The sequence below is a fragment of the Leptonychotes weddellii genome, chromosome 2, assembly GCF_054177405.1.
Source record: "Leptonychotes weddellii isolate Sample4059 chromosome 2, ASM5417740v2, whole genome shotgun sequence".
NCBI lineage: Eukaryota > Metazoa > Chordata > Mammalia > Carnivora > Phocidae > Leptonychotes > Leptonychotes weddellii.
The window spans coordinates 119,422,427-119,485,871 of NC_138370.1; the positions used below are offsets into that span (position 1 = coordinate 119,422,427).

Below are 63,445 nucleotides of genomic sequence, written 5' to 3' on the forward strand. Positions count from 1 at the left end.
ACTAAATGAGCAAAGGATATGAACAGGTCACTCTCAAAAAAGGACGACACATGTTTAAAAATCCATGAAAACTATATTAAGCTTACCAGCAATTAGATAATTTTGAAATAATTATATTTGAAATAATTAAATTAGTGTAAATTCCTGATTATTCAATTAACTAAGGTTAATTATTAATAACAATAAATTTCTTGTTAGAGCAGCAAAGTTTAAAAGGGTGGAGAGCCCCAATATTCAATGTCCTGTGGAGAGTACAGGCTTTTGTGCAATGATGGGACTGTAATCCATCTGAGTAAAGTTTAGTGACGTGAATCAACACAGAAAAGATTCAGTTGTTAGGAGTGAATCTAAAAGAAACAACTGAATGGACAACTACACAGAAATATATTTGTAATAATCATCATTGTAGGATTTTATATGACAGCAAAAAAAAAAACCAAAACACCCTGCAAACAAAACACAGCAAACAACAACCAACTGACCCGAAATATTTTGCTATTTGGGAATAATAAAAATAATTGGGGTGTAGCCACATAGTACACTATTACAGTGGAATGAAAATTTGGATAGATCTACATTTATACCCTAAAACTATTTATAATATGCTAAGGAGAACATAGCTTACAAAAATATGCCACTGTTTTATTGAAATAATAAATTGCGTATGTAGGACGCCTGGGTGGCTCAGTCGTTAAGCGTCTGCCTTCGGCTCAGGTCATGATCCCAGCGTCCTAGGATCGAGCCCCACATCAGGCTCTCTGCTCTGCAGGAAAGCCTGTTTCTCCCTCCCCCACTCCCCCTGCTTGTGTTCCCTCTCTCACTGTGTCTCTCTCTGTCAAATAAATAAATAAAATCTTTAAAAAATAGTAATAATAATAAAAAAAATAAATTGCGTATGTACATGAATGAATTAGCATGGAAAAATATCCGGAAAGATATACATTAAACATTACTAGTGGTTATCTCTCCGTGGTGAGATTACAATTTCCACTTTCTTTTTATACCTTTCTCTATTGTCTGTATTGCCCAAAATTATGGTAGATTACTTTTATTATCAGATAAACCAATTAAGCACTTTTTACTGAAGATGGGCATAAAGCCTGAGCAACTGGGACAAATTTCCATGAAACGCTCTAACTGTGCCTTCTACAATGTTTCCTAATCTGAAAGTATAATTTCCTGCTTCGGTTTATAGTACTGCAAAGGTAAATAAAGGGACTAACAAAAGAGATGTATCTTTCACAGACCATAAAAATTCCATTTCACTGGTGAAAAATTCTCTGTTCTCATATCCCTGAGGCACTATATTAAGTCTCCATATGGAAGGAGGTAAAAAGGAAACTTGCAAAGACACAAAGACTGTCTCTGAAGGAGGCAGGCCAGCGCAGAGCTTCGCCCCGCCCCCACCCCCTTCTGCAGTCAGCTGCCCGTGCGCTGGTGCATGCGCTGTGGTCAGAATCCAGGTGTCTTGAGTTGGAGAAGTGGTGATCGAGAGCTAAGCCTCGACAAGGAGAGGGTGGGGCTGGGTGAGGATACAGGCCTTTCATGGGCTCAGTGACGTCTGTAGACCTCCTGTCTCTACAGTGAAAGTCCAGGTCCTGAGCGTCTGGCAGCTGATCAACTGGTATGTTTACCACAGCCTCTCTGAGATTAGCCTTCTTCTCTGGTCCTTAATATTGTTGTCAAACTCAGTCCATCTGTGGCTGCAAGGAGCGAGACACACTCGTGTTTGAATCCTGGCATTACCCTTTAACATCTTGTGACCCCTGGGCAAGTAACTGAACTCTCGACAATTTTGCTTACCTCATCAGTGGAGCAGGTATAATACCATTGCCACTGACTCTTGGGAAGGGTAAGGCACCCTTCCTAGCACCCAGCACATAGTCAGGGTTCCAGAAATGAACAGGAAGCCATTTCCTGTATGTTAAAGCCAAGCAGGTATTAACCTCCATTAGACCTAACTTGGATGACTGTATCATTTATCAAACAAGCAAGATCATTTTTGAGAGTGAGAGGGGGGCACTTTGGTTATGCCGATGCAAGATGTGATCTGGGGACTGACTTGGGCAAATTAAGACAGAAGACCATTCTGGTTCTTAATTTGATTCTCTTGAACTGTACAACATTCATGATGGTTGGTGCATGATTATCAGCACTGAATCTGAGTGACTGCCTTATGGGATGTGGGGCAGGAGAATCTGATGATGCCCTGAGCACATATCTATGGTGCCCTCATGTTACATTACTGTTATTCGCTTGCATGTCAGTGTCCCCATGGTGTGTTGTGTGACTTTACATCCTTGGTGCCTGGCATATTGTACATGCTCAATAAATGTTTATTGAATTTATGACCAGATGCTCTGGAACTATTAGTCTCAGATGCCAGGGAATGGCTCCTACACTATCCGGGTGGTTCTTGGCTGTAAGCCCAGCCTCCTAGCAGTTGGATAATTGCACCCTGATGGTCAGCCAGAGGCAGCAGCAATCCTCTCTACTACCTGTTGGGTCAAGAATAGAGTTGCTGACTTCTGCTCTCTAGATAATGTATTGGGACTTTCTGAAGGGGGTTAGGACCCTACCTGGCTTTCTTGACATCCTGATGTGTCACTCTCCTTTACCTGCTGAATCACCTCTTGAATCCATAAGACTGTGAGCCCTCGGAGAGCAAGCAGCAAGATTGTTTTGTTTACATGTGTATTCCCAGTTCTTATAGAGTGTCCGCACAGATCTCAATTAAGTTTTCATGGGATGAAAAATAAAAAATGGTAATAATTAGTTAGGAAATAAAGATCAAAAGATAAAAATTGGAAAGAGTATTGTAACTTGCCATATAAATTTGGAAAGTTCACGTATCTTTGGGCCTCATTTCCAGTATCTATAGAATGGGAATAAAAATATCTCACAGTGTGAAAAAATACCTCACGATGTGGCATTGGGTATGCCAATTATCACCCAAAGGTATAGGTATAAGTAATATTAATACAGTAAGTCTGTAAATCATAGTGGCAATGCTAATAGCTTTGGGTTCAGAGTTCCAATGGAATCTATCTACATTTTCTTAACGGTTAGAATTTGAACATTACCTTAGCTTATCCAAGTCTCAGTTTCCACCACTAGACTAAGCTAGGGGCCACTCTGGAAAACAGTATAGAGGTTTGAACTAGAGGGTATTATGCTAAGCGAAATAGGTCAATCAGAGAAAGACAATTATCATATGATTTCACTCATATGTGGAATTTAAGAAACAAAACAGAGGAGCATAGAGGAAGGGAGGGAAAAATAAAACCAGACAAAATCAGAGAGGGAGACAAACCAAAAGAGACTCTTAACCATAGGAAACAAACTGAGGGTTGCTGGAGGTGGGGGATGGGGTAACTGGCTGATGGGCATTAAGGAGGGCACGTGATGGAAGGAGCCCATGATGGGTATTATATAAGACTGATGAATCACTGAACTCTATCTCTGAAACTAATAATACACTGTATGTTAATTAATTGAATATAAATTAAATTAAATTTAATCTAAAAAAAGAATAAAGCTTTCCCATATCAAAAGTAAAAAAAAAAAAAAAAGAAGAAGAAGAAGACTAAGCTAGGGGCACCTGGGTGGCTCAGTTGGTTAAGCGTCCAACTCTTGATTTTGGCTCAGGTCAGGGTTGTGAGATTGAGCCCCACATCAGGGTCTGCACTGGATGTGGACCCTGCTTAAGATTCTCTCTCTCCTTCTGCCCCTCCCCACCTCTCCTCTCTCCCCCTAAAAAAAAAAAAAAAAAAGTGCATTTATCAAATATAAATCTTTAGAAGAAAAGAGTAAGTTGGACATTGTGAAAAGAAATGAGTATTTTATGGGGCGCCTGGGTGGCTCAGTCATTGGGCGTCTGCCTTTGGCTCGGGTCGTGATCCCAGGGTCCTGGGATTGAGCCCCGCGCCCGGCTTCCTGCTCAGCGGGAGGCCTGCTTCTCCCTCTCCCACTCCCCCTGCTTGTGTTCCCTCTCTCGCTGTCTCTCTCTCTGTCAAATAAATAAGTAAAATCTTAAAAAAAATGAATATTTTCTATTGCTTAACAAATAAAAGATATTATTATCGATATTATTCATATCAAAGGTTACTGTAAGGTCTTAGAATTTTATGAACTTGTTTCTATTATCTACATGTCTATTATAGGTAAAATAAAAGTGTATTTTTTTGTTTATAAAATAAATATTAACATTCTTACTCACAGAAAGCCAGGAAGGTTTATTTGGCTTGGATTATTGGGAATTGAGGATGAATGGATAGATACAATGCACAGAATCTGATAAATACTGAAAGTTCTGTGGTATTATAAGGTACACAAAATATTTCCACAAGATTCACAATGTTGGAATAAACTATGAACCGTGGGCAGGTTTTCATGCGTTACTGTGGAGTATATTTATTCCTCAGCATAGTATTTGGGAGTTCCCATGAACACTAAAAACCATATGCAACTCATTTACTTGGCTGATTTAAGAGGAGTTTGATAGCTTCCAAACGTTTCCACTCTCTCTTTCCTAGCCAGAAAATCAAAACGCACGTGCATCAGAGAGACTGGAAGGCGTTTAATGTAGATTTGTTGGGTGGGGGAGAATACTGGTAGAAACACTTTCTGTAAATGTGTGTGTATGTGTGTGGGTGCACGAACACACGAGCATCTCTGTCTACACACCACACATGAGAAAGAGGTAAAAGAGTGGAGAGAGCCCTTCCCACATTCAACGAAAGAGACAAAGAATCTTAAAAATTTATTCTGAGCCCCGGAAGAGTTTCAAAGCAGGTGCTTAGAACTCTTTACTCTCTGGTCCTTAGGGTCTCTCATTTGCTAATAAGTCCACTTACTTACTAGTGTCTCAGTCAGAACTTGTGAACACTTCTCAACCTTAACACTTTATATATCCACATGGTATTGTATGACCATCTTGATTACTTATCATTGCTCACAGTTTCCATTTAAAAACATCCTACTTCAGATATTAATTGTTTTACTCAAAACTGGCTTATAAGCAAGAAGGAATAATTCAGTACTCATTTTCGTTTATCCATTCATGTCTGTAGATAGGATACAGAAAAAAAAACCCTAGAGCTACACACACATTCTGAAAACATAACTAAGATGTATTTCACACATATAATCCCATTCTAAGTCCAGAAACATTAACACGTTCAGTCAGTTGACCCAAACTCTTGTACCCTGGAAAGTTAAAAAATACTTTCTGAAAAGGGTTTTAGAGGAGCGTAAGTCCTTCAGAAAACAGAAAGCAAGTGTGTTCTCTGGATTATAGAGACTGAAGTTTCCCCTAAAATGAAGGCTTCTCTGGGCCTTGAAACTGACTGCTTTCATCTAATTTATACCCACAACTTTCTATTTTAGCCTTGAAAATGGCTGCCTTTCTGACATAATTATTTTTAACTGTTTATTCCTTATTTTGATAGCCATCTATCTCAAAGGAAGGAGGGCTGGTGATATATTTGGGGAACACTTCACCTTTTTATAAGATACAAATATGTAATATAATTTTTTAAAAGATTTTATTTATTCGTTTCAGAGAGAGAGACAGAGAGAGCACAAGCAGGGGGAGAGGCAGGGGGAGAGGGAGAGGCATACTCCCAGCTGAGCTGGGAGCCCGACATGGGGCTCGATCCCAGGACCTGGAGATCATGACGTGAGCTGAAGGTAGACTTGTGATTTTTTCCTATAACATTTCCATGTTTTAACTAATGCCTTTTATTTGTCAAGTCATTTGCTTGTAGAAAACTTATTGAACAGAGTTATTATCAAAAAGGAATTGAAATAACTGTTGATGAAAAACAGGATAGGGCGCCTGGGTGGCTCAGTCAGTTAAGCGTCTGCCTTCGGCTCAGGTCATGATCCCAGGTCCTGGGATTGAGTCCCATGTCGGGCTCCCTGCTCAGCGGGATTCTGCTTCTCCCTCTCTCTCTGCCTGCCACTCTCCCTGCTTGTGCTCTCTCTCTCACTCTCTCTCTCTCTCAAATAAATAAAATCTTAAAAAAAACCAAACAAAAGAAAAACAGGATAAAATGCTTTAATAGTATTTAACTTCATTTACCTATCTACCTCTCATCACCATCTATTATGTATACGTATTCCGAATGTTCAGAAAGGGCAAAAGGGCAGAAGGGCAGTTACATGTAAAAGTGGACTTAATGAATTAGGAACCACTGTGGACAGATGTAATGTTATCACACAAAGTTGTTTAGAGTCCATGGAAATTGTGTTGGGAGTGTTCTGCCATGTGTAATGTAATGCCGGTTAAGAGCAGTCCAGCTGCGTTTGAGTGGTAATTAACATCTGTATTTTAAATAGCAGGTGAGTAAAAACTGGACCTTGTGCCAGGACAAATGACCTGAGGCAGCTTTTAGGTCAGAGAGTGATTAATATATAATCTTAAAGAAGTATGGATTAAATTACATTTTATAATAACTTTTCGATTTTAGTTAGCCATGAGGGCACTCACATCTTTTGTCAATTTTTAGAGGCTTGCAAATTGGCCAAGAACCTCCCTATTTGATAGTGTGCTTGTTCAGACGAGGGACATAAAATAGACAACATTTTCCTGAAGAGTCAAAGTGAAGCTACTTCTTGTTTATTCCTTAGATCAGCACTGTCCGGGAGAAGCTTTTGTGATGATGGAAATGTCCTACATCTGCGTTGTCCAATCAGATAGCCACTAGCCATGTTTGGCTATTGAGCGTTTGAAATGTGGTTTGTTGGACTGAGGAACCGAATTTTTATCTTTATCCAATTTTAATTAATTTAAAGTTAAATAGTTACATCTGGTCAATGGCTACAGTATTCATGCAGCTTTAGATTCAAGCTCTCCTAACTCTTTTGATGGTGAGGGAATTTTTCTGGATGGTTTAGTGTTATGCTATGCTAGATCTTTAAAACCTTGGCCAAAACTAAAACTCAAGCTGCCTGTCATCCAAGAACCTAAAGAACCTCTTATTTAGGGTCCCTCCACTTTCAGCCACTGGTGTTTGTGTCGATTAATGAATAAATTACTATATAGGATCTTGTGTTTCTAGCAGTGGTCATGGTAACAGTCTTCAGATTCCCAGGGATTCAAAACAAATATTTTCCTTTCCTTTCCTTTCCTTTCCTTTCCTTTCCTTTCCTTTCCTTTCCTTTCCTTTCCTTTCCTTTCCTTTCCTTTCCTTTCCTTCCCTTCCCTTTCCTTCCCTTCCCTTCCCTTCCCTTCCCTTCCCTTCCCTTCCCTTCCCTTCCCTTCCCTTCCCTTTCCTTCTCTTTTCTTTTCTTCTTTCTTCTCTTCCCTTCCCTTCCATTCTCTTTTCTCTTTTCTTTTTTGAGTAAGTGGCTTTACAATCAAAATAATTATTTTTCATCAGTTATAAATATCCAGGACTTGGCTGGATATTTTCCATAAAGTTAATAAACTTAAGAGAAGACCCTTTCAGTAAGTAAATGTTCAATGTGTAGATTCAATCATTCAATTCTTCTTTGTATCCTAATGTCCATCATCTATATGTGCCTGATAACCATGGTAGAGGCCATTCGGCATTCTCACAAATTCAGACTTTATTCCAGAAAGCTATAAGAGACTTGAGAAAGGATAATAATGAAGTCTAAGATTCATTAAGATTTTTTACTTTAAAATATGACATTTTAGTTTAACTCAAAATACTCATGTTTTCGTGATTTCTCCCTTGTTCTCAAAGCATTGGGTCATTTTCTTACGTGTCTCACCGTGATTCAAAGCAGAATGCACTAGAGGAGTCTGCCTGCTACAAGGCAGAAATATCTCATCTTGATGATGAACCCTAGGTCTCCGTTTCATAACTAGAGAGAGTGGAGTAAAATTTAAATGTAACTTCTAGAATGTTCTGCTAGGAGAAATGGGAACTGCTGATGACATTACAGGCAACTATAACTTCAAAATGCTCTCAGCCCAACCTATCACAGCTGAAATTTCTCTTTGCAACATGTTGCTATCCCTTGGAAGTATTACAAAGTGAGCTTCTAATGAAAGGCAGTAGAAAGCCCAGCTCCAAAGGGCTCAGTGATCTCTTGATGCACACCCCTAACCAGGCAGGCCATGTACTTCTGCATTATAAAATCATCCAGGGTGCCTAGGTGGCTCAGATGGTTAAGCGTCTGCCTTCGGCTCAGGTCATGATCCCAGGGTCCTGGGATCGAGTCCCACGTCGGGCTCCCGGCTCAGCGGGGAGCCTGCTTCTCCCTCTGACCCTCTCCCCTCTCATGCTGTTTCTCTCTCGCTCGCTCTCTAAAAAATAAATAAAATCTTTAAAAAAATAAAATCATCCAAACATTACTAACAGCTCTGGGTTTTCTAATCCACATTATTGACGCCGGAATACAGGCTCTAGATTCCATACAGCATTTGTCTGTTTCAACTGGCAAGATTTTGATATCGTGTCATTAACTTCTCCCATTTCTAACAAGATTATTTAATGAAACTACATATGTTGGACCCAGTTTTAAGTCTATGCTCATGTGTATGTATACCAGTGTTTATAGTGATGGAAAATCTCCAGAAAGCAGGACTGAAGTCCTGAAAACACCAAAATGTTTCTCTGAAGTCAGTCCATTTTGGGAAAAGCTCTGTCACGTGGTTCTTGCACATAATCGCCTCACCTTTGGACTGCTGCGTTTACATCTGTCCTGGGCCCTCACGAGGTGGGAGTTGGTTTTCACTGTAACTTGATGGCATTTTGCCCATGTTTCAAGTTTGAAAATGTAGTTGGCTAATATTTTGAGCCAAGGGGTTGGAACATAACCATACCTCACTCCCTGCCTCAGTGACATTGCAGTGGAACCAACGTGTGTGTGTGTGTGTGTGAGAGAGAGAGAGAGAGAGAGAGAGCAAGAGAGAGAAAGATTGGTTATGGGGCTGGGATGAAGGTATTGTGGGAGAGGAAAACACCTGCTACTCTCTGATTTTAACTTCTTCTAGGACTGGATTTCTTATTGCCCTCAGAGCAGCATTTCAATGTCCCAGAAGGAAATGAGGACAAAATGAAAACCAAGTAGTTGGAAACTAAAGTGGACAACATTAAGGGCAAAGGGAGGAGTGTGCTTCATACTCTAACCTCGTTAATTAGAACAACTTCCAACTGTTTCACAGAATAGATTTCTTTCTCCTACAGGCTGCAGCTCACATACCAAGACCGCTCTGGCCTTGAACTCAAGGCTACCAAAGTTGGATTATCTTTTCCATGTCTTTTGATGGTCCTGGAGAAAATAGGAATAATAAACAGGGCAGAGGAATTCTTACAAAACCAAATCCCAACTGCTAACTGAAATGATTACCATATACCATATTTTCTTCTTTTAGATTAATAATAAATGTTCGTTACAATTTAAAAAAGTGATAGGAGATGGTTCATATCATAGTGTATGTTAGGGGAGTCACTTTGATCCCATTCCTCACCTTTCCATAAATGGGGTTCAATTTTACCCTGCTTGCCAGGGGGACACAGTGGTAGAAGACACGTCCTGCTTCTCCCTCCTGTCCTGGCTCTTCCTCATGGGAAGGGAGCAGTGGATCCAGATGTGAAAGAGTGGAAATTGGCCATCCACCATGGTCCATGTGGGGCCATCCATTGGGGCCAGGTTAAGATTTAAGATTACAATAAAATATTATAAACTTGTTCTTTCTGGTTCTTCATGCTTAATGGGATGTAGGGAAGGACATAATTTCCCATTGGGATAGCACTGTAGGAATTGGAGGAGGAGGCTCTTACTAATACTGGACTTCCAGTTTCCCCATACCGGGAACAAGAAGAGTCCTGTGTATTCTCTTCCAGGAAAGTAATGAAGCAATATTTTCAGTTCCTATCTCTATCCTTTCTTTTATAAGGGGGGCAAATTATCTGATTGATAATGGGGAAAAATGGCAACTGGAAGTGCACAGTTCAGCCCCCTTTGACTTTTCCCTTTTCAGAATTATCTACTCAAAACACACCTTTTCCATCTTTCAGGACCTTAGCTCAGCAGACAGTCTCCACACCTGCTGGGGCTGGCCAACAATTGGGCAGGAAATTCAATTCAAGCAAACAGCCTCAGATCCAAACACTAATCAAATATTGCCCTTATTAAAGCTTATTTTTTGCTCCCTATCTGATGCCTTTGTCTATTTCCTCCATATTTCCCTGAACTCTGAGGGAATATTTACTCTGATGGCTTTCTTTAGGAAGAGGCATCAGAAGCAAAGTGGAAAAGGACAATCAGAGCAAGTCCACTACTACTTGAACCCCAGCTCTGACACCAACATGGCTTTTACGGTTAAATCAATTATTCTCCTTGATAAATAAACTGGGAATAATACCTGAGATCCTACTTCCCAGGTCAATGGAGTACTCATTCATGGAAATACATAAAGTACATTTAATACATCAAAAAGCTAATATAATAGAACATTTTACTTTGCACTGTGAATATCTGTAAATGCTTCATATGTAACAACTCAAGCAATCCTTCCAACTTTGCAAAGGAGTTTCTGTGTTTTGTTCTTATTTTACACATGAGGAACATGGAAGCAGAGTGAGGTTTTATGACTTTCACAAGGTCACATGGCTAGTAAGTGACAGAGTCGAGATTCTGATGCAAATAGTCTGACTCCAAGCCTGAGCTTCTAACTCCCATGCTGTACTCTCTTCACAAACAGTGTTAGATAAATCTAGTTTTTGTATGTTCTTTTAATTTGATTTGAGTATGGTTGACACACAATGTTACATTACTTTCAGGTGTACAGTGTAGCCATTCAACAAGTCTGCACATTAGGCTGTGCTCACCACCAGTGTAGCTCCCATCTGTCACCATACAAGGCTCTTAAAGTACCACTGACTATATTCCCTCTGCTGTAAAACCACCTAGGAGAAAGTTGAGGCCACGAGGAGGTGAAGGAACAGAGCAAAACACACAAGCCCAGAGTTTAGCAATGCCAGGGCTAGAATCCAGGATTACAGCAAATGCAACTGAAAAATACAAGTATTAGAACCAAAAAAAATCAATTTAAAAACTCAAGCTATGAGAACATCTATTTCTGAACAAAAGAGCATGAAGAAAAGTTTCATGGATTCTTAATTTTGTGTGTTGCGGATCTAAATGCATAAAACCCTGTGGCACTGGGCTTTTTCCTATTGTATGTTCTAGTTTTACTGGTTGATATTCACTTGATAATAGTTACAGAGAGCTAATCTGCAGTTCTGAGACTGTGGACAATTTAGACATTGCATGCCTGATGCAAGAGAGTTACAACCCTCCTGGGCAGCATTGCTGCTATATCTCCTCCCAGCTTTACCAACATTGGTCCAGCTTTTGTCCGATGCCCATGTTTGTCATGTGTCAAGGAAACCGTCTCTGTCTGTGGAAGTTTTTAGAGGAGGGCATAACCAGTAGACATCCAAATGGGTGTAAACTATAACATGTCTACGTGTCCTTATTGGGAAAATGGGAAGACAGAATTAGATAATAATAATAATAACAATTGAGAGTAACTAAGTTTTTATTCTGTTTCAAGCACTTGGCAAAGTAATTTGCATGTATTATCTTATTAAACCTTGTAACAACCCTATGAGGCAGGAAATTTATTGCCTTATTTTATAGGTGAGTTAAATGCGGCCCAGAGAGGTGGAGAAACTTGCTCAAGATGATCTCTAAAGTGCCTTGTAATTCCAAAAAGCTATAGATTTTAATTAAACTTCACAGTCTGAATAAATCTGAGATAGACGAAATGAGTGAAAATAATATGAAATTATGTTTTACTTCTTGACCTCGGGTCATTCTTTTTCTTAAAGGGAAGGCTAGAGCTTAAAAATAGAGCAATATACCTCGATGATCAGATTAATTACACTTAAATGCTTATCATCTAAAATGAACCTAGAATATGGTAACAAGTGATGAAATAATGTTATTGTCAAAATAGGGAGTCAGATTCCCAGAAAAAAAAAAATCTCCAATTAAGAAATGGGGACTTTGTGGTTAAACAAGAAATACAAAACCAAACAAACACAAAAGAATTCAAGTTGCGTTCCTCCAGTTTGGAAGACAAGTGTTCCCCTTCCGGGTGTATTTCAGTATTGTTCTGTGTCGTAATCTTGCTTTGTTGATAGTAGCTTATGATGCCCCACTCATGACACCATGTGAAATGTTCAACTCTGTGCCCAACCCTAATAACCTCTTTTCAAATGCAGCACAGTGTAGTAGAGAAGAATGGGGAAGCGTTCAATTAAGCAATTTTTATTTTCATACTGTATAATGAAAAGCTCTCCGTTACTGGAGGAAAATGATACAAAGTCAGCAAAGCTTATCCATCAGTAGTGACTTGTCTTACACAGTTTCACTGAGACATGCCCCGTTAGTGGATTTGACTAAAGAACCAAATTTCATTTTGCATGTAAAAACTATAGTAAAAAGAATTTCCTCTCACCATCTAAGGATGAAAATTACCATTATAGAAAAGCAACAGTCATTAAATAAATTAAAAGCATCTTTAAAGTTTTCCCATATATATATATATATATAATATATATTTTTTAAATTGCCACCAACTGTACAAGCATTAAATTCTGGTCTAAAACATTTACAGAAACTAGTGTGAAAAGCTGAGGGAAGGCTTGGGTTTTAGAAAAGGGGGGTCATTTAATCACCTATAAACTACATTAAAATATGATTGTCAAGGGGAAACAAACATTCTTATTTAATTTTATACCTAATCTTGCACATCACGTGTGCATAGCTATTCTTTAACCCAACCTTGATTCAACAAGAAATCAATATCCAGATATTAGTTACTTGTTAGCACAGAGAAAAGTGAAAGCAGAAAGACTAAACTGAATCATGTAATTATAGAAAGAAATTTTTATGGGAGACTGATAATAGTATTATACACATATGATTGTCTATAAAAACATTAAACAGATGACAAGAGTTGTTCCAGAAATATTAATGTAAAAAATCTTATCTCAATGAATAAATGATCATCAGTCAATATATAGCTAGGTGAATGTAAAAATGTATCTGGAGTATTGTAGTCCTGAGATCTGGGGAATCCAATCTTCCAGTTTAAATTCCACAATCCCAAATCCTATAAATTGTATATTATCACACCGTTTACAATAAGATACTTTGAAAATACTATATTGACATCAGCAGCCCCTGAATTTGAATTTAAGAGAACAGTTATTGGAAAAAAATTCATTTTTTAAGTGACTCTGTGTGTGTGTGCATGTCACATCTAGGAACTGGGGTGGAGTGGCATTTGGGAAAGAGAAGGGGGCAACAGGAGAGAGAGAAGAGGGAGAGACAGACAGAGATGCATGATTTAGGAAATGGCATTTCTAAACATAATTTCTCTTCTCACACCATTGCCATTTTTATACCAGGAGATTTGTAAACAGTCTATGTAAAAATTATGCATACACTAGTACCTAAGAAATTGTGAAATAGTCACTCAGTTTTCCAACTATTTCAAGTAAATTTTTATGAGTTAAAACATCATTTCATTTATTTCAACCCCTTCGACTGAAAAGAAATCTTCCTTTATTTTGGGGAGAATAAAACTTTTCCTGTTTATAGCTTAACATGTCTTCAATATGGAGTGAAATAATGGTTACAAGGCCACCCAGAAATAACTAGCTACTGGTCAAAAAGTATTTTGATTGCGGAAAGACTACCAAGCTCTTTAATTGTGTTGTAATGCTACTTAAAATAAAATCTTACTTAGTTTGTACTCATAAATTTTTATTATTTAGAGGCTTTTCTGGCCATTGTGGGATTTAATCTGTAGTAAGTGGTCATCAATTAAAATTAAGAAAGGTAACAAACAGACATCTGGAAAGAAGCCTGAAAAGTAATGCTGGGAACTGCTAGAGGAAAAAACTAAATGTAGAATTTCATCATTTCTACCAACAAGAAAGAAGTTTTCTTTATTGAAAGATGGTATGCCCAGGATAAGTTGGTCACATACCGGCTCACTTCTATTATATAATTTTGCTTTCAAATTTTTGATAAAGTGTATTAAAAGTAATCCTATCACCTATCTCATTTCAAATATTTAACATAGTGCTGCCAGAATTTTTAAAAAAATGAACTATGAGAAACCACAGTAACTCAAGCACCAGAGCTTAACTTATTATTCAGAACGAGTGTGTCTCATTCAGAGTTAATATACACTCATGCCAACCTCTGTGTATTCCAAAAGTGTCAAAGAGCTTCTGTTCGTGGTAATCTTCTTTAAATGCATTTCTAATAAGTTAGAAAGCTAGAAATACGACTGAAACCACAGAGAATTCCATACTCGCTCCCAAACACTGAAGATGAGCCTGTTCTTGCCTTTGGTTTATGAACAGAGATACTTGCAGCATTGTTATATCTATCGGTATCATCCATTCAACTAGCTCAATTAGTCAACCTCTTCATTTTACCAGTGAAGATGCTAAAGACATGCAGTTAACACAGTGCCTTTTACAAAATAAATGCTCAATAAATATTTATTAATTGGTGAACCAAGATTGGTAGCTATAGGTAGAGAGAGAAGAAAACCCCATGTCTTCTGGTAGTTCACGGCCTCTGAAAGCTTAGTTGTCTCTAATCAAGTGAGATTTCAATTCAGAGGACTACTAACCACAGGTATGACATCATCACCAACCCATGGTCTGAAAATGTTTTTGTCACACATGTGAATATAGCAGGAGAGATTTTTGAAACAAGTTTTCAAGGGCAAAGTATAAGAGGATATTTATGACAAATGGAAGTGGGAAAAAAACAAAGTGTCTATATTTGACTTCCTTTTTTTTTGGTGGATAACTTTTAGTGAGCTTTGCTAAAGTATAGATGTCATGGCTGAACCATCCTTGGATGTGGCTGAAGTATGATATTCAACATGTGATTGTGATTATTTTGGTCATTTAAAGAAATCTCCAATATTCCATCAGTTTTTGAGCCTCAGTATCTATGGATTACTTCACAGGAAGTCAAGGCATATCAAGAGAACTAAAATTTTAATCAAATTTTAAAAACTTAGTTGAATTTTTGAATTCAATTTAAAAGAACAAATGAAGGTACTTGTGACAAAGAAGTACAGAAGGGAATTCCATCTGGGTTTTTGAAAACTGGGCTGCTGGTTCCCTTTTCTAGGAGGCAATGAAATGAAAACAACTGTATTTCAAAACTGAATGGCTGGGCCAAGTGATAACTCTCTGCATATGCTCTTGGATCACTCTCTCCTTTTTGGTAAAGTTCTCATAATTGAATGGTGCTTGCCAGAATATGAAATGAAAAAAACCAAAGAATCCTGCACGGACTGAATTATAAAACCATGCTAAGCAAACCTTCCTACAGAGTGGCCCAGGCACCCGGCAACATACACACATACATACACCACCACTCAGCGCACACTCTCCGCTCATCAATTCACGCAAGTACACATGGAGGAAAAACACAGGTAAACAAGAGTCTCAAACATTTCTAAGATAAACATAAATGTTGATTGGATTATTTTGCACTTGCTGAGTCGCTCAGGAATCTATGGCAATAAGCCTACTTCAGAATATGAAATGTTTCTATTCTCTATGAGTAGAGATAAGTGATAAGCTGTTGGTGCTTTCCCAACTTATTTTCAAAGCCCATTACAAAAATAAATCAGTGTGTCCTCTAATAGCTCTAAAAACAGTTTGAGTGATCATTTTTTAAAAAGAAATAAATGTCCATATTTACTAAAATCTTGCATTGAGTTACATTCAGAAATAAACACAGTCCAGTTCTCCTTGGTGGAAATCATCAGTCTATTTGCTCATTCTCTTTGACTATAAAAAAAATCTTTTGGGGTGAAATGCATTGGCAGTGCAAAAAAAAAAAAAAAGGAGGGGGGAAGTCCATTAAATAAAGTACTGATTGAATTAAGCATTCATATGAGTTCTCTGCCAGGTTATCTGCAAGCACAAGACTCTACTGTCATGTTAGGATACACTTTAAGTACCACGTTCTTATTTTCATCAAAGAATAAGATACTGAGTGAAGACATCTTTTCTGGCACACAGCAAGGCTCAGGAATTCCGGGCACGACCCCCACGGCTCGCACTATACTCTGGATGGTAGCATGATTTGATGGCTTCAAAGACTAGAAAAGAAATGGGAGAAGAACATGGAAGTTACGTGGAGCTGCTTTTCTACTCTTCACCGTCCATCATTAAAATACATAGACAATGAATTCGTTTCAACAACTTATTAACACTGGCCTCGTTAGCCATCCGGCACAACCTCCTATCCCACCACCACCATAATGGTTATCATGTATTGAGCAGCTGCTAGGCACCAGATGTGTTAGATGTAGTATCTCTAATCCTTACAACCACAACTACCATTTTTTTATATTTTTCAAGTAAAGAAATAGGCTCAAAAATCTCAAATGACATGTCTAAAGTCAAATAACTAGGAAGTGATAGAGTGAAGATTTGAATACAGTTACCTAAACCAGAATCACTTAATTAAAAACAACTTAGTCCCCAAACAGGGGATTAATACTTCCTAGGATGTCTTCAACAACAGGATTGCAACAAAAACCATTTGTTCTAAATTCTATGCGAATCATAATGAACCCTAACAAACACCCTATTTACTATAGATATATTATCGTCACTGCTATGGTGATATTTACACTTTGCTGTTAAAATAAAACCAAGCACACCAAGGAACACTGATTTATTAATAGTTGGCACCAGGATGGACTGGGTGGTAATTACTCCGCTGTGTAAATTATTCACCTCTCAGAAGCACTAACGGAGGTTAAGAAGACCACCCCGTTGGCCACTGGGGGGCACTGTTGCTCCATGGGTTCAGACTTCAAGGTGGTCGTGTAAAAGTGTTGTAAGAGGTGGCCAAATCCTCTGGGAAAAGCGGGCCTGAAGTTTTTCCATGGGTATCAGAAGTTTGACCAAAGGAGCCTGGGTAAAATCCTTTCCTGAGAAAATGCCAAGTGGAACCACTGATACCCACGTGACCCACGGGATTTTATTTAGAGCGACACACGACTCTGCTCAGCTTTGAAGGACAGCGGCCTCTTTTCCAAGCCCAGAATATTCAGGTTTTAGCGCTACAGAATTCTTCAGGAGAGATGCCATGCTGCGCAGCATCAGTTTTCCCTAACGTCTCTTTTAGGCAGGTGAAACCAATTTGGTTTTAAATATATTTAGAAACAGAAATTTGGCAACTTGCCAGAGATCACATGTCAATTCAGAAGTGGGATTTAGGCCAAAACTCTGGGTTTTTACTTTCAAGACTTCGAGCCATGTTTCTAATGGCTTAGAGGCACCTCTGAGTTGGTATTTTAATTTCATACTCCTAAAAACTCCCAGTATGGGAAATGGGAACAAGTTAAATAAAGTTAAGGTACATACAAACCATGGGAGAAGCAAATAATATAGAAAGCTGGCATACTACTTAAAAAAAAAAAAAAGAAAGAAAAGAAAAAGGATTACTTTGGCAGAGAAAGGGCAAATCGATTTGTCTCATCCCATCTTTCAACTTTAATGAAAGAAATTATCCATATATTAGACTTTTAACTTTATTGTGAATGGGCATAAATTATTTAAAATATGGTCTTAAGGATGGGCAACTGGTTTTTTTCCTCTTTCTCCCTAGAAACTTTAAGTATGTGTTGGAAAGGATTGTTAACTTTCAATCAATTAGCTTTGCAAAGCAAGGTACTCTCCCTTTAAGGAAAGGAAGTGTATGTTCTATTTTGCATACCATTTACCTTGCAGCATCAATAAAATCTGTGTAACTGATACAAACTGTAATCGGTATTATTCAATAGAGATCAATAGCCACTGTTCTTTATTTCATCAGTATTAGTAATTTCCAAAGAACATTTTTGCGGCCATCCACTTTTCTCTATTGATTTATTCTTAAGATTCAGCGATCCAAAAAGCCTATAATAATGCCACGAAGGACTTTTTAAACCATAGATTTTCTGACATTGTTCTGTTCTTCTTAATGTTTTAATGACTCCTATAATATTTAAATTTCATATGAAGTGGATCTATTTAAGTAGATGAAGTCTCGATTGATCAATACTGCTGTGCATTGCTATTCTCCAGAACCTAGGACAGGGCATGCTCTGGGTACTGAATAAATACTTGCTAAATGGACGAAATACTTACAAGAAATAGCATACTCTCCATTTTACCTATTTCTGTGGAAATTATTCCCATCAACAAAAATAAAAGTTTCTGTACAAATGACCCAGAGTTGATATGGAAAATATTCGTGGGTGTTTCCTAGGAAAATTCCTGTCTTTTTTTTTTTTTTTTTAAGCTCTAACTCACAAATGATAGATTCAGAAATTATGAGCAGTCTCTGGTGGGCTCACTGGAATTCAGGCACAGGCCCTTGATTCTGGGTTGGTGTGTCTTATCAGGAACCTTCAATTTGCTAGGGAGTTTCCCCCATTTTTTCTCACCACGGAATCCTCTGATCAAGCTGCCAGTACCGGGAATCATTATTTCATGCACAAAAGATCCATGCAGTAATTGCTCATTTGAAGCAGGTTGCCAGTCTGTAATTTTTGTTTGTTTTTGAGTTCAGATCATCCTTCTCATGACTCTCTTTATAGCTTAAGAAATTTGTCAATCTGTGTTATTTCCATCCCTAGTCTCTGTTTTTTCTTTTCTAAGATTATTTTATTTATTTATTTGTCAGAGAGAGAGAGCAAGCACAAGCAGGGGGAGTGGCAGGCAGAGGGAGAGGGAGAAGCAGACTCCCAGCTGATCAGGGAGCCCGATGTGGGACTCCATCCCAGGACGCTGGGATCATGACCTGAGCCAAAGGCAGACACTTAACTGAGCCACCCAGGTATCCCTTTCCCCAGTCTCCCATTCCCCAGTTTTTAATGAGAGTAAAACATGACTTTAACATCAGCCTAGGGAATTTCTGCCTGGGTAACTTGGTGCATCAAGGTTTAGGATTTTTAGGTCATTTTTTTATGACCAGAGGTTGGAATTGGAAACTCAGGAAATTAATTGAAGGTGTATCATTTTGAACTCATTAAATGTGAATTTCTTCTTTATATAGGTTATTTGGTTCCAAGTGTTTAGATCTTTGCTGCCTAATTCTGTGTCTTTTCTATTCTTAGGGTTCACACCATTCCATGAAAAAATAACTCCATCCTCTAATCCTTATTGGTTCTCTCGCATCTCAGTCAGCAACAATGGCTCAATCATTTTCATTCCATTTGCAGTCTCTGTTTTCCATCTCCACTAAGGTGGTGAGGAGGAAGCAAAGGCATAGAACTTGGCTTGAGCTCTATGGGTATTTTTCATCTCATGGCAGAATTCCAGAGTTCTCTCCCTGGGAGAACAGATTGGCTGTAGGGGCTAGAAATCAGAAAAATCCACACGGCCGTGTCTGTGAATGAGATCTGCCGTGGTGGGGCCCGCACCTGCCAAGCTGCGCATGATGTCCTCGAGTTGAATTTGATTACGAATGCATTAGCAAGCGAGAGTGTGTCATCAGCTAAGAGCCTTCATTCCTGACCCGGGCCATAGGGTTTTGCTCCACACTCTTCCAGTCCAGCCCACATGGGTGTGATAGCCCAGAAACTATCTAATTGGAATCAGTGAAAGGGCAAAGCCTGGAATTTGGGAAAGGCAGAACACAGCTGTTCTGAATTACAGAACAGGTTGTCGACTTGTGCAGACGAAGAGCCCCGCCATGGAGAGCAGGCTTTTGCTCACGAGGACAAAGGGAAGGAGGGCCAGCAGAGGAGTCTGGCCTGGGAGAACTTCTCTCTGGGGCAAAATGTGTATCTAAAGTCTGGAAGTTCTTTGGCGCCTCCATGACTCCACATGTGTTCGTACTGCTCTGGTCAGAGACCTTATTTCTTCCTCTGTTGCATGAACTCTATTTTTCTTTAAATAGTTCGCTCTGGTTACCATGTTGGAAGCTGTGGTGATAGCATGATGCTTATTAATTACCCCTTACGTAGCAGCTTCGTATTGGTTCCCGTGTTCCATCCTTTTGGTTATTGTACCACCTGAAAGCCACAAAGCCTGGCAGGCCAAAAGGGAACCCCTGGAAAGCCTTAAAAGGGGAGCTGATCCACACAAGGTGATGAGAGACGGAGAACTCCATGGAACAGCCAAACTTCCACTCTCCACTTGGCAAAGGGAAATCTCAAGCTTGGAGAGAAAACTCCACACTTCTCTCTGTTATGTCTCCCTGGAGATCTGATGCCCTTCCAAGTTTTGACAAATATTAGGATGAGTTCAGTTGTTGCAACCAGTGCTGTCCTGATTCTATGACTTTCCAAAGAACTGTTACAGGCTGTTGAACCTGCAGGGAGAATCCTATTTTAGGCTTTGTGATGTTTGAAAAGGGACTAGGAACATTTAAGAAACTTTTTCTTGTCTTAACATCTTTTATTCTCTTGATCCCTTTTCCTATTTGGGCTTTCTTCAGCCCCCTGCATTTAATTTTCTGTTCTCCTCAGTCTCAACAATGACCATTAATAATAATAATATCAATAGCAAATATTTATTGAGTGCCTACTATGTGCAAGGTGTTTCATTTCCCCACTGTTGTTAATATGTAGATACTATTGTTTTTATTATGTACTGTTGTACCCATTTCAAAGATGAGAAAACTAACATACAGTTGACCCTTATACAACATGGGTTTGAACTGCATGGGTCCACTTATATGTGAATTTTTCGATAAATATACTACTGTAAATGTATTTTCTCTTCTTAAGATTTTCTAAACATTTTCTTTTTTCTAGCTTACTTTATTGTCAAGAATACAGTATAGAATACATACAACATAGAAAATACATGTTAATCTACTGTTTGTGTTATCAATAAGGTTTCCAATCAACAGTAGGCTATTAGTGGTTATGTTATGGATCAAAACTTATCCGTAGATTTCCGAACATGCAGGGCATCAGTGCCCCTACCCCCCACGTTGTTCAAGGGTCAACTGTGTAGAGTATGAGTAACTTCTCCCAAAAGCCATAGCTGGTAAGAGGTAGAACCAAGATCTGAGCCAAAAGGTTTTAACTCACCATGTGGCTACTCAAAGTGGGCTTTGTGGACCAGCAGCATCAGCAACACCTAGGAACTCTATTAATACACAGAATCTTAGGCTCTATGCCCAGAGCCACTAGATCAGAACCTACATACCCCAGGCAATCTGTAGCCACATTAAGGTTAAGAAGCCCAGCGATGAGCATGTCCATTTAATCATTCTGCTGCACTAACACACTTCTCTTCCTAAACCTATCTGTTATTCTTAACTTATCCCTCATAAGCTTTGAAATAATTATGCTTTGGATCTTGGAGAACTGTCATGAAGATCTACTGAAGCAACAGCAGGATTTTGAATAGTCAAGGCAGGCATAACCAACAGGAGATGGGGGGGCAAGTTGGGGTAACTAGAGTGGAGTGAAGACCAGACCAGGTCTCCAGAGGGAGGAGTTGAAAACTCACTGAATAGCTCCACATGGTCAGGGATCCCTGGGTCCTAAAATCTGGAGTCGAGAAGGAAAACTCCTTCCCCAGGCTTCATAGAAGAAGTTACAGTTTATGAGTGTGAGAGATTATTTGGAAAACTCAGTCATCCTGAGTTTAGGGACAGATTTTGAATTCATTTTGCCTCTCAATGCCACAAAGCAACCCACACTATAAAAATTCATCACTGTTACATTCTGCATCTTTGTGGTGTGTTTTTAAATGCTACCCTAGCTGGAACAAGTTTTGTTTGATTAGTGATCTACCTTTTATGAATATTTAGACAAGATAAGGCTGTTTATATCATAGTAAATGTACATAATCCTTACTTAGTGTTCAGATTTACAAAACTTGGAATCGGCAAAAATCCTTGGGAAAGACAAGTCTTAGAAGATGTAGAAAGCTTGTCCTTCTGAGATATTCTAGTAAGAAAACGGAGACTTCAGTCAAGTTCCTTGCCCTGAGGCTGACCTGGCTTTGTTCAGTCAGACCTTATGCCTGTGTTCCATTTAACATCCCAATGATCATGGGACTAGTAGGACAAGAACATGAAACTTTAAAGAGCTATAAACAGAAGTTGCTCACTCTTGGAGGCAAAAGATTTTTTTTTTTCTCCATTTTTATATAGCAGCAAAAGTTGATTCACTTCAAGTTTTGGTAAAAAGAACAACAACAAAAAAACACCCAACTCTATTCTGTCTCCAAATTCTATTCCTACAGCCCCATTTCACTGTATGTCAGAGGTTCAAACTGTTATAAGCTAAGAATAGAATTTCAGCAATAAGCTTAACTGAATGCCAGAGGGCACCACTCTATTTTACTAACTTAAAATTCAAAGAGAACAGTCACTTGGATTTGCTGTGCAAGGCAGAGGTGGGATTGGGGAAGCTTCCGAGAGTATATTCCTTAGGATACTGAGTGCTGATATGATAAAGTACAGTCTCTGTTGATTTTGGAAGAGACACAGGTAAGCTCTGATTGGTTGGAGTAAGTTTTGGAAGAAACGTAGAGAGTCAAAGTATCCTTTTTTGCATTCCTTTTTTGATGTTTATTAGGGAAGCAAATGAAAGAAGCATTTGGTGGATTTCATGAGGCGAGTTTACCTGGCCCAACCCTGATCCTGACCCTGGTGGGGCCAGTACATCTCATGAGAAACTATTCATCAAAAAATATTCTGCATGGGCATCAATCCAATTAGTCCTTCTCCCTCCTTCTTCCCATGACATGTAGTCATTCTCTGACTATCCCCTCCAAAATCAGCCTTCTGATCATTTGGGGCTTGCTGATTGTGGGCAGGTGTAGATTCACACATAGCAGAATAGACCACATTACCGAATACACACTGTGTTTGGAAGCAACACAAAAAACATATACGTTTTTCCTCATATCCTTCTTCATACCAATACTGACTTCATATTAACTTAACAACTATTAAAGAAAAACCAAGCATAACCATTATTGCCTAGTACATGTCAGAATGCAATAAATAAGTGTCCAGATGGATTTTGTAAATGAAAACACACATTCAGTCCATGTGTCTTTCTACTCTACAGAAGTAGGAAGGATAGGACAGAGAACAAGGGCTACCTTTGGCATGGGGAACTGGCAGGCTCCGGAGCAATAATAGGCATCAAAGGACTTGGGGGAGATAATCCATTCACTCCAGCCAATATCTGCAAAGTCCACTTTAAGGTATCGCCTGGCACAATTCCGAGGTTCAATCCATTGCTTTCTTCTGGCCTTCTTCAGGGTCTGTTCATCAAACTGGAGCGTCTGGCTCTTCTGGTGAGGTCCCTTTCTCTGTTTCTTTTTGTTTTTAGTCTTCTCAGGGGCCTGAGTCTGAAGGGTCTTGTAAGGCTTTCTCTCCTCCCATACCCCATCCTCCCTATACTGATACTCTGCCCCAGGAAGCTCATTGTTCTGCAAAGGTAACAGGACCCCGGCAGAGCGCTTCTTCCTCCGCTCAACAGAAAGGGCAGCCCTGATGTGGCTATCCAGTTTAGGCACAGCTCCGGTGGGGAAATTCTGGCGTCCTTGGAAGCTTGACACCACACTCTCCGGCTCAGAAATGGCAGCATCATTAGCATACACCAAGATATAAGGCTCGGGGAAGGGGAACATCTTCTTTGGCAGCTGGTGTCCTTTGGAGGTAATGGTAAATCCTATGAGGAACTCCTCATTTTCCTTGGCCTTCCTCAGGAGTTGAGTGATGTCTTTAGACAGCCAGGATCCAAAGTCTCGATGAGATTTGGCTACATCTACTGAAAGATGACCCAGGAGTTGACTTTGGTTTCTGTCATATTTAAGGATCCATGCAGAGAGATCCATCTGTATGTGTTTCCTCTGAGCATGATGTGAGCATCCTTGGGACACTGGACAACTCAGGCTGATGTTTATTAGCTCCCCAACATAGAAATGCAGTGTGGCAGATAAAATGTTTTCAGACTTGGTTAGAGAAGTCAGATTAAAAATGTGCAGTCCCTTGCTTCCAAGAGTTCCTAGGAAGGAAAAAAAAAAAAAAGAATTAACGGGAGTAAACAAGACCCCTACCTGATACCACATAAAAAAAGTAACTCAAAATGAATTAATGACCTAAATATAAGAACTAGAGCCATTAAATTCTTAGAAGAAAACATACAAGCAAAATCTTCACAGCCTTAGATTTGGTGACGGATTCTTAGATAATGACACCCAAAATATGAGCAGCAAAAGAAAAAAAAATAAATAAATTGAGAAGATGGATAAGCTGGACTTCATCACAGTTAAAGAACTTTTGTGCATCAAAAGACATTATCAAGAAAGTCTATACAACCTACAGGATGAAGAAAATATTTTCAAATCATGTTCCTGACAAAATGCGGTATCCAGGACATATAACTAACTCTTACGACTCAACATCAGAAGGTCAAAGAAATCAGTAAAATATGGGCAAAAGCACCAAATAGACACTTCTCTGCAGAAGACATATAAAGGGCCAACATACACATGAAGAGACACTCAACATTAATAATCATTACGGAAATGTAAATCCAAACCACACTGTGGTACCATCTGACATACACTAGCCTGGCTATAGTAATAAAAAACAAAGTAAGTGTTAGCAAGGATGTGGAGAAACAGGAACACTTTTACATTGCTGGTTGGAATGTAAAATGCTTCAGCTGACGTGCAAATGTTTGGCAGGCCCTCCAAAAGTTAAACACAGAAATATTATGTGACCCCACAGTTCTACTCCTCTGTAGCCCAAAGAATAAAAAACAGATACTCATACAAGTACATGCATATGCTTAGTTGCAGTTACACTATTCACAATAGCCAAAGGTTGAGACAGCATAGAAGTCCATCAACGAGTGAGTGGCTGAACAAATAGCGTTATGTCCATGCAGTGGAATATGATTTAGCCATAAAAAGTAATGAAGAAATGATACATGCTACAATGTGGAGGAACTTTGACAACATTATGTTAAATGAAAGAAGCCAGATACAAAAGGTCACAGATTGTATGATTCCATTTACACGAAACATTCAGAGCAGGTAAATCCATAGAGACAGAATGCAGATTGATGTTTTCCAGGGAATGGAGGCATGCAGAGTGGGGAGAAACCTCTTCCTGTGTGGGAGGCTTTATTCTGGAATTATAGAAATATTTTGTAATTAGGTAGACTTGGTGGTTGTACAACATGTTGAAGGTACAAAATGCTGTGGAATTGTCCATTTAAAAATAGTTAAATTTATGTTATGTGAAGTTCACCTCAATTAGACAAACAAACAAAGATAACAGGAGTAATTTTAAAAGCTAGAGAAGGATTAAAGCAAGGATCAGCCATGTTTATTAATTTGCTTTCTCCTTTGCTGAAGCACTATGGATGTGTAGAAGTTGTAACACAACAGTGAACTTACTGGTGTGAGAGCTGAGAGTTCTGGCCTTTCATAAGACTACCAAGAACCAGTCCTATAAATCTGGCACAGGATTGTAATAGCTTCTTATCCCTGGCAGTGGATAGCCTACCGGTTATAAGCGTCAGTAGGATTAGACTCACCTTGATTCAAGCCCTGGCTCAGCCACTTGGGGCAAGCTAGTGTTCTCATTCATAACACGGAGACCATACCTTCCTCTCCTGCCATCAGAATTAAATGAGATGTGTGTAAAGCAGCTCATAAGGTGCCCAGCAAGTGGCTCTTACATAAAAATTATTATTGTTATTAGTGCTAGCAATGACCATATTACGGGATTATATCTTCTACCTGCCTCACAAAGTTTATGGTGCAGGATGAGGGTAGGTAAGCAAGACCATATAGCTCAATATTCAGGTAATTTATGTGAAATGATGAGCCACACATTCAAATTATCTTAAAGAATTAATGCCCTTGTAGAGTTTGCCTGGAGTGCATCACATCCCAAGAACTTAAGAGTTGAATTTCTTCCACGTCGTTTGATGAAATTACTGAAACTGGTCAATTGTGTCTTAATTCTTCGAAAATGAGAGAGAGCAACAGAACAAACAGAACAAGAGATTGATTAGTAAAGGGCAGAGGTTGGCTCCTTCTCTTAAGATCCTCTACCAAGTTAGTGGCAAGGCTGAGGTTAGACTCAAGAATGCCCAGTCCCGGGATCCATCACCAGAGCCCGGGCCCTCCTCCGTGCACTTGTTCCATATACATATTGGTTTCAGAAACATACACTCAATTGTGAAATTATGTTCTTGATCAAAAACATATTTCAGTAAAAACAAAACATTTTTATAAAGACATGGAAACTTAGAATGAGTTCATTGAGTCCCCAAGCACAAGGGAAGTGCAATGGGAAACATATTTTACTCATTTTTAACACTATGTGAAGGCAAAGGAGGAAACTGCCATTTGTGCACATTTGTATAATCCATGACACCAGGATAATATTTTACAGACCTTTATAACAAAGCCATGGCATCAGAGTTGTTCAGAGACTCTAGCTTTAATTCATACCAGTCACCATAACATATACTTTTACCCAAACTTCTTGTAGCAGATGCAAGTTTAAAATGGAAGGAAGGGAAGTCTCTGTTCTAAGTATGTGGCAAGCGAATGGTTGCCAAACAGACATCCTGGCAGGGAAAAACATGAACCACAAGGGATCTGGGTGGTAGCGTCTTAATTGGTAAAGTAATAGTGCTCCTGCCCCCATATTTGTTTCAAAATATTTCCTCCTCCTCCTCCTCAAAAAAAAAGTTTCCTTCTTTCTTTCAAACATGTTTCCAGACACCTTGTGACCTGCTGTTAAGCAGGCTCCACCCCTGTGTCTAATCTTCAATATCCTCTTGTAAATGCTTCAGAATCTGCCATACTGCCTCTTGTGATGGCTTTCATTTTAGCTCAGTACACTATTTTGAAGTGCCAGGCCTGTGGCGCAGGCCCAGATCCACCACACCCACTAGCTGTCCTTGGGCAAATAACCCAAGCTCTTTAAGTCTGTTTGCTCCTTTGTAAAAAGAGCCCAATAGCATCAACTGCAGGGTTGTGAGAATTAATTGAGAGGGCGCAAGTAAAGCACATCGCACATAGAAAAAACTCCGGGAATGTTAGCTAACTAGCACTGACAGCACGTGCTGTCCAAAATGAGCGGCCATTTAAGGCTGAACTGAAATGTGCTGTTAAGTGTAAAATACACACTGGATTTCAAAGACTTAGTCCAAAAAAGAATGTAAAATATTACATGAACAGAAGTTTACACTGATCGCATGCTAAAATGATATTTGGATGTCTTGGGTTAAATATTATGATAGTGTGATTTTATAATAAATATATATTTGGTCTTTGTCCCATGTCTAGCACAGAGCTCCTAAAACCCTTGGTATTTCCTAAGAGATCCATACAGGTGCCTTTTGTTATGTTAATGAGGTGAATTTAGAGGACCAATGGGGAAAGGGGTTGGTTGCCAGGGGAACCAACCCACTGATTGGAGGGTTGGAACTTTTAGCCCCACCCCTGATCAGGGAGGAAAGAGGAGCTGGAGATTGAAGCCATCACCAGTGATTTAATCCATCATGCCTATATTATGAAGCCTAAAAAAACCCAAAAGATTGGGGTTCAGAGTGCTTCCAGGTTGGTGAATACATGATGATTTGGGGAAAGCAACACACCTGGGGAGGACATGAAATCTCCACACCCTTGCTGTTTCTGAGTTATATCCTTTCATAATAAACTGGTAATCTAGTAAGCAAATGGGCTTCCTGAGTTCTGTGAGCTGCTCTAGCAAATTAATGGAAACCCAAGGAGGGGGGTTCATGGGAACCTCCAATCTGTAGCTCCCCTCCAGGTGACAACCTGGGCTGGTAATTGGCATCTGACGTGGAGGCTGGTCCTGTGGGACTGAGCCCTCTGCCTGTAGGATCTGACGCTATCTCTGGGGACACTGAGTTGAATTCTCAGATACCCTGCTGGTGTCTGAGAATTGCTTGTTGGTGTGGGGAACTTCGGGCCCACTTCACCCACATCAGAATTGGGCGCAGAACATTTTCAGTATAATAATATATGATTAAAATTAATTTCACTTGTTGCTTTTCATATTTTTAAATGTGGCCACTAAAAATTTTAAATTACATATGTGGCTCACGTTTGTGGCTCAAATTACATTTCTACTGGACAGTGGTAATCTAGGATAACCACCACTTTTGTAGTCATAGAGTCCAAAAGGAAAAGAAAAAAAGGCATTTTTTTTCCCCCCAAGTGCAGAGAAGAATTAGGATTTTTGCTAAACGTGAGTACTCAAACCAAAAAGTAAGTTGGGGGAAAGATTCCCTTCTTGGAATGCAACAGACTTTCCTTTACCAAGAACATTAGATAAAGATAATTTTGGTGACTGCGTTCTCATTTTCCCTCCAGCTGTGGCTAATCGGTTCAGTCTGCAGTCCGAAGTCCAAAATTAACACACTGCTCGGCGATAGAGTTGACAGAGTTAAATGGGCAGGTTAGCAGCCGTGCTTTATGGTGTAGCGATTCTCTTCGTAGCTTCAGTTGTGTTATTTGTGTAGGACACAAATACATCCCCACTACACCCAACAAAGAACCAGAACCAAAGCAAAACAAATGTTTCACTTTAACAAATATGAGTTGAACACTACTAGGGGCTGGCTCCTGGGCTGGGTCTCGGGGCTGCACAAACAGCCACTGAGGTCCACACTGTTGAGGGGGGTGGGGGGGGAGGACTGAGAAGCAACACGCAGGTAGATATGCCATGACGTGACGATGCAACTTGCTGTCAAAGGTGTGAATTGTGTTCTTGGAGCAGCAGCGAAGGGGGCATTTAACTGCCCGAGTAAGGGGAAGAAGGATACACAGGGAAGAGTTAACCTTTGAGCCAGACATTTAAGAATGAAGGGGAAAAGGGATGTTGGGGGTGGGGGAAGGAGCCCATTCTGGCAGTCGGCAATACTGCATATCCGGAGGCTTTTGCATAGTGATATTTCCAATATTTTAAAGAGAAATTTATTAAATTGTCCTAAATTAATCTAATCCTAGCAGACATCTAAGCTGCCTAAATTCAGAAAAGCAATGGCCAACTCACAGTTAGCTCCTAACTCGAGGTCCTGTATTATGCCCAGCACTTGACCCTCTGCCATTTCTACCCAGACCAGGGAGCGCGTTATCCGGGCTGTTCTGGATGACCTCCCCTCCCGCTCTGTTTTAACAATAAGCTAGAAGTCGCAACCATTTCGCAAAAACATTTCTTGACTTCTCTAACCCGTATTGTATTTTTGCCTTCTTCCACCTTCAAATATTTAATTTTTGTGCAAGTTAATGCTCTTTCCCCCCAAAGGACTCAACACTTAGTATTTACAAGGATGAAAACAGGAATAAGGGAGTTGCGAGCAGTTGAGCAAATGAGTACAGAGGACTAAATAAGGAGATCGATACCTCCCTGCAAGTAGAAATAAGTAATAATATCTATTCAATTACTCTCATGCTTTTTATTTGATAGATTTTTAGAATTAATTTAACTTTTCAAATGAGAGTCTTCACATACGTAAGAACAGGAGTTTGCAGTAGGCTTCTCTCTTCTTTTATCTACAAAGATATATATGTTTATATGTTCCAATATGGGTGCACAAAAAATGCTATCGTGCTCACTTTTTTTTTTTCTTCTGAAATATTCTGATACTTACCTATTTGGAATTATTGAATTAGAAAACTGAAGTATGCCTTCTGATTAATAAGAACAAACTGACATAATAATAATATAAAAACAATGGTGGGTTTTATCAGGTTAAAAAACAATCGCTTATGCATTATCAGGCTGTTTGTAGTCTTCAGGTACTAGGAGATATTAACCGCCACACCAATCGGATTACATCTACAGTTGCATGCTTCATTCTGGGTGCCCTCATTTTAACCAGTTCATTGATACAAGAGAGAGTAGTAACCAACATGTTGAAGGATCTGGAAACTATGTCTTACAAGTTTGAATTGAATAAATGGAGAATACATGGCCTGAAGGAAGAAAAAAAATGGTTTACCGATGACATGAAAATTGTTGACAAATACTTGGGGGGCTGAAGAGGGATCACAGGGTTTTTCTTTCCAGCGTCAGAGACGAGACTGAGGTCTAAAAGTGATAGTTGAACAGAGGCAGAATCCAGACCGATATGTGTAAAGAATTACTTTCTAAGTGTCTGGTATGATAGTGAGACCCGTCTGGGGGACTGGGCAAACCTAAGATAGTCCTAATTCAAGAGGATTACGGGAGGATGTCTTTATGGAGGGTAGGAGAGATGCACTAGGTAAACTCTCAGATCCCTTGCAAGGAACTGCGCCAGGCTTTATTTTCAGCTCTTCCTAAGGAAATGTTTTGATGCTAAAATATAACTACCAATAGGTGGTGCTGTTTTCTTACTGTTCGCTGGCACTAGCACACGCTTGGATTTTCCTTGCTGGGAATACCTCAACGGCAGCCTAGTTAGGTTTTGCCATTGGCATTATCATCTTATTTTGAGTTTTCTAGAGTCAGAAGATCTGTGAATTTAAAGAGGCTTCAGACATCAGGTGAGTTTCAAACTACACTTCTCTTTGCACACCTGTCAGGATGGGGCACCTGCCGCCGCTTCTCCCTGCGATGTCTTCATCCGCCTGTTCTCCTTGATAATCCAGACTTACTTTTTTAAGGCAAAGCGGAGGCCCCACCTGAGGCACGTTTGTCATGCCAACGCACTCTTTCAGTTGGAGCCCTGCCTCTAATATGATTCTCATCATATTATTCCTCCTTCCTAAAACCATAAACTCCGTTAAGGAAGATCCTATAGGAACTTTATCGGACTCTTCAGCCCCAAGCATAGGGCTTAACTCTAGCGCCGTGCTCAGTAAATGCTGCTTTCATGAATAAACAGGAGTCGAACCTGTTCGTTGTAGAAATGCAAAAATGAGGCACAGCGAGTTAACACTGATTTCGGAGAGGAGCCCAGCTCTTCTATTAACTGTATAGACTTTTTTAGGAGCTTGATTCATAGCTAAGGCAGAAGATGTATTTCTGTTTTCATCTGAAAACAAAGCACCTGCACCTAATGAAAGCAAGGACGCAGTGGTGCCGTCACAAGGATTTGGCTCCCGCCCCGAGCCGCTGAGGGGGTGCCCAGGGAGTGCTGAGTGGAAGTTCACCTTCGTGCTGGCCCACACAGAATGTTTTCAAAGGGAATTAGAACACACAATGGAAAGCTTTCTATGTAAAGTATGATTTTAAAACAAATAGACTAGATGAAATCTTGATGATTAGTTAAATCCCCAGAAAGCAGGGAAAACATTTTAGTCATAGAGAAAATATGTAACTCGGGACAACTTTTTTTTTTTCCCCCTACTTCTCTCTCCAAAGTACAGCTGTGAGAAATGCCAGGGGTGCCTAGGAAAGAGCCATGTCCACCCCGAGTCACTGGCTGAATGCTTGCGGATTACCAAGTCTAGAAGGCAGGGTCTCTCAGCCACCTTGAGTTCTCAGGCAAGGCAAGATGGAGACTTTCTAAATGAGAATGCAAAGTCACAGAATTTCGTTTTTCTTGCAGAGTGCCAGTCAAACAACTGAGTTTTATGGGATTTCAAAACAACCATTCTCTATGTCCAAAGTAAAACGTGGCCAGGGATGATTTAATGTATGTTTTTCTAGAATAGCAACATGTTCAGTCATCAGTTAATCTACTCTTAGCCTCTGCCTAAGGGCATTCCTAGACTGTGAGCTCTCGGAGGGCAGACCCATGTCCCAATAAATCTTTGAGCTCCTAGTACTTGCACAGCCTGGAGTATTTATATCCTAAAAAATATCTGTCAAATTTGTTGAATGAACAACTGTGTAAACTTACCAGATTCAAAAATGTTTCACACTTAACACCAAAGTGAAAAGACTTTCAAGTTGTTTCAACTTCCCAAAGTCAGCAGAAGCCCTTCTTGGGTAGAGGTACTGTATGGCGTTTCCTTTCAGTTCATCAGAAAAGAAGCATTATTAGAACAGTTGTATATAGAGTAGACTAGCACTGCGATCTAACATACACATGGTAAAATGCCTCATGGGAACTTCACTCATGGCAAGTTTATTTTTAAAGGATCCTTTGGCTGGCTGATAGCTTTTCCACTATCTCTTCTTATCTAGTCCCCTGGACATCTAATTCAGCTCAACTGAAATATTTACTGAGTGCCTGCTACGTGGCAAACTACGCCAGGTCCTCAGAACACAAGAATGAAATAAGATAGGCTCTTCGTGCTTCAGACTTGCTTTATAGATCTCTGTCCCATATCCTCCTTCTACCAAATCTGTGAGGCCCCAAACTCTCTGCAGCTACGGAAGGAGGGTAAGAAGTCTTTATTAACTTCCTTTGAAGTCCACTCCAGAGAAAGAAACTGCCATAAAGATGGTGGTGTACCTTCTACAGTGAAAGAAGCTTACCATTATATAAATTAATAAACCACCTGTCCACAGAAAGGCCCACGAAAAGTGCCAGATGAGACCAAGATTTACACATTAGTCAATCCTAAATTTCAGACGCTGGTTATAAGATCCTCAAAACTTGAGGGACATGAGCTTGACAAGTGTATCTCCCACATGCGTCAGAATCACCTTGATGGCTTGTTAAAACAGAGATTTCTGCGTCCTGCCCCCAGAGTTTAATTCAGATGGTCTTGGGTGGGCTGGAGAATCCCCAGCAAGTTCCCTGGTGACGCTGATTCTGCTAATCCAGAGATTGTACTTTAGAACAATTCACCTCAAGAAATCGCTATAAAAAGGTGCAACTCTGCTCCATTCAGCCACCAAAGTCAGGACAGAAAGAGTAACTTCTTGAATGTGGGCTTGGGATATCACAGATTGTATTACAAGAGGACTATCACCTCCTTATATTTACATTGCTGCTGAAATATTATCCTTTGTGTTACAAACAATTGCACTTGATCAACAGTTTAGGTATGTTTAAGGCTTGTGGGAAGCTAGAGAGGGATACCTTTTAAGATACTGAGAATATCTCATTTATATAGAGCTTCTAACCATTTAATGCATTTTCACATTTATTTTCTCAGTTGAGTTTTACCATCTTTCTTCGAGACTGGCACAGTAGTATGACTTAATCATTTGATAGATGAACAAACTGAGTCTAGCACTATTAGATATGTTTATTAGTTAGTAATTCAGCCAAGATTAGCCATTAGATCTCTTAACTCAGCCTCAGGTAATAGAAAAATTAAAATACCAGGAATCTCTTCTTTACTTGAAAACCATTTTCCTTAACCCACGCCTAAGTGTAGCAGTTACACTTAATTCAAATAGTCTTTAGCTTAATTCCATGCACAATTTTAATTTTAAAATACCCTTTGAAGGAAAAGCAAATAAGATCATGCTGGGTCTCAGTTGTTTTAACTGTAAAATCAGAGGATTAGACAAAGGATCTTGCATTTCTACAACTATTAGATGCATTTATTTTATAAAAGGAATATTTAATAGAATTCACTCAGTAAAATAAGAAGTACTTAACTGATGATGGTAATACGGTAGCATCAGTTTGTCCAAAAATTTTATTCATAGTGTGCCCAAATAAAATCTAGGCACTGCATTTACTGTGGTTCTGTTGCCAAGAAATGATGGTCTTAACGGTAGGTCCGTCAGTGAAGGAGTCAATAAACACACCATGCTCAGTGGGCTCTATGACTTAGGCGCATAGGTGTTTTAAATGAATAGAGACATCTATGCCTTTAAACACACCATCCCTGAAAACTGTGTCCCCAGAAGTACTGCTTCAGGTGCCAATAGGCTGGGACAGAGCCACTACCAGCATGTGAAAAGACTAGCGACCTTATGCATTTCTAAATATATTCCCTAGATGAGAGCTCTTCAGTTACACTGTCATCATTTACTACTGTCCAAAGGACATATTATCCTGGTATACTTGTGTCATTTGATTAATACTATGTCAGTGTTTCCATTACATAATTCTGTGTTCATGGGTTCGTAACACAATCATAACAATGCACTCTGAATTGAAACTTGGCATAGGAAAGTTCAAGCTGAGACTATTTGTGATGATGCCAAACTTATTTCCACTACTCCCACCAAAATCAAGTTATTGGGATACTGATTACTAGGATATACAAATTGAATAGATGGGAAAACCTTCCAAATTTGGGGAGGAAAGTTCTGATGTAGCAAAAAAAAATCCTGAGTAGCGACTAGAAAGTGTACGCAAACTTGCTCAATAATTTTCACTAGGCTTTTTGACAGGTACGGTTTTTATTATGTCTCATAAATACAACAAACATCGGTGATTATAGAAGGGAGTTGATAGCTGTCTTGAGTGTGTCTTTCATCAAGATATTAATGGCGATAAAACAAAGTGATGTGTATGATCTCCAGTGAAGGTTTCCACAAATAAAGCAGCTTTTCTTTTAAAAGCATAATACTAGCTGTGAAATAATTAATATTAACCCTATAGAAGAAAACAGTGACAAAGAATTCATAAAGAAACAGGAAAAATGGAAATCTAATGACAGAGAGACTCTACAATAGCAGTCAGAGGAGTTTAAAACATGAAAGCAGGAAGGTGGTACAGTGCCAGTTGGACCTGAGTCCACACAGTAACAATGTAAGTAAACATCCTGAGATAGGTACTCATTGGGAAATGAGAAATAAGACAGTTTTCTGTTGTGATATTTACTTGAATTTTGAATATCTTCTTTTCTGAGAAATTAGGAAGGCTCTGAACCAGCATTTCCCCAACCAGATATCTTAGAACCACAATTCCCTAAAACGCTCTCTCGGGAGAAAATGATCCACTCTTCGGGGGACTCGCTAGCATTTAAAGGCCCTGAAAGTTCCCACAGCAAGTAAAAATGATCATTTTTTCCAAACCTATTTGACATGGGACCCAATTTTACATAACACCTGTTAACATCTTCCAAAGACCCCCTTCTACAAAATTTTCTCCTCGAAAATTAGACTGTTAGAAATAATAGGTTTTGAGATGAGCTCAGGATGTTTGAAAAATTGTCTGGTAAATACATCATGACATCCATTTCTTCTCCCGTATAAGGAGAGTGGAGCTTGCTTTCTGTAAAGCCTCTTCTAAATACAAATTTGTAGAACTCCAAAACACCTGAGAGCAGATTTGACACTCATGTCTCTATTTAAGTTTTAGAGATATCTGAACCGGATCAGTCAAGTGCTTATGAACTTCCACGGCTTAGATAAAGTGTATGTTACCCTCTTAATATATTTTTAATTATGTAAATATTTTTAATGCATAAATATTTCCTGAGTGAATTATCTATTTAGGGGATTTTTTTTCATTGACCCTCATGGTCTCTTGGTCTCTTGGAGTGTGGCTAACTATACTAAAAAGCTAGATTTAAATAATTTTTTCATGTAACTCGTTCTCTTTCTCTTTTCCATTAGTATGGAAAATCAAGAATTCACGGTATTATGGATTTTTAAATGTCAGAGATTGTAAAGCTGTCTTGCCTATTACAGTAAAAACTTCATTAAGGGTTATCATGTATTCAAAGCAGTGTGTAATTCAAAGCAGCCGCACACCCAGCTCCCCTTCTCCATAAGCATGATTGTCCTTTGAATGAAAACATTAGATTACCTGGGTACTCGTTAATTTCAAGCATAGTTTCTAGGTGCCAGAGATTTTAAGGTAACTATGTTTTAATAAAGTCATTATATTCCCTTGCCATTAAACCCATCAAAAATGATGTTCGCTCACTGGCCCATGTATTTTATAGGAATGCTCATTCTGCCCTTAACTCTATCTTTCCCAAAGCCTTATATTTTCGCCTTGCCCTTCAGAAACACATCAAATGATAATCCTTTATTTTTAAAGAGTTTTGTTCATCATAGGAAAGACTCACCCTTCCTCATTGAAGGACAAGATTCACTTTGGGGTCCCAATTACCTCAATTTTCTTTTATCTATGAAGTCTGTGTGTGTGTGTGTGTGTGTGTGTTTTTAAGGAAAAGGCGACAAATTTCACTGAAATACAATCTTTTTGTAGTTATATGTCATAAATTAAAATAATGATACTTTCCTAGTAAGAACGTGTGTGCTTTAATCACTTTTCCTAAAGAAGTTAAATTTATGAGTAGGAAAAATAAGAGTAAGTGACTATGGGAATGATGAGAAACTAATGAACACAAAGTATGTATCTTCAAGGATCAGGCCAGGAGAAAACCTCATGTAAAATACTCTTCTTTTATTACGTAGTAGCCAAGGACAACTTAAACTGAGATTAAAATAAAAGCTGATTTCATAGGCCTCTTGTCTTTCTTCAAGGTGGTGTATTTTTATAGAGCTAAACTTCTCTGTCGTCGATAGTTTTGTAGATCACCTTTTACAAAGGGAAAGATAAAACCTATCTTTACGTAAACCCTCACACATCACAAAAAGACTTATGAGTGTTCCAAACTTATGGTTTTGGCACACCAACTGCATAGCGTGGAGGGAGGAGAAAAGGGGTTAGCGGAAAGTGTATTTAGGATGAATGCCACCCACCATCAAGTAATGGTTTAAGTAGAAAGTAATCAGAGGGATACCACAGCAGCTAAATTTCAACCAAAGATATTCTAGGTTTAGAACAATAAATAATTTTAATCAGGTATGTTCCAAGGAGCAAATAGGGCTCTAAGGCTATAACTCAACCCGAATAAGCACTTGGAAAGTCTGCCGGGTCAGCAGCCATCCCATATAAATACAGCACACCACCTGATGGTCCACTAACATTTGTAACATCATTGCTACAGAGAAGCCCATATGTTGTGAAACCTAAACACCATGGACTAGAAAACATACCTGATTTATTAAAGCAGACAGCATCTTTCACCTACATCGGAACATACGTCACAAGACAAAGAGTGTTATGGAAACGCTGATACGGATAAAGGAGAGGGACACACGGGAAAGCCTTAGCACCTTCCTGAAGTCGTGCCTTCTTAGAGCCAGACCTGCCTTATAATAAGGTCTTTTGAGTGTGCTAGTAACTAAACACTCTTGGAAAGGGTCCAACACGAACCACCTCTCCAGGAGTCTCCGTCCGATGCAGTAACATGACACTTAAGCTTCCACAAAAACCGGTGTCTATGTTTGATGAATAAGTCATTAAGACAGTCTCTAGGATGCTAAAGGGATTACTTTTCTTATCAGGGCACACAGCCTTGTATATATGCTTCAAGCTGCAATTCATCATTTCCAGGGAACTTCTGGCCTCCCTATCAGAGTTTATCATTTGCTGGTATAAGACCCGTGAGGCTGATAAGGGACACTAGAAATTATAATGCACAGAATGAGCTGAAGCCCCAAAGAACATGGGGCCCGCCTTTCTCAAATCCTTATCCATCTCCCACGCATGGTTCACTCAGCCTAAGACAAACATACAAACAACCAGGCAATGGGTGTGAGTGAAACAAACTGACATTCCACCTCCCAACCTTGTGATTCATACTAAAAATGAAACTTGTTGATACAAAAAATACTATTCATCTCTTGGGTGCTTTAGCTTTTCCCTAGGACTATCACCAAGAAAATGACCATCAGGGTAAGAGTCATCTGAGTATCTTCATTACTGCCACCTGCCTTGCCCACCCAACTTCTTTCCAATTCCTGTGGCTCCCACATTGCTGCTTCCTTGAGCTCTGCCCTCAGAGTTGCACGGAAATAAACAGGGCATTCACTGGTGCGGTCAGCTGTCGGGACAGCCTCCTCAAGTGGCTGGCATACTGTGCATAACCCAGAGCAGGTTTCTGTTTCCTTAGCAGAGGGCGGCAGCCCCTTACAGATTATGCTCATGGTTTTAAGAAGAAAGTGAAATCTGGTTCAGCTCAGATGCTAGCTAAAGATTTCTGCATTAGAAAGCATAATTCACATTTATTGTAAATGTCATCATGCCTACGAGCTCTAGAGTGTATTTACAATGTCAACCTAGGGCTTTCCTTGATGGATGCTTTGGTTTTCCTTTTTTCCAGGAGTCCTACATATCAAAGCTCTGCGAGATTTCTTTCTAGTGATTCTGACAGAATTGATAGAGCATGAGGCAAGGCCTCCCCACTTGAAGATTGTTGGCTATTTTTCAACGGTTCACTGAAGACAGGCTTTGCAGTTACATTTCCCTTTATCATGAATGTAGTGAACAAAAAAGCCTGATGCGTCTTCAAAGCATATAAACCGAGTCAGTGTCCGGGAAACTTTCCCTCAAGCTGTTAGCACAAGGGAGGCAGGCTGTTAGCATAAGTTATTCCTTCACCACAGGGAACAGGAGAAACCTTGTTAAGCCATGAATTTCAGTCCGCAGTGATCTGTGTGTTGAAAAATGGGATGAGCAGATTTTCATCGGCAGATTCCAAGAGGTGTTTACATCCACCGCTGTCCCCCGCCTCAGCTCCTCCCAGGGTGGAATAGGTACACCCCTATTTGCCCAGATGGGTTTTAAATAATCGAAACACCGACTTCCTGGTTTAGTTTGTGTGTTTGTCACCAAGGGACTATCAAATAGAAAGTGTCAAATACAGTAACACAGAGGACGGGAGTTAAGAGGGGTGCAATGTCTGGAGAGCCACGGTCTAAAAGGCGAGGGGAAGGCGTCTCGTTCAAGTGTGACTTTTCCCTCTGGTGCCTCAGGGTTGGCATAAAATGACATCTGCCTTTAGGTAAACATGGCTAAAGCCCAGTCCAAGGGAATTTCCGCTGGCTGGCTTAAGAAACACCAGCATGAGGTACCCCTGGGGTGCTCCAGACACCCAGCGAAGGAGGGCTCTGCTGGGCATGGGGGTAGCCCCTTCCCCCTTTCCAGGCAGTTCCTCCAGACCTACTCCGTTGCTCGGCCCCCTTCTTCTCTCCAGATCTCGCTCTCAATTCGGGCTCTAAAACTGGGGTTACTCGCCGGCAAAATGCGGGGTGTGACGGGACCGAGGGGGCTCGGTGGGCAACTGCAGAGGGTGAGAGAAGGTCTCTAGGTAGCATTAGAGAGCGGAGGGCAGACGAGGAAGCTGGGGGTGGGGGGTGTCCCTGGAGAAACCTGGGGCGGGACCGCGGAAAGGGGGCGCCTCGGGCACTCACCTGCTGCTCCGGCTCGAAAGCTGCGAACCGTGTTGCCTTCGCGCAGGGGCTGGGGGCGCAGGGGCCGCGAGCCCCGCTCAGAGGACCCCGGTGTCCGTTCCGCCTCGGCCTTGCCGCCGCCGCTGTACCTGTCATAGAGCCGCAGCATGTGCTCGGACACCTTGTCGCGCGGCGGCAGCACGGGGCCCGAGTCACCACCTGCCGTGCGGTCGCCTGACACGGCCTTGTGGAGCTCGGGCAAATCCGGCTGCAGTCTCTCTCCCCGCGCCAGGCTCACGCAGAAGCAGCCCAGCCACAGATAGAGCAGCCTGCGCGCCCCAGCCATAGCGAGGTCCCGGCGCCGCGCGTCCGCTCCCCGCGTGGCGGGGGGACACTCCGAGGCCGCGAGGGGCCCGCGACAGAGCGGAGGGTTGAACTTCGAATCGGCGGGGGGCGAGGGCGCCGGGAGCCCCAGGCACTGCTTGCGCAGGACGCCGGCCAGCCGCACTTTTTGCGCTGGCTGCTCGCAGACCGGCAGGTGGGCTCTGCCCCGGCCGCCGCGCGGACCTCAGCAGGGCAGGGCGCTGCAGGCGCCGTCCTCACTTGTACGCCGAGAAAGAGCTTAAGTCGCGGCGTGTGTGGCCGGGGAGTTTTCAGGATCTGTCTCTGTCCTCCCTCCCCTCTTTATCTTCCAGAACAGCCGGCCGCAGCGGCCGCGCTCGGGAAAGGCACTAGCTATGCGTCGGGCGCAGTGCCGGAGCCGGGGTGCGCGCAGCGGTCCGGAGGGCGCTCGCTTGCCTTTTCCAGGGTTTGGAGCAGCAGTGGTGCTGCAGGTCCGAGTTTTGAGAGAGAGAGAGAGAGAGAGAGAGAGAGAGAGAGTGTGTGTGTGTGTGTGTGTGAGAGAGAGAGAGAGAGAGAGAGAGAGAGAGACTGACTACTTCGTTCTTTGGCTGATCTGTACAGCCCACAGCCAATCTCGCCCTGTCCCTCGCAGGCAGCCTGGACCCTACTATAGCCGAGACAGAAGGGAAGGGGGAAGTAACCAGCAAACCAGCAGGGGGAGAGAGAGAAGAGGAAGTAGGGGTGGGGTGGTTGGGAGAGGAGGGGGAAAGGAGAAGATCGAGGAAGAAAGGGTAGGAGCGACGGCGTATTTTTTTTAATCCCGTCAAGAATATTGGTTGTGTCCCGGCCTTCAAGAGGACAGAGGAAAAGAAACGTCCTCCTAGTTTCTTTCTCCTCTGATACCAGACAAAATCAAGATGGGAACAGCATCCTTGCTTCCTTGCCCGAGTCTCTCCTTAGAATCTAAGTTGTCGACCCGGCTGCACCTGAGCCTGGTTACCACCCCTTCCTGTCTCTCCGAGGGCTCACCCATCGCAGCTCCTTCTCTTCCGCATCTTCACTTTGCATCTCCCCCCAGGAGAAAAATATGTGTGAGTCAATCCTTCTTAAGAACAAAGAAACAAGCAAACACACCACAACACCCACTCCACCACTTCATTCCCCTTTAAGGGGTTTCTCTGCAGGAGGGTGGGTGGCGATGAAACACAAGGGCTTCTGGGAGATCCAGGAGTCCAGAGCAAGCTCTTAGGGTTGCTAATTCTGAGATCTTTACTCACTCTCTCATTTTTTGGCTGTAAAATGGAGGTTAAACTATTAGTTAACATTTCACCCCACACGTCTCATGCCCTAAGCACTCTTTGTGCTTTATATTTCACATGTATTTTTTTAAAGCAACCTTCACCCCCAAGGTGCGGCTCGAACGCACAACCCCGAGATAAAGCGCTATAAGCTATACCAACCTAGCCAGCCAGGCGCCCCTCACCTGTATTATCTTTAAAGAATTTTCACAAGGAAGCCCATTTTACAGGTGAGGAAACTGAGGGAAAAGGACACTCCTGGATGTCACAACTGAGCTCCAAGTTCAGGGAGTCTGACTCCTGGCCCATACTAATAATAATGAAATTAGCATTTAAACTGACTTTTCAATGTGACAGTTATGTAAATGTTCTTAGCAGGGAGCCTGGCCTGGTGCAGTAAAGCCCTTAGTGACCCTCTGTTGCAGCTATCTGTCCCCTCTGTGGGAGCAGAGTGGAGCTCATTGAAAGGAAGTTAGGCTCCGGGGTCACCTTGGGCTTCCAAATCCCACTTTTTTTCTTCGAAGGAGAATAAGGACACATCTCTTTGAGAGTTTTGTTTGGATGAGACTAGAAAGCAGTGCTGAAATGACTGGCACCCTGACTAGCCTTTTATAGGGGCTCAGTCCCTTTTTATCCCAAATTTATCCCAAAGGCAGACTACATTCTCCCTACTCTGTCACTTCCCAACCCCTTGTGGTTTGGATTGTGCCCCCAGCCACTGCCAGAGCTGTTCTGCAGATAATAATGTATACTTCTAGGGTGGTTGTGAGGACTAAATGGGATCATGTGTGTGATCTTTGCTTGGCATAAAGAACATAATAGCTTTTGTGATTAATAATGAAGACCCAATTGCCAAATTCAATAGGCCCTGGAAACTCCCTCTGATTTTTCCTTGTGAATCGTTGGTTCTTTCCCCTCTCCTTTCTGCTTTGTTTCAGCTCTGTGAGCTACCTCCTCTTTCCAGGCCTGCCTCCAATGTTCCTCACATCTTTATATTCAGCCCCGAAAGATGCCAAATTGAGAAGAAAAATCTTCTGCTTTGGTGGTCCCCTCTGACCTTTAAATTTATATAGTCCTGGGTCTCTACCAGCCCCTCTCTGCATTGCCAAAATTTCGCCCTTCTCCCCTTTGTCACCATCACTGAGACTTCTCTTCCTTTCACTTTAGTGTATATCTCTATGGCAACATTTGCTACTCTGCATTCCATATAATTCTTCATTTGTGGAAGCTGAGCTGTGGGTGCTGGGGTTGGCTGCATGTTTTCAATGTCTGCCTTCACTTCTTCCTAGAAGTACACACTCCCCCTCTTTTTAAAGATTTGTTTATTTATTTGAGAGAGAAAGAGAGAGTGCAGGTGAGCAGGTGGGAGAGGCAGAGGGACCCAGATTCCCCACTGAGCATGGAGCAGGACTCCGGACTCAATCCCAGGATGCTGAGATCATGATCTGAGCCGAAATCAAGAGGTAGACGCTTAACCAACTGAGCCACCCAGGCGCTCCTTGCACTTTCCCTTTCTTGTGCTTCCATTTTCTTATTTGAGCCATAGGTACAAAATAATAGTTCCCATCTCACAGAGTTGTTGTAGAGAATCACTGGGCAGTCTATGTCAGGAGATGGGGACAGTGCCTACCACATAGCTTAAGAAGAGTCAGCTATGAGCTAAGATAATTGATTGAATGTTTTTGTGTAAAGCAGAAGTCAAGCCATATCCACCTTTATATTTCAGTGACCAGCCATCACATTCAGAATAAACAAAATAACTAGGAGGTGAGAAGCAGGTAGAATAATCCCTAGCGGGGACTCTCAGCTCTAAGAGCAAGGTTGGAAAGGAAAGTGTAAATGAAAGCCAGCAAGCTAAGGAACACTGGTGGCAACCTAATCCTGGACCAAAAAAGGCAATTAGCCTACACCCAAGAAGATGGAGCAAGGGATGAAACAGATGAAGCCAGCAGCATCATGTCCAGCGATGACAAGGAAACGGCACCCATGCCAGACCCTCTGAGTACCTGCTGGGGAACTGAGAGCAAATTGAATTGGAGTGAGTAGTTCCTTCATCAGAACATCTGGAGATACCATCTTGTGATACTTCAAGACCATAGCACAGTGTTTCTTTAATCAAAGGCCACAGAAGCTTAGATCTGGATGGATCAACTAGTCTCTGAACGCTGGCAGCTTTAGATCACCAAGGAATAAATCACTCATAATTCTGGCTGAGCATCTGGCTTACTTGATGCATGGAAGATTTTGAGCTATTCAGAAAGAAGAACTTCAGAATTGAATATAATGGTGGTACAAATGCCTGTGTCTGATTTCTTCTTGAGTTTGGTCAATTTAAATTTGCTTTATATTTTAATAACAGGAATTTCCTATTTTATATGCTAGAGAATAAGGGTTACCATTCCAGCCAATCAGTGAATCAGAGGATACTTATCAGTCTCTTTTCCTAAAAGGGAAGAGAGTTAAAGAAAGACATTTTTATTTTTAATTTTTTTTAAAGATTTTATTTATTTATTTGACACAGAGAGAGAGATGGTGAGAGAGGGAACACAAACAGGGGGAGGGTCAGAGGGAGAAGCAGGCGTCCTGCTGAGCAGGGAGCCCAATGCAGGGCTCGATCCCAGGACCCTGGAGATCATGACCTGAGCTGAAGGCAGTCACTTCACCAACTGAGCCACCCAGGCGCCCCAAAGAAAGACATTTTTATAAAGCAAACACTAATTTGGAGTTTTAGTGGATTCTGTTGAATTGAGCTCTACTTTGACCACAAAATCCTGTGTGTTTAATGTGTATTCTGTGTGTCTTTATTAGTTCCCTTAAACACTATATACCTTTATTTCCTAAAAACTCCATCAAATTATTGAGTATGTACGTAAGCCTACATTAGTGGTTGTGGGGAGAATATGTGAGGAGAATGTGTCTTAGGCTTGGAGGAGTTTACCTTCTAGTAGGTGAGCTAAAGAAATTCACATGGGACAATGAACAAATAGTGGGAGAAGGATTAGTTTGGTGTTCAACTATGTTTTGTAGACTATGTCACAATTTACTGTGTCAGTAATACGAGGAGATCAGTGGGAGATAGGATAGCCAGGGAAGATTTCCTGGAATAGGTGGGGCTTTATTTAGCCTTGAAAAATGGGTAACATTTTAGAGTCAAATATAAAGGACTTGTAATTTAGGAAAGAATAGCAGTAAGAGAGAAGGCATAGAAGTGAGCATGAGCTTACCATGTTACTGAGGCCGTGTCCCTTGGGACAAAGGCTGACCTGACTTTAGAGTATATATGCTGGAGAGCACAGGAGAAATAGAGATGGGATGCAGGGTGGAATGAGTTTATGGAGGACCTGGAATGCTAGATCAGGGGAAAAGAGGCACCTTTAGAAAGTTTTTGAGAAGAGAAGGCTTTCTAATGGTCAAAACTCTCCAAAATGGTCTGGAAAGTTTTAGTAACTAATAAATGTCCTGCCTTTGGAAGTATATACACATAAGGTAGATGACAACTTAAAACAGTTTAGGGTTGATTCAAATATCGGCAGACTGACTGAAGATATTTAACACCTTTTTAGTTGCAAACTTATTTGGGGACAATAAATATATATCTGTATACAAAGTCTGTACCTATAGCTGTCTATCTATTTGCGTGTATCTAATTCACAGTGGCTTAAATACATAGGGGTTTATTTTTCCTCCTGTTGTAGGAAGTCTGCAGTTAAGGAGCTGTTGGTATCTGCTCAGTGGCTTGATGAATGTCATTACTAGTGTTTATGGGACTCACTTACATTTCCCTCTTTCTTGTTGCCTTAGGGTCGCCAGATGCCTCTTGCAACTTCAGCCATCAAGTGCTTTTTCAAAGGAGAAAGAAGGAGAGGGGAGGCACCGGCTATATCTCTTCCTTTTCATCCGGAAAAGCAAAATGTCTCTCAGAGCTCTGGCAGGCATCTCTTCTATCTCACTGGTCAAAATTTTGTCACTCTGGTCACCTCTATCTGCAAGGGGGACTGGGAAATCACGTGTCTTGTCTGGGCCTCAGCACACTGCCATTGCAAGAAGAATCTGAGTTCAGTTGTCAAGGAAGAAGGAGCAGTGAAAATGTAAAGTAACTAACAGGGTCTTGTATAAGGACACGTCCAACATGAACAGTCTATGAATCTTCAACCCATTTATGGGTTATTTTCTATTCTGCTTGTGAACTTGTTTAGCTTTTCTCCTGTCCCAAACCAAAGATACATACCAAAAACCTCTTTTCCTTATCTATTTCACAAACTCTCATCCTGTCACTTTCCTTTCTTTGATCTTTGAACTTCTTTAAAAAGTTCACCTAACATTTCACTTTCTCACTACCTCTAAGTCACATCACTTCATTTTATTTCTAACCATCTATAATGTGATCTTGGTTTATTTTTATTTTTATTGCTCAGACTGTTCTTGTGTGAGGCATTACACTTCTAATCACCAAACCAACAGCTCCCCACCACTGAGTCTTCATCCTTCTTTATCTTGAAGCGTTTGACATTATTTACCACCGTCTTTTGGAAACTCTCTCCCTTTTTATCTTATGTATGTGGCACTACTCTGGTTCCTTCCTATCTTTTTGATTATTCCAATCTTTGTTTCATTCACTCAACAAATACTTAGTGTCTGTTGTGTTCTTGACACTTGGTTTGGTGTTGAGAATGCAAAGATGAAATACGATGGCCCCTGTCTCCTGAAGACTTAGTCTACTGGGGAGATAGGAATATTGTCACTTAAGAAACCTTAAGATAATTTTGAATGGTGGTGTAAGGCAGGGAGTGCGACAAGGAGGAGATGATCCTTGAAGTAGGTGGTTTTCCAAGATGATTTCAGATAGGATATTCCAGGCAGAGGAAGTTTCAAGAGCACAGAAGTGAGAGGGGCCTTTCCTCTGGGATCCTCGTCCAACTTCATACCAATCATTTTCTCCAGTAATTTCCTCAGTTAACTCACTGTAGCTATGCATTCTTATTTATTTATTAGGACCTCCAAAAATGGCGTTCCTCACTTCATCTAGAACTAATGATGTAATGTATGGGGATTAATATAAGAATAAAAAAATAATAAAATTTAAAAAAATGGCGTTCCTAATCTAAGCTTCTCTGTAGAATTTGACTCCCATTTTTTATAAACTTGTGGATATGCGGCTGGCATCACACATTCTGTGCATCTGAAATGAAACTGACCACCCCCACCATATTATTCTTGGTTTCCATTCTTCTATGAATGGCACCATTATCCTTTCAGCCATCCAGGTTCCCCATCTCAGACTCACATTCCCCCTCTCCCTCTCTCTGACCACTACGGCTAATCCATCACTAAGTCACACAGAGACTATCTTTTGGACCTCTCTTCCATCTGTCCTCTTTATTTTTATTGCAACCTCTTTCATTAAGTTACTAGTTTATTCTAACCTAGACTAGTTTTATAGTCTCCCAAATGGTTCTCAGTTCCTCTTCACTCCAACTGTATTTGACTTCTATTGCTGTATAACAAGTTCCCACAAACTTAGGGGCTTACAGAACTCACAGTTCTGTGAGTCAGAAGTCCAGGTGGGCTCATCTGGCTTCTTCACTCAGGGTCTCACATTCAAGATGTTAGGTAGGTGGTGTTTCTATTGGAAAGCTCTGAGTAAGAATTCTCTTCCAAGCTCATTCACCTTTTGGCAGACTCCAGTTCATTACAGTTTTAGGATTGAGGTCTTATTATCTTGCTAGGTATTACCAGGGCTTGCTATCAGCTTCCGGAGGCCCCCTGCCATTTCTCCATCTTCAGGCCACCAGCGTCTTACATGTTAAATATAGTACTTCTAATCTCTTTCTCCCGAAAGAGTTCCCATTCTTTTAAGGGACTTGCCTGAGTTCAGGCCCACTGAGGATAACCTCCCTTTCTTAAACTCAGTTTTGCCATATAACATAAGCTAATCACCAAAGTGGTACTCCATCATATCCACAGCTCCCTCTTATGCTGAAGATGGAGATGATCATGCAAATGACCGAGAGTCATTTTAGAATCCTGCCTAGCCTAGTAATCATCTAAATACTGCCACTAGATTGATCTTCCTAAAACTTAGTTCGGTTGTATTTTAAGCTTTCTCAAAAAGCAATAAATAGTTGTTCGTTACGAACTAAATTTGAACAAAACCAAACCTCAGTTTGGTATTCATAGCCTTTCATAATCTGTCCTCGACCTAATTTTCGTGTGTATCTGTCTTCTTTCCCACATATCCCCTATGCTCCGGTCATACAAGATGGTCCTTTTCCACTTTCCTCACTTACCATTTCCATATGCCTGGTTTGTGCTCCTCAAGACCCATCTGAAAATGCTACCTTTTCCATGAAGTGATTCCTAATCAGTCTAATGGCTTATGAGCTCTTAATCTTTTGAATCTTCACAGCATTTAGGACCTCTCCTAGCACTTAAGAGACTGTCATATGCTGCTATTGTTTACTTTTATAAAGAAATGGCTCCTTCTCTAATAAAACTGGGTTCCCCCAGGGTTGGCAGTAATGGGAGAACATCCACCTGGGAAGAAGGGCTGGACCTCTTGTCTCACTCTCCATCCTCAGAGATTTTCCATCTGTACTATCCTTCTCTGGCTGATTCCAACTTTTACTATTGCACTGCACTAAAGGATTCTGCTGCTCCTCTCTCAATTACTCTGGCTATGTTTTTGCACACAGCTCAACCTTAATGTTTGATTTTTTTCACACAACTGGGGCAAGCCATTAGAAGGACTTTTTCTTCCTGGCTCCTATCCTATCATTATTTTGCTAACAATTTTTTTTTTTTAACTAAATATCCATTATGTACTAGTAGTTCTTTCAGGTGCTGGAGATGCAGCTGGGAACAAAGTGAATGTTTGTTTTTTTAAAAGAAAATCTAGGGTCAAGACAGTAAGACCCAGAGAGGCAGGTGTTTTCTCTCTCATTTGTTCATAAATATTCATTGAGTATACATCATAAGCCATATACTATTATGGAAGCTGGCAACACAGCCATACAAAAGACTTTGAAATCCCTACCCTCATGGAGTTTATATTCCAAGAGAAATGGGCAATAAACCCAAACAAAAATATATAAGGATTTCACAGAATTACCATGGAGACAAAAAAACAAAGTAATAGGATCAAGAATGGTGTGGATATGGGGAAGAGAATGTTGGCAGGGGTGCTGTTCCAGGATGGTGAGGTGGTCAAGAGAGGCCTCTCTGAGGACCCAGCATTTGAACTGAGACCTGAATGATGGCAAAGTCAGCCTTAGAATGGTCTGGAAGAAAAGTGTTCCAGATCCTAGGAAAAAATTGGAAAGGAGAGCCTGCTGAGTGCTGTCCAGTGGTCGAGGATCTCCCATTTTCTTAATGGTTTACACTGAGAACAATTAGTCACTCAGAGGGTTTTACCCCAGGCTTGGCCCTGTTTTCTATCCTAAATAAGAAAATCAGACAAGAATCGAAGGCACAGACCTGGTGTTAGGAAGACCTGGAAGTAACATACTGATCTTACTTCTTATTGGATGCAAGAACCTTGAAGGCAGAGACAGTCATTCATCTCTTACCCCCATTGCCTTCCCCTAATATCCTTATACCTTGTTATGTGTTTAACATGTATTTGTGGAACTGAATTCAATTGAATAGTGATAAGCTGAAGGCATGTTATATCAAATATCTCCCACTAGCAAATTTGTTGTCCTATATAAATATACAGAATAAAAAATACGTTTATCTTCTTATTTGGTCTTCGCCTTTGCTTATTTCCTTCCTTTTCTGTATTCATTTTGTTTTTCAACTAAGACATTCCTTAAAACTTTAATGATATTAAAATTAAAGATGACTAAACAAATATAATAAGGAATAAGAATTAGTCAGCTCCTTGAGGGCAGAAACTGTATTTTATGTATTTTCATATCACCTGTAGTCATAACAAGCAAACAAACAAAACCAAAATTAGTATCTTGGGATATATCTTCTCAGTCTCCCTTTTTCTATGCCTAGATCATAGAATATTTCCATGTGTTAATTATATCCTTATCACCATACAGTATTTTGACCTTTCCTGTTTAATTACAAAGGAATTATATTGTGAGCTGACTGGATCCATTTTTTATGCTATTTTATATTCTGCTTCATGATTAACATATCAGAACAACACACACACTAAGATTATATAACTCATTGACATGCCTAGTCCTATTTCTCCTTGTATTATTCAACTCCAACTATACTGAAAATTTCTACCAATGATGGTGCTGTGAGCATTTACCATGATACCTACCCACCTCCCCTCTAAAAAATGGAAAGAATTTTACTTGTGACAACTGCTATTTTTCTCCTCGGTAGAATGTTTTGTGTCACACTTGCATCACAGCATGAGAAATTTTGCAAGCCCACCTTGAAGGTTGTTCTTCCACTGGCTGTTAATTTAGTCCTTGGGATTTGATCTTTGGGAGTGTCTCCTTAGGTGCTGTTTGGATTGTTGTCTATAGGATCTGCATGTGGAACTTTACCCGCCATCCTAATCAGTTTCTTCCTGCAGGCAGTTCAGGTGGCATCCTTCTCCTGTAATTTGTGTTTAAATTCTTATGGCCTCCCAAAGCCTTCTTTTTTACCAGCAGATTTCTTTCTCTTGGACTTAGCCCTTTCTGTACATGGCAGTTTATTGAGTCTGACTCTTGTGCTTTGGGAAAAATGGTTACTTTAAAAAAGTCTTTTCTTCTTAAAATTCATCTCTCTTTTCTGCCTCATCATTTTGGTGATGGTTTCCTAAGTTGGATTTCTCCTTCCTTCCTTCCTTCCTTCTTTTTTTTTTCCTTTCTTTCTTTTTCTTTTTTTCTTTCTTTCTTTCTTTCTTTTCTTTTTTTTTCTTTCTCTCTTTCTTTCTTCTTTTTTCTTTCTTTTTTAAGTAAGCTCCTTACCCAGCATGGAGCCCAATGCAGGGCTTGAACTCATGACCCTGAGATCAAGGCCTGAGCTGAGATCAAGAATCAGATGCCCAGGGCCCCTGGGTGGCTCAGTCAGTTAATCATCTGCCTTCAGCTCAGGTCATGATCTCAGGGTCCTGGGATCAAGCCCTGCATTGGGCTCTCTGCTCAGTGGGGAGCCTGCTTCTCCCTCTCCCTCTGTGCTCTCTTGTGCTCTCTCTCAAGCAAATCAATAAAATCTTAAAAAATAAAAGAGTCAGACATCCAACCGACCGAGACACCCAGGCACCCCTAAATTGGGTTTCTAAAAGCATAACACTTAGATGATTTTGTGACCAAGCAATGGTACCATACACAGTTCAATGAACATTTCCCTTCCTATCTCCATAGCATTTTCCCAGGTATTCATGTCTCCAAACTCCCTCAGCTGGCAATGCTGAAATATATGTGGCTTCCTCTCTCTATCTCCTGCTCTCAAGCTCAAACCCCTCTCTACCTTCTCCCAATTTCCTTTTGTCCTTCTTCCTTCCCACCAACATTTCCCCTAAATACAGCCCAGGAGATGGTTGGCAATGGGACACTGGACGGAAGAGGTTACTGACCCTCTAGTAACCTGGAGCTGAAAGGCACTGGCGGGAGGTGATCTCATTTGTCACCTCTGCAATCCAGGGATCCAATGATTGTAATGCTTGCAAGCATCTGCCTTTTCACCCTGTAGATTTCCAGGTGTAGCTGCTCAGATGGCCCATGTAAAACCTTAACAGGATCAATTAAAGTTGTTTAGGTATGGTGACGAATGCTCTAAAAATATGGACAGATGGGGTGTAGAAATGATAAATCTCACCACTGGGAACTAATTTTATTCTTTACTTTTGCTTCAGGATTTCCAGGTGTTTTTCTGGTATTTCTTCCTTGAGGGAAGTCATTTTAAACTGCCCCTGGATATCTGCCCACAGAAAAGCAAACAACTTTCTTTGACCACAAATGATCACCACCACCAACTCCTGCACCCTGTTTTTCAATTTTTGAACTCTAGGGTAAATTCTTGCCTTATAAAATTAAGATCTAGATAACTCTGGCAAGGAGCCAGATCCTGCAAACCAATTCTTTCACTGGGCAATGAAGAGTGATTGCATAAACGCTATATAAATATTTCAAGTATCCATGTCAATCATAGTAACTATTGCTGAGCCATAAACAGAGCAGGAGTGCCTGGACAGTGCTGGGTGAGCTGAGTCAAATTTGGCTGGGCAGGAATTAAGATAGAATGGAAGCGGACAGATCCTAAGCTCTGTGAGACCAATGGTTGCTGCTTTTCCATTTTTGTAATTCCCACATTTATACTAAGTATGCAACACATTTTTATTGAAGTACATATTTTGCAGGAAGTGTAAATATTCAAAAAGGGATTGATGATGACCTTTATAGCTAGGTCAGTATGTATTTTTGAATTCTGAGGAATCGGCAAAGAATGCTGTCCTGTAGCAGTTTTTCTTGCTTGAAAAGACTCTGGTGCAGATTTCCTCCTCACAGGACACAGAACCAAAACCAAAATGTTTATTCTTTCCCGATCAGCAAACTTCAGATTTTGGTGTTTTCATAAAGTGTTCTTAGATGAATCAAGGTTTTATTATTTGATACATAAACACATGAGAAGTTAACTGAGCATAGAAAATGGGCATTTGTGTACATTTGCATCTCCACTTAAAATGCAGCTTCTTAAGGATAAGAATCATGCATAGCACCTGGGATAGCATTTTGCCTACAGTAGGTATTCATTAAATATCCTTTAGAAGAGCAGCTGAAAGAAGAACACATAGGCAAAATCAGTGACATCCTAATGCTGTCACCAGAATGGCAGAAAAATGAAAAGAGAGGCTTCCTTTTTTTTTTTTTTAACCTGGGCATAGTCCATTACATCTCTGCAGCCTCAACAGAGCTATACAGAGGAACTTCAAGTTGATAGAAATTTGTCTCCTTTTTGGATAGCAAAACACACTACTACTTCTCTTTCAATGGTGTAACAATTGGGAGGGAAAGAAATGTTCAATATTTTTCTCTGTGCATTCATCCCTTGTACATAATGTGTGGTTGCCTTCCCCAGAGCTTGTCTGGGGAATGATGCATGTCATAGAAGATATGCAAGTGATCATATAGCAAACTTCATGTCCTAAGTTCCTAGTTCCCACTTTCCTCTTCAATCATGTGGAACAGAGTGGCTCTGTAAAATTACAGAAAATTGGATATAAGTCCTAACAAAGGGCAATGGCAACCAGGCATTTCCCGGTGGTTTCAAATTGTTCCATTCACCCCTCTTCATGTAAGGAGAGATCTTAAATGTTGTTGAACTTGGAAATGCTGTGAAAATGTCTATCCTGCTAGCTGAAAGAGATCCCACCTGGTGGCAGTGTTTGGATTGTATTCCCAGCACACTTCAAGAGACAATACACTTGCTAACAATATCTGGACGCAAAGAATGTAGTTACAAAATGCTCAGGCAGGACCAGGTGGGTCCTGATATCAGGTAGTTCTGGGCAGAAAGACGACTTTCATTTCTATTTCTGTCCTTAAGACAAAGCAAAACCTCAGTGTACTGGTTGATGCAATAAGAAGGGAGGCTTCTCTCTGGGGATGCAGAGTACTCTCTGGGTGGCAGAGTTCAGGGGTTAATAACCCCAGAATAGTACACTTTGTGAGCTCTGAGGAGAGAGCAGACTCTCCATCAGCAAGTCAGAGAGCTCCTTTTGGGGGTTCTTGAAATTCAGACAGCTTCCCAGAGCCCCTTGATAAAAGGTAGGTATTCTTGGGAAGGCTAGCACCTTGAGTGTTATCAACTGGTGCTGGTTAACACTTTGAGGGAGACTTAGGAGAGCTGCCGGTGTGGGTAGGGAAAGAAAGAGGAAGAGGAAATGGTACCTGGGATGAAGTATCACCTCCCTCACTCCTTCATTGAGGATCAGCCCTGCTTTAGTCTCTAGATTAACACTTTGAGGGAGACTTAGGAGAGTTGCCCGTGTGGGTAGGGAAAGAAAGAGGAAGAGGAAATGGTACCTGGGATGAAGTATCACCTCCGTCACTCCTTCATTGAGGATCAGCCCTGCTTTAGTCTCTAGAACAAGTGGACTTCTGTCTTACCTCAGTGGCCTTGGGCAAGTCATTCAGCCAAGCTAGTTTCTAGCTGAACTGTTAATTGGAGAGAGTGATTATTCTTTATCTCATGAAGGATGTTGGGAGAATTTATGGTCTATAAAACACTTGAGATTTTCAGTGTGAAGCAGTTCATAAGTACAAAGTGTCATTATTGGTTTTATTATAGGATTATAAAGGAGATCCAAGTAGCATCTTATAGTAATATTCTGTGGAAGTACTTATCTCTACTTCTGCAGAGAGGGGGACCTATTTATATCTATTTACCAGGCCATGGTAGAAGTCCTGCTAAATATTGATGAGTATAGATTAAGTCCTGATCAAGGGGAGATATTGTTGGTCTATATTACCTAACACAGGTGTTTTCTGGTGTTTCTTATCAGAGAATAGTAATTGTCGAATGTGTAACTAAGCCCTGCTCAAAGTCAGACTAGAGAGGAGTTTTTAAAAATCCCGTGAAACAGTGGGAAGGCCTTCTTTTCCATCTCCACAGTCATACTATTATCCCCCCGTGCAGTGACAGACGGCACGCATATTCCTGCCACTTTAGAACAATCTAATTGCTTGCTTACATTCCCTATCTCCTTCCACACACAGAAAAAAGCCAAGAATAGCCAAGTATGGCTTGGCGTCTTTATGCTCCAGGAGCCTAGAGTGATTGTCTGGGGCCTAACATATTTAACATTTGAACTCCTCAGTCCAGAGTTCAAGGGCCTCTATCTTTCATCAGCTTCTCCTCTGCTTCCATTTTTCCATAAACTCGATACACCTAACCATTTTGCTGCTAATGGCCTGCCCCCTGTGTAAACGCTATGACTGGAGGGACAGTTATGGCCTCAGAACCATGAAAAGCATCTGGTTCATACTAACTGTTCACTAAAGAGTTGCTGAACGCATGAATAAATGATTTAAATCCTGAAACACTTTTCTTCATTCTCTCTCATAATCTGTGTTCCTTGAGTTGTCAAAGTCTGGCTCAAAACTTAATTCCTTCAGGCAAACTTTTAATTCAAAGTGATACATCATCAGGCATACACTACATGCTTGACACTATGACCTCCTTAACTGAGCCCACCTGATTGCATTTGTTCTTCTTTTTAGACTCTGTACTTAAGTTTGAATTTAATTCCCGAGTTGCTATTTTATAAAAGTGAGTGGTCATGGTTTATTCTATTTTTTATCTGTAAGAGAATGGGCATAGGTGGCAGAACCAAGCCCCATCCAACTGGGATTTTGGGGTAATTTACTGAACCTCCTTAAGCCTTAGTTCCTCTATATATTATGCATACACACATTTGTATATAATATTACTAAAATATTTGGAGGATTGAATTAATAAAACCATTCTCTCAAATCTCTAATCTTCTTTGGTAGTGGAAGAGAGTTGCTAAGTGATTTCTGCAAAGATTTGTGCATGGGTGGCAAAGTATTATAGGGGAGCAACATGGTTAGGAGAGGATGTAGTCCTGAATGTGGTCCTGAATGGAAACTTCAAAAAATGTCTTAATTTTTTTCTTTTTGTTTTAATTCTTGTTTTGTGTACTCTTTCATAAGACCTAGTATATGCAGTAGTGTTTTCAAGGCATATACCTGTCATAGCATATATTCAGTACTTCATTCATTTCTATTGCCAAATAAGATTCCTTAAATCGATATACCACATTTTGTTTATCCAGTCACCTGCTGATGGGCGTTTGGGTTGTTTTTATGTTTCTGTTATTGTGAAATAGAACTGCTATGAACATTTCTGTACAAGTTTTACCTTGTGCTGTATGATTCCATTTATATGAAATATCTAGAATAGGCACATCCCTAGAGTCAGGAAACAGATTAACGCTTGCCAGGAGCCTTGGGAACAGTGACTGCTTACCGGGTATGGGATTCTGTTTGGGCTGAGGCAACGATTCTGTAAGTAGATAGTGGTGATGGTTGCACATTGGTGTGTGACTATTTTTTTTAAAGATTTTATTTATTTGGCAGAGAGAGACACAGCGAGAGAGGGAACACAAGCTGGGGGAGTGGGAGAGGGAGAAGCAGGCTTCCCGCGGAGCAGGGAGCCCGATGCGGGGCTCGATCCCAGGACCCTGGGATCCTGACCTGAGCCGAAGGCAGACGCTTAACGACTGAGCCACCCAGGCGCCCCGGTGTGTAACTTGAAATTGGTTTAAATGGTAAATTTTATGTTATGTGTGCTTTACCATGCACAAACACAACCTGGTGCTTTGCAAAGTTAACATAATTTGACTTTGTTATTGGTTGGATAACTTGTGCTAAAAGTAATTGGAAGGATTCTGCAAATCTGTGTGACAATAATGTTCCCTTTCACCATGCAATTTGCTGCAGGGGAGAGATATTTTAATGTAGGGTGGCCAACTTGTCCTGGTTGGCTCAAGTCCATTCTGACTTTAGGACTGAAATGTCCATATTCCACACAACCTCTCTATCCTGGGCAAACTAGGATAGTTGGTCACTGGATTACTCAAGAGTTCTCTGGAGAAAAAGAACCAATAGAAAACACACACACACACACATACACACACACATACACAGAGATCTATCATCTATCTATGTCATCTATCATCTATCTATCATCTATCTATCATCTATCTATCTATCTATCTGTCTATCTATCTATCTATCTATCTATCTATCTATCTATCTATCTATCAGCATCTATCAAAAGATTTCTCTTAAGGATTTGGTTCACATGATTGTAGGGCAGGCCAGCAGCCTGGAAATTCAGGTAAGAGTTGATGCTGCAGTCTTGAATCTCAGATCCTTAGAATAAGGCTGGCAGACTGGGAAGTCAGGCAGGATTTTTATATAGTCTCCAGGCAGAATTCCTTCTTCCTCGGGAACTCTCAGCCTTTGTTCTTAAAACCTTCAATTGACTGGATGAGGCTCTCTCACATAGAGAATAATCTGGTCTACTTAAAGTCAACTGATTGTAAGTGTTAATCACATCCACAAATACCTTCACAGCAACATCTAGATTGGTGCTTGATGAAACAATTAGGCAGCCTAGTCTGGCCAAGTTGACATAAAATCAATCATCACAATCATCTTTCTTTAAATGCCTCTTGAAAACTTCGATGTCTACAGCATTACAGTCTTGAGGAAGCAATGGAGATAAGATATTTCAAAAAGAAATCAAGGAAAAATATGGATATTATTGGTATACTTTTCAGGTCACAAAATATGAAGATGAGCTATTTTTTATCCAAATAACATAGAAATATGAATAATACTTCAGAATGCTGACATGAATGTATTTGCAATTAGAGAATTTTTGATTCATCTGAAATTGTATATAAAAGCACAAAGCAGATGAAAGAGGGTTGTATTTCAGACTATGGTGGATGTAATCACTATTAAATAATTATTCTTCAAATACAGATCGTGCAATGATGGATCAAAGAGGCAGTGGAGAAGGCATTAGGAAAAACTGGCTGGAGTCAGAGTTGAGTTCAAATCTGGGTTTCTCTAATAAGCTTAGCAGTAAGTTTAAGCTTAGCTTAAACCTCTATGAGCCTCAGTTTACTCATCTATAAATTGTGTTTTAACCTTTGTCATAGGTTGTCAGAAGGAGTACATAAATACCATGTTCCTGGTTCAATGTATGACTCAGTTGACATTCAATATATGGTGGCTACAGAGTAATAGAGTCTAAGAAGTTAATAGTCACTAAGCACTTTCACAGGCTAAGAACTGTGCTAGTCATTTTAATCCGCACAACCACCCAGTTAATAACAATTGTTGTCTCCACTTCTTTAGTGAGATCATCAGGCTTGGGGGTGGGGTGGGGTGGGTAACCAAGATTCGAAGGTCAAACAACTAGTAAATGGAAGAAGTAGGATTTGAGCCCAGCCACTATGTTCCTAATCCTTCTAGAACATTGACTATATGGAAAAATTAGTTGAGGTTAAAGTCTCTAGATGAGGCCAATTTTGAACAATTATTGAGCCAGTTATTCCCCTACTGAATGACCTTGGGCAAATTTTTAAGTTCTCTAGGTCTCTATTTCCCTATTAAATAGGAGTAACAGTCATTACAATCAATCTTCATTATTTGCAGAGTCTATATGTGCAAATTCACCTACTTGTAATATTTATTTGTATCCTCAAAATCAATATTTGGTACCTTTGCTGTCATTCATGGACATGTGCAGAACGGTGAAAAATGTGAGTTGTCCAATGTGTACATTCCTAGCTGAAGTTGGACAAAGCAACACTCTGCCTTCTTATTCCAGCTCTCAGACTATAAACAGGTGTCCTTTTCACAGTCTACTGGATGCCATGTTTTTTTCACATTTTTTGCTTTTTTGCTCATGACTTTGCCTCCACGATAGTCCCCAAGCATGGTGCTCAAGTGCCTTCTAGTGTTCTTATGCATAAGAATGCTTGTGTGCCTAATGGAGAAAACACATGAGTTATATAAACTTTACCAGGCATGAGTTATGCTTGAATGTTGGCCAAGAGTTCAACGTTAATAAATCAACAATATATAATAGATAAGGTGTCTTTAAACAGAAACACACATAAAACAAGACTATGTATCGATCGGTTAATGAAAATAACTGTGATCAGAGGCTTGCAGGAACCTAAACCTATATTTCTTTCCCCAGAAACATTGGTTCCTTATCCTCCAATACAGTGTTTACAGTGACTTTATAGAAGGTGACTATTGTGAATAACAAAGAATTCACTCTATTTCTTTTTTTTAATATTTTATTTATTTGACACAGAGTGAGAGAGAGAGAGAGAGAGCTAGAGAGACAAGTGGAAACAGCAGAGGGAGAGGGAGAAGCAGACTTCCCACTGAGCAAGGAGGCCGATGCAGGGCTTGATCCCAGGACCCTGAAATCACGACCTGAGCTGAAAGCAGACGCTTAACTAACTGAGCCACCCAGGGGCCCCGAATTCACTCTATTTCTTAAGACTATTACATAGATTAAATAAAATAATCTAATGTACTTGTCACAAAGAAACTCAGCAAATTGTAGATATTTTTCTCTTTCAAGATACTGTATCACTTCATTCTATTTTAAAGGTCATTTAGTACAAATCTTACTATGTTGTTCCTATACACTACTTCTAAAAGGTACATTTCCAAATATTATGTTATGACAGAATACATTAAATAAGTGAAGGGTATTAAGAGGTACAAACTTCCAGTTATAACATAACTAAGTCATGGGAATGAAAAGCACAGCAAAGGGAATTTGGTCAATAATAGTGTAATAACTTTGTATGGTGACAGATGGTAGCTACATTTATGGTGATGAGCATTGCATAGTGTATAGAATTGTCAAATCACTATGCTGTACACCTGAAACTAATATATTTTATGTCAACTATACTTCAATAAAAATAAAGATTAAAAGAAAAATGCATGTAATATACTATATCTCAAAGAAAGAACAGGAAACATTTCTGGAATGTTAACATTGGAGGATTTATGGCAAAAACTGTTGCCTGTTAGATCTACTGTGAATCCTCATGTGTAGATAAATAAAATTATGGAACAGGATCAATTAATTCCAATTTCAAAAGACAAACTCTTATTGCCCTGATTCTCCCAATCATAGGAGCAAAACATTGATTTCAAAAAAAAAAAAAATTAAGAAGCTTCTAAATACTCATACAATTGAACAGAATCCTTTACTTGGTAGGGTTTTGTGTTTTTTTTTAAAGTCATTAGGTCTTTTCAGTAGAACAAAAAAAGAATGAAACACACTGAAAAAACCTGTAAGAACTTAATATATTTTGTAAAAACATTGAATTAATAAGTCACTATTTTAAAACATCCCTTATCTGTCTGTGTTACTCAGATAATATGAGAATGTGAATCTTGTTCACCTCTTTTTAAGGCTTTCATAAAATTTCTTAATAATTTCCCTCAAAGAGGGGAGTTTTTCACATGCTCTTACTCCTTCTCAAAAGAATATGTATTATTCTCTGGAACAAAATACTTTAAAGTTTAAGATTTTTAAGATTCCTTTCAAAATGTAACATTTAAATGCCAATCCAGTGGGTTTTAGTTTGCTGAATTCTAGTCAGTTCTTTCTTCTAGGAAAGTCATCCTCAGCAGGGTACATGGGGCAAACTCCTGCTCAATCCTTGAGAGAGTTCAGATTTTACTTCCTTCGTGAGGTCCCTCCATAGCCAAGGGGAGCCTGACTGTCCTCTCTGGTCGTACTCCCAATAAATTGTGTTGTCTTGTGTTTCAACGTTAGCGCCTTGTTTTCTTCTCAGTCATTCCCAAGGGTCATGGATTGTGCTTAGTACACAAAGGATGTTTAATAAAAGCCTGTTAAATGAATGAATGAATGAATGAATGAATGAGCCTTACCCAAGTTCTCATGTGTATGTGTGTGTGTGTGTGTGTATTTAGGTATAATGCTCGGCTTTTTTTATTCAAGGCACATAGCTAGTAGGTGGGGCAGGGTTAGGAAAAAAAATTGTTCTTTCTGATCCAAGGTTATTTACACTTTATCCTTAATCTTTACCCTCTAACATTACATTTGGGATCCTTAAGACCTAGTGTGTTCTGACAAGGAGATCCTCTGCTTTGCGAAAGGTGGTGAGTCTGTCAGTATGTCCTTAAGTTCTTAAGAATACATAAGGGGTCATTCTCAAATGTGTTTTTCTTCCTCCAACACTTACTTTTTTTGGTGTAATGAAGGATATCTCCACGAACTGTAAAACAAACCATTGGCTCTAATGCAGCATATGTTAACATTAAGGATCTTACTGATGAATTTAAGATAAGTAACATCGAAGCCTAAGAACTACTCTTGACCCCAGCGCCTGGAAAGCTGTGAACATTCTGACATGTCTTATCAGTTACCACCAGTTTGAGGAAAATTACTGATTTCTTGGTTTTCTATGGTTCTTAGAATGACTTAGGTCATTTACATTCAGAAACTATTCTCTATCATGTGGACTCTCATAACTGAAAAGTCTCATCATTTTGCAATCTTCCTATCTTCTTGTATCCTCTGTCTCTAATTATTTCCAACTTTTGCCAGTTCTTCTGTTAAAGATCTGATCCATTTAAAAATATTCTCATTGACACCACTCTGATTTACATTTCTATGTCCTGAGAATTAAGTTAATGCAGCAACCTCATGAAACCGTTTTCCAACATTTCAAATTCTTGGTTTTTCTTCCCCTCCATCCATTTTGCATACACCTGATCCACAGTCTCTCTGAAGTATAAATTGATTCTGCCTTTCCTCTGATAAAAATACATTTAATGGTTCCTTGTTGTCCATCTGATTAAGGATAAAAGGCCTGACTAACTCAAGTATGAACTTTAGGGGGGTGTCTCATCAACACTCTCACATTTCTATGATGTGGCTATAAAGTTTATGCTCTCTCCCATTATGGCTCTATTCCAGGACCCAGTAGGGCATGGGGCATAAGGAAGCACTCATGCATCATTTCTGATTGAACAAATCAATTAAAAAATGGATTCTTAAATTCCATCTGACTTGGGTTTAACTTCTAAATGAAATATGTAGTTCTAGGACACTTCATGTCACCGTACTGAAGTCACATATGGAGGTGCTTTGAGTCTAAAGGAGACATGAAGGTACGAATTTAGTTCCAGCTCTGCTTCCCAGCCAACCTATAATGGATTCAAGTTTCCTGAACATTTTGCCTTTATATATTAAGTTGTCCGGAAATAACAATGGTGTTTGGTAGACTGAGTGCCTCTACGTCCACGAATATAGCTAGTTGTTTGCTCATTTGTTTTTAGTTGTTGTTTTTATTTATATTCCAGTATGGCTAAAGCAGGGAAGTGCTGAAACAATGGGAGTTTGATTCTTTGAAATAGGGAGAAATCCCTATTTCTTCCAGGCCTGTTCCTAGTGAGTCTCTGGTTTTCTCTCCTTCCGCCATTCAGTGGGCAAAAAAGGTGAGTGGAAAAGCTCTCCACTAAGTATTTCATCAACTCAGCTTTTTCTGTCTCATCTCTATTGCATCTCTAATTGATTCTGCTATTCTGCTCTACTTGGGTGCTCTAAGGCTATTTTATTTCTAAGCCAACTTTTACTCTTAGGGGAAGGAATAGCTGGTCCCTATCTCACCAGATGCAGTATCATTTCCCATTATGAAGGCAGAATAGATCAACTTTACCATATTTGCTTCTATTGGGAAGAGTCTTTCAATCCTCACCAGTTGACTACTCTACCCATTAAATCTTGTGAATCCTTCCTTGGATTTGACAAAGACTGGGCTCAGCTGTGACTTTTTAATCAGCTCTTGTGGGATGTCCGTGCTGGTCTTTTCTACTTCTTTCGGACCTTTTTTTTCCCCTGCCCCTCCTCCTTTCTTCCTGTCCTCTCTGCGTGTTTGTGCTCTTGCCCAACGTCTGCACTTGGCCCAGGGGGCAATTTCCAGCTCTGGGTTTTGTCTATTTTTTTTTTTTACAACACCTCCCTCAGGGCAATAAACACACATTTGCATTTCAATAGCAACTCCTGGCTGTTTAAAAAGTACCACCCACAAATAATTAATATTTTAACACAGGAAACTCTGTGCTTCCCCTTTCTGATCAGTCTTCCCTCTGCATTCAGAAGGGGGTGGGCTACATTTCTCACACATTGCTTGCTAGGAGTGCAAGTGAAGCTTGAAATAGCCCTGTTTGACTAATAGTGCTTTTCACACCTTGAACTTGTGATGACTGTTCTTCAACTTACTGTTGCAACTGCTATCTCTCACCTTTCTCCTCCAGGACCACACCTTGTTCCATACAAATCATCCAGTGCTTGGAGGAAAACAATGCTGACTTCCTTCTCTCACTTCACAGCTTCTGCAGACAATCCCTCAAAACCATCACAGGGAAAGATAATTGAAGATTCTCCATCTTCCTTCCACAGGAATACTTCTCTCTCCCTTTTCCATTCTACCCTTAACTTCATCCCCACACCTCTAGATATGAAGGTAGATTGAGAGGAATTAATCTGTGTAAGCATACCAATGGCTTTTCACTTTTTTCAAGGAAGTGAAATAAAAATTACTTAATTGTGTATAACATTCATAAATTCCAGAGTATTCTCACTTGAAATTTACAATAGCCCTTTGGGGTAGGAAGGAGCATTAATTTATAATATTATTACTATATATATATTTTCCTAAAGAAGGAACTGAGGTTTAGAGAGGTAGGTTAATTGATTGGCATTATGCCAAAAACCAAACAAATAAAAAACACATATAACACATTATTTTGCATTTTCTACCTTCTTATACCTTCAGGATGAAACTCATTCATTACTTCATCCAGCTCAGATTTCTTTAATTCCTACTATGAGTGAGGCTTGTTGGTTGTATGACTGGGATGTGCTTATATTAGACTGTGTGGTTTACAGTTGTTCTTCACATGTTTGAATAAACCTTTCTTTCCCCCCTCTTAATGCTTTGACTCTACTGCAGCATACGCAGTTGGTTCCCGCATGTTATACCATCTGTCCTTCCATAGTGGACCCATAAGAACTGGTTTTCTACAAGCATTAGTTAGGACCTTTGTAGTTGTTTACTATGACAATTACTTCTCAAGAATTAACGGATTCTTATTTGTTGGACTCAGATTTTCTTGCTCAAACACTTCTCCAGATTATTCCTTCTATTTAGATCGTCTTTGGGGGGAAAAAGTCATGTGTAAGTATTTCCTATCCCAAGTTAAAAATATGCCATATTGACATTTAACCTTTTACTAGACATTAAAAATAGAATATCTGATATTAAATATGTATCAATACTTAATAGACGGACCAAAGAAGAAAAGAGCAAACAAACATATCTTTGATGTAATATTTGAAATAATTCGGTCCTGGTGTAAGAGGCAGTTCCATTCATTTAAAAATATATGGAGACAGATAACAGAGCAGATGTGATAATGCCATCCTGAAGGGTTTTCCTTTAATGAGCAATTAAAGTAATAAAATATTGGCAGCAAGAAATTGACACGAATGTTTTCTCAAATTGTTAAGGTACTTATACAACAATATAGTATATATATAGTTATATATTATAAAGTAAAAAAAGCAAGGTAGAAGGTAAGATAATTTTCCAGGAATGGGTTAAATTATATCAACAAATCCATAGTTTGAGTACAAACTGTATACCCTTCTTATAGTATGAAGCCATTTTTTAAAAAATTTTATTCATTTATTTATTTGAGAGAGAGACAGAGACATAGAGTGCATGAGCGGGAGGGGCAAAGGAAGAGAGATTCTCAAACAGGCACCACACTAAGTGTGGAGTCTGACTCGGGGCTCAGTCTCATGACCTTGAGATCATGACTGAGCCGAAACCAAGAGTTGGTTGCTTAACCGACTATGCCACCCAGGCACCCCTAGTATGGAGCCATTTTTTTTTTTTCTGTTTCTATTGCTTGTTTTTTTTATTATTATTATTATGTTATGTTAATCACCATACATTACATCATTAGTTTTTGATGTAGTGTTCCATGATTCATTATACTGCATATAACAACCAGTGCTCCATGCAGTATGTGCCCTCTTTAATACCCATCACCAGGCTAACCCATCCCCCCACCCCCCTCCCCTCTAGAACCCTCAGTTTGTGTCTCAGAGTCCATAGCCTCTCATGGTTCGTCCCCCTCTCCGATTTCCCCCCCTTCATTTTTCCCTTCCTACTATCTTCTTTTTTTTTTTTT

General features: G+C 40.1%; 1 protein-coding gene across 1 annotated transcript; it reads right to left on the minus strand.

Annotated features, from left to right (window-relative positions):
* Window positions 1–12,242: 12,242 nt before the first annotated feature.
* Window positions 12,243–40,563, minus strand: BMP3 (bone morphogenetic protein 3). Its single transcript, XM_006737420.2, has 3 exons — window positions 39,067–40,563; window positions 23,109–24,019; window positions 12,243–16,138 (listed from the first exon to the last, which is right to left on the minus strand). The coding sequence occupies exons 1-3, from the start codon at window positions 39,389–39,391 to the stop codon at window positions 15,947–15,949; spliced, it is 1,428 nt and encodes a 475-aa protein (XP_006737483.1). The 5' UTR covers window positions 39,392–40,563; the 3' UTR covers window positions 12,243–15,946.
* Window positions 40,564–63,445: the final 22,882 nt, after the last annotated feature.

Excerpts from the sequence above, each read along its gene's own strand:
- BMP3 (XM_006737420.2), bottom strand. The coding sequence starts at position 39,391 with ATGGCTGGGGCGCGCAGGCTGCTCTATCTGTGGCTGGGCTGCTTCTGC. Across the intron at positions 24,020-39,066 it reads CTTTCGAGCCGGAGCAGCAG|GAACTCTTGGAAGCAAGGGA; the intron begins GTGAGTGCCCGA and ends TTTCCTTCCTAG. Across the intron at positions 16,139-23,108 it reads GCCAGTTCCCCATGCCAAAG|TCTTTGAAGCCATCAAATCA; the intron begins GTAGCCCTTGTT and ends TTTCTTTTCTAG.